This window comes from Gossypium arboreum, chromosome 3 (genome assembly GCF_025698485.1).
Source record: "Gossypium arboreum isolate Shixiya-1 chromosome 3, ASM2569848v2, whole genome shotgun sequence".
Classification (NCBI taxonomy): Eukaryota; Viridiplantae; Streptophyta; class Magnoliopsida; order Malvales; family Malvaceae; genus Gossypium; species Gossypium arboreum.
In genome coordinates this window covers 104,737,500-104,794,812 of record NC_069072.1, presented here as the reverse complement: position 1 = coordinate 104,794,812, position 57,313 = coordinate 104,737,500, and the positions used below count along the sequence as shown (strand labels likewise).

The following is a 57,313-nucleotide window of genomic DNA, read 5'->3' as shown; positions in this document are numbered from 1 at the left end:
TATTTTGGATTGGGCCAAGCTTGAACAAACATAAAGTATATTAATATCATATTTACACTTAGCCCAGCTTATGAGCACCTCTAATGTTGAGTGGCTAAAATTTTAAATTTTAAAATTTTTTGTGATGAAATTTAATGTTTTTGAAATTGAATGACCAAAATAAAATTTACCTAAAAGTTGGGTGGTCACCCTAATAGTTTACCCTTGATTAATTTCCGTCATGCTTCCAGCACTACAGTACCAAGTGGTGTTGTGGTGTGCTTCCTTCTGCCAAGAATCAAGATGCTTCTACCTTGTATTCGTGCGTTAGTATTATATCGCATCGTTCTTTGACTTTTCCTTCGCTTGTCTACCTTCAATTCGAAGAAGCATACTACTTTATTCTTGAGCAGAAATGCTTAAACACTAAAACTAACTTAAAATAGCACTGAAAACATACAAAGCATGAACTAAACACAAAATGAAATGTTGGAGAAAATAATCCTAAAATGCGTAAAAATACTTGAGAACAAGTATGAAAATTATTAAGAATAAACTTATGGTAACTCTTTTTCGAGAAGTTACACCCACACTTACATTTCTACTTATTCTCAAGGAACACAAAACGTAAAACTAAAACCTTAATATGCAATCATGAAAGACTCAAAGGATTGATTATAGCATGCCGTAGTCCCAAAATTTCTTTGCATCAACTTGATAATCCATTTAAATAAGAAAGACATACCTACCTTTGGCCATTATTGATTAATAAATAACTTAACACCAAGAAAACGGATATAACTCACAATTTAGTATCTATCTTCTAGTCTATTTTCTTGAAATTTTGCGATCATCTTTGATGGTTCACAAGCAATTTATAGACTAGACTAGGGGCTTATACTAGAAGTCTCATTAGAGTTAAACTCCAATCATCAAGGAGATTTTATTCTAATTAGTAACTTTGAGAATAATTATACTTAGAAATAGAATTTTTGATACATTGTTACAACAAGGAAGAAATAAGGAAGAGAGTATGGTGGTTGTCACAGAGGTTGGTTCACTCAATTGGGGTGGAGGGCTGAAGGTTACAAAGAGTAGCGATAAGTGCTAAAAGTAACATGTTTTAGCCTAATTCTTAATGCATTTTTGGGTGATTATTTAATGTTAATGGTGAATTTTATGCTCCTAGTCCTTTAAATTCATGTTTTTATGCTTAATAGAGTATTTGGAAGTAAAAGAAACGAAAAACGAGTGAAAATCGAAAAATCGGAGCAAGCTATAGAAGCCACACGGGCTGACCTATTCCACACGGCCAACCAAATGACCATGTGGTAGGCCATGTCGATTTCCTGGATTTGCACTCTGAACTGCAGAAAATCACAATTTTTAGGTTTTTCGGGCATTCTAATACATATATATGACAAAAATAAGAAGATAGGAGTGAGCCGTCATAGGAATATTCAAAAAAATAACTCGAAAAACACCATTGAAGCTGATTTTGAAGTAGATTTCCGTCAAGATTGAAGATTCCCAATTGATTTCTTAGGAGATTATCATGAGTTTCTTTATTTATTTCGGTTATACTGTATCTTCAATGTTTTTATTTTCAAGTATGAACTAATTTTCTAACTACTTAGGGAGATAAACCCTATGATGAATTCTGTCATTTGATTTTTATTTTACGCAATAAATACTTAGTTTCTTATTCTCAATTATGTGTGCTTAATTCTTGGTTTGATATTTCTAGATTGTTAGTCCATGTATGATGTGCTTAAATTAGAAGAGGAATAGACCCTATTTAAGAGTAGATCTTACTTAATTGAGTGGAGTTGTATGCAATCTTAGACATATGATGACATAAATCTACCAGATTAGAGTCATATCTAATAGGGGAATCCATAGTACGAGTTAATGTGATAATAGAGGTTTTAATTAGAAAGAAATTTCTATTAATCAACCTAGAGTCAGTTGCTCTTATTCTCGAAAAAGATATGAGCATAATTTAGGGATTTCTATGGATCAAGTTACTAAGTAAAGAAATTGCATAATTTAGATTGATAATGACAGATGAAATTTAGGTGAATTCTTTCCTTGGTATTGTTTCGCTTCTTGGTTATTAATCGATTATTTTTGTAATTTTTTATTTGTCATGTTCGTTAGCAATTAATTTAGTTAATTTTAGTTTTCAATCAATCACTCGAATTTATCAGTTAAATAATAGAAAGATGGTAATTAGTAGTACTTTTAATTTTCGTGGAATGACATATTTGCTCACCATAACTATACTATTAATTTATAGGTGCACTTGTCTTAGTCAAATTTTTAGTTGGTTTATGACGCATCAAGTAGCGAAGAGAAGAGTATAGTGATTAGGTGTTGAAGGCAAGTTGGTAGGATATAGGCTTGATATCTCTGGATAGTCAATCCTTTGTTCATTGTTCCTGGAGGTATTTATAGGCGAGAGGTCTCATGTAACATGATGTTAATATGTTGAACTTGTCATTTAATCATCATTACGGATCACATGGGATGGATGTCTTTGATGGGGTGAGGATTTCTGTGACGGGACAGATCTTGTCATTCATTTTGACTTGATGGTATAGGACAGTTGAACTCACGTGAGGTTCGGTGACCAATAGTATCACGTTCCTAATGGAAGCTTAGGCTCAGAGCAACAGATGGTTATTACTTGTCCAGATGGTTTGGACAGAGGGTGAAGCTCAAAGGGTGACCTTTCAATTGGCCTTTAGTGGGTTTACTGCTGATGAGACCTTTTGATTTCTCATTTGTCTTTATTCAGATGGGAGTATAACAAGAATTTATCACAACAATATTACCTAAATTAAATAATTATATTGATTAATTTAATTTATAATATAGGTCACATCGATTTCTAACATCCTCTCATTTAGGCTATATGATAAATTCAATAACCTAAATATGTAATATTAAAATCCACACTTTACTATGGCCATAGGATATTGTAATTCAACTCCCATTCAATTAAAGATTTATATAACATTAATCATGGCAATAGTATTCTAATTTTAATATTTCCTTCCATGTATGATCATCTCTTAAGAGCAATTAATAAGATAAAATTTTATGAGTGAATTCATTAAAAGCATTCAAAGTCCTTTAAAACATGTAAACTTTATGCACATAAACTAAAACATGTTTTAACTTTAAAAGTGTAAAAATAACAAAATTAGATAAGCCAAAATGCATTCAAACAAAATAAATCTAGCCCTATATGTTTCACATGAAGATTAAAATATTTTGTTCACAATGTTTTAGTCATGGGATCCAATATCATTATACCTGTTCTAATGTGTTAAATATCCACTTATTGCTTCTTTATATGATCTTTGACAGCAAGATTCATTTATAACTATGTATTTGCTGCGACTTCCAATCTTATCATTCTTAGAAAAGAATACTACTAATGAATTATCACAAATGATCTTTAATGGCCTTGTAATAAAACCAACAACTCTTATGCTAGAAATGAAATTTCTTGACCATAAAATATATGTTATGTTGTTTTGTAGCATCTTATAAACTTAACTTCCATGATAGCTGAAGCAGCAACTAATTTCTTATCAGTTCTCTAAGATACACAATCACTAGCTAGGATGAAATTATATCCTAAAATGGATTTCTTTATATCCACACATCCACCAAAGTTCGAACCTAAATGTCCAAGTACTTCTAGATGTTTAAATCACCTATATGCGAGTCTGTAACTAACCTGTCGCCAATTGTGGTGGTAGTTTTAGTACATTTTGGTGCTTAAGGAGAATGTTTTCTGGTCGTTTTATATTTAATTATCACATTTTTAGCTTTCGTAGTTTAGATTTAATTAGTTGCAAAATAAGTGTTTTTACGCAATAATTGATATTAGTTGACATATTAGGCCAATATGGGCCTTAGGTAGTCTTAATGTGTTTAATTAAGTGTGCAAGATGTATATTTATAAGCCCAAAAGCCTTATGGGTGACACCTAATTGTAACACAAGTTTACTGAGACGCAACACGTGAAAATGGACCTCAAAGCCTAAGATCGTAATGTCGAGTCGCAACACACCCTTGGCTATGTTACAACACAAGCTGGATGTGGGACGCAAGAATCAACTATGCTAAAATCATTAGTACAACCAATGTTTTTTGAGTTTATAGCCTATAATAGACCTAATTAAGATGTCTAAACATCTCTATAAATAGTAAGGTTATTGCTAATTAGTGAGGAAGCCTTTAGGAGTTGTAGTTAGTAGATTTAGGTTTTAATTAGTTTTATTTTCGGTTTCTAAATATTTTGTTATTTTTTACTAGGTTTAATTTGAACCTAAGTCCCTGTTATTAAATTATTTAGCCATTTTCTTTTATTTTTCTTTTGCAAACATCAAGATCAGTTCGTTGTCAAGAGATTTCACAACTCCAAGCGCATTTGATTCATCCGACGAATCAATTTCTTAACCTTTCTCTTGTTTTAATTTATTTGTGTAACACCCTTAACCTGTCTCCATCGTCAGATCAAGGTTACAGAGTATTACGATATCTAACAAATCAAATGACAACATAAACATTCAAATATTACTTCAAATATCAAATATTTAAAATCAATTATCATTCACAGCATATAAATACAGGCTTTATATCGAGCTTACAGAACCCAAAAATCAATTTGGAAATAATTAGGGACTAATTTGAAATAAAATAGAAAAATGTAGGAAAATTGAAAAATAAGGGTCACATGACCGTGTAGCTCAAGAACATGGTCATGTGGCCAAATTGTGCATAGTTCGAAAATAAGGTCACATGGCTGTGTTGCAGACCGTGTGCCAAATCATGTGTGATTCAAAATAGGGTCACATGACCGTGTCACAGACTATGTGAAACACACAGCCGTGTCGCAGATCGTGTGGGACACACGGCCGTGTCGCAGTCCGTGTGGGACACATGGCTATGTGGTAGATTGTGTCCTAGGTCGTGTGCACATAAAATAACTTCAAAATCAAGTCATTTTGTAACATCTATACCGACCTGGTCGCCAAGCCCAAATAAGGAATGTCACATCACCGCTTCGTCTCATTTACGATAAAAAAGAAGCTAGAATCAAGTAAATTGAACGTCTTTTGTTAAGTCGATCAAGTATTAATACGTCCCAATGGTTAATTATCTTTATCAATTCATTCATTAAACGACCATGCGTTCAGTCAGAATTATACTTAGGGGCTAATTAGCAAGATTCCACAAAAATGTCTGTAGGTATCGATATTAATATCCAGGTATCGATAATTTCCTGAAGTGGTATCGATACCACTTGGAAAAATGATATTAATTGAGCATTCTGTTTCGCGATTTAAAAACCCATCTATCGAAAAACATCGGTGCCACTGGATAAAGTATTGATATATTTCCCTCGAGTATCGATACTCGAGCAAATGTATCAATACCAAATCTCTATTTTGTTTCCGGTACGTTTTAATTCAAAGAGGTATCGGTTTTTAAAGCCGAATATTGATACCTTTGCTACTGGAGCTAAAAATTATAGCATAGGAATGCAATTAACTTATCACAAATAGTTCCTAATCAACATGCATCAAGTACTAATTTAAATAACTGTTCATATGACTTAATCAACAATACAAAATACTAAAAGTGAATCCAAACTAATATCATCATTCCATTGTCAATGTTTAAGTATTCTAGCATAAAAATAACACAAAATTCCTATAGGTAGATCAAAATGATGAAGCTATATGTCTCAAAATAGTTTTACTTCATTGTTTAATTCCCCAAAACGAATAATAAAATAATGAAGCACCTACGAAGTATAACCAGACTTCCTTGGATCACTCCCTTGGAAATCACACCACCCACATCGTGACGTAATCTACAAATGTTGTAATGAGGGAATGAGCTTTTGCAAGCCCAGTGAATGCAAGAATGACGACAACATAAACTCATCATCATGTAACACAACCAGACATTTATTCACAAGTAGTACATTCCTAAGTATAGCATCACATAGTACTAAATCATGCATAGCCTAAAAGTCATTCTCACAACACATATACATAATTATTCAAGCATAGAACATATTACACACAATTATATAACATAAGATAAGATGAGATATGATGGCCTTTGGATTATGAAACACGTAGTGAGCTCTATCATCATACATCGGATACACGGATCTCCTTACACCACATTGACTCGTAAAGTCAAACATGTCCCAAAAGTGAAGCGTATAGCTAACACTCTCCTTATTTCCCCTCACATGTCCCGTTGAATGGAGCTTGGCTCACATTCCTTTATCCCTCCGAGCAAGTCCCAGGGCCTCAACGCCCAAAACCTCTATACATATAAGTGAGTAATCATAATCCTATGGCATGCCAACTATATCCAATGGTTCCAAGTTCTCAAGGCCAAAATATCCGAAAAACAACACATAATTCTTACCGATTATCCGTGCACCATCACTACATATTAACATCTTTTATAAAACACTAGCACATTCATATAACATATATAGTGTACATTTATTACATGTTTATAAATAAACTTTACACAATAAGCACCAAATCCACATATCACATATCATGCATATTATATAACCACAAGACAAGTATAGTTCAAGAAAACTTACACTTGGAACTTAGAGTAGGGGTTTAAGCTACATCTAAATTTCCAATAACACATTACTCGTGTTTACGAGTAGCAATTCCCTACACTCACCACTTTATGTTTTTTTGAAAGCTAAAAGCTCAACTAACGTTTCTCTAGCTCATAGTAAGCTCTAACGAACCCGAAGCTTTACACACATAAATCATACAATAACCATAGTCAAATATCAATCAAATATTCACTCAAACCAACTAAAACGCAAGCTTTAAGCTAAATTTTCATGTAACTTAAACTATTAACATAACAATACATGGTATCGATATTTCAACATCTTTTAGGCAATTTTCACAAAATTCATAAAAACATGAAAATCATTAATGAAACCTCGAGATGAGTTTAAAAACCTTCTAATCATGTTAAAACGAGTTGAAAAACACTTTGAAACCAAGTTTTAACTCAAAATCCAAAAATCCACCATTAATGGTTCGATTTTCGACTTTTATTTAAAATATGCGATCCAAGAGCTAATAATTTAGTTCTAGAGTCTAAATAAAATTAAAAATCAATAATGACATGAATGATTGCCTTTGTTGAAGGAACAAACGAGTTTTGAAGAAAATCAGAAGACCCTACGTTTGAAGAAGAATATGAAATTTATGGAGTTTTTGGGTGTTTTTCTTGAAGGTTTAATATGGCTAATGACTTAGGAATGATAGAAATTCAAGGTATTAAGATTTGGTAATAAAAAATCAATGGAAATAGCTAGGGAAAAGCAAGGGTTGGCACAAGCTTAAAGGGAATGAAGAAAAGGTGAAAATTGTAGGTGGAGTGTGGCTTTTAGGTTTAATTTTAAAAACTGGTTTAATTGCCACATATATGCTCACTATTTTGACTTTGTTACAAATTAGTCATTTTTTTCAAAATTAAGGGTTTCTTGAACACTTTTTCAGAAATTGTTTTGATAGTGAAGATGCCATAGATGAAAACACTATCGAGTACCAAAAGATGCCATAGACGAAAACACTATCGAGTACCAACCTTACGAAATTTCTAGCTCATATAGGCCAAAATTCCTAAAATATCTCTAAAACTGCTAGGCCCTATTTCAGGGTGTTACACATTTCACCTACCATTGCTTGGTTACCAAGCCATACCATTTGCACCTATAATTACCCATTTCAAAACATGCCATATACCATTCGACCTAAGTGCCTAACCAATATGCCCACAAAGGCACCTCAATTTAAAATTCAAAAAAACCAAATTGAATATGCTCAAACATACCAATTCATTAACATTATAAGATAATTTCCCAATCACTTACTTAAACACAACCAACCTTTAAATCATCTTCATGTTTTAACATCAAATACATCAAATATATCAAAACACCTTAAATATCCTTCCACATCTAAGCATTAACCATGAACATATAGCGTAACAAGACATTTTTCTCATCCATAAGAATATTAAACATATAATTCAAGCAATCTATCATGTCATTAACCAAATATTATTACCTTCTCACATATCCATACCTATATATATACCTTATAAACATAATAAGCAAAACCATCAAGATACAAAATGAACTTATAACCAAAAGACTTCCTAGGTACATGCCGAAACCAAAATAGAAGTATTCCCAACACTTGAGTTCGATATTGTCATTGGATGCTGAATCGACGTACGAACTGAATAATACCTAACTTGTGCACTAACAAATGAAAATGTACACTGAGTAAACTCAATGGTGTTTCTATATCCAACATTAAATTATAATTTAAATTATATAATGCATGACTTAACAATAAGATCTAATGCAAATTAATATTGGAGAGCTACATGCCATAATGCTACATTTAATATTACAATTCGATTTACTTATAATAATTCAATCTAACATAGTTGTAAAACATATACATTTCTACCTATAACAATCAAAGAAATTTTATCACTCCAATATTATATACACATTTCCGAACTTAACTCTGGTATTATCTATTCAATTTCTTTTGTAATAAATGTCCCAAATCCATATCGTTATTTCATCCATCAGACTTCAATACATATACGCAATAATATATATCACATCTCAAAACAGATTCAATTTCATATTTATATCAATATACGATATTTCCAAAACTATTTATTTTAATCCTCATCGCAAATAATAAATTCGAATCGAATCAATTCAACTCTTTTTTATCATTTTTACCTTACCTCATGATCATCCCATCCAATGCAGTTCATAAATGCAACAATTGAAGTTGTTCGGGTTATAGAAACAAAAACCGTGAACTTCAAGCTATTTATCGATGACTTTGTCTTTTCTTTTCTTTTTCGAGGAATCCGGGACAACATTAGCTATGAATTAAAACAAACATAATAAAGAATCAATACAAAGCCAATTTTACATTCAATTTATAATTTATGCAACTTTTTTATTTTATTCAATTTAGTCCCTAAAACCAGGACTAACATAACTTTCAAACTTAATCCCCGATTTTTATATCGTTTTCATTCTAGGCCTAATTTAACTCTTTATTTCAAAATTTTACCACTAAATTTGAAATTTGTGCATTTTAGTGCTTATTGCACAAAATCATCAATTGACTTTATAATTTAGTTCTTTATCAATTCTAAACTTAAAATCTATCAAAATAAGACCTCACACTCTAAATAGTCAACAATGGTAACATCCTAAATCTTTATCAGTACCAAAAGTTGTAACATGGGTTGGTTAGATTGAAATACGGGGATTTCGAAAACATAAAAATTACAAGAAACGGATAAACTTACGCTAACCAAATTGAGCTTCAGGGCTTAATGCTCAAAGGTCGAATGCTCCCTCTTCTTCCTTCCCAATTTCGACATGCAAAAATTAAAGATGAAAGGTTTGTTTCTCTTTCTCCCCGCTTTGCTATTTACTTTCATTTTGTTTTTATTTTATTTTTATTTTAACATATATTTTTACTAAAGTTTTATAATATATTTTACGTATAATATAAGTTAGAACTGCCACCATTATAATCATTTATAATGATTTATTTACTTAATAAGTCCTATCTATTAAATTCTATTTGTAATTCCTTACTAATGCTTACTTTATTCATTTACGCAATTTAGTCCCTGTACTTAAATTAAGCACTAATGCAACGAAATTATCTAACCGAAATTCAATTTGCTTCTAATATAACTCCATAAATATTTAATAAAAATATTTACAGGTCTAATTTACGGAAACGATGTCTCGATACCTCAAATTCCAAAACTACTAACTTTAGAACTGATACACTTGTACTTTGTCTAACTTTCCAAATAATCAAAATTATTAGACCAAGCTTTAGTTTAATACTGTAATACCCTCATAAATATTAATAAATAATATTTACTGACTTTATCATCAGAAAACAAAATTTTGAAACTACTATTTCTGACACCACTGACTTTCGGATCGTTACAATTTGTGTTCTCTTACAAGTTTAAATTAAATCCAAGAGTTATGACACCTAGATCCATGACAGGCTAAATCTCTTGGGAGATTAATGCGTGGATGTTAGAGTAGTTAATGGAGGAATGAGGGTTTCCTAAAGGAATTAGTTAGTTTTAAATTATGTGGGTTTAAACCCTAGGAATGATGACCCTGGGAAGTAATCTATGTTAAATGAGGTCGGAAGATAAGTTTGCTGAGTAAACCATAATTTATCTTGGTGGAAAAAGTGAGGTCGGGAGGTAAGCGAGTATCTGTCGATTAGTTAACTAGTAGAGGTCAGGAGGTAATACTAGTTAATTAATAGTTAATTCCACCTAAACCCAAATTCTGAAGTTAATTACAATCACTGAAACAATTTAATCTTCTCCTTGTTATTTTGATTTATTTTTGTGTTTATTTTCTGCTATTTAATTTAGTTTATTATTTTTATATTTTTTATCATTTGTTGTAATATAGTTTTTAACTATTACTGTTTAGATTTGTTATTGTAGAAGTAGATGTTCTCCTTTGGGTATGATACTCGGAATACTTCCATGTGGTCTGTTGTATACATCTATATTACAATTTGACCCGTGTACTTGTAGATATCACTATTTTAATTTAATATATTTGGGTGTACTATTTTCTAGTCAAACGTTCGCACATTTGGTGACGGTCAAGTTGTTGGCGCCGTTGTCGGGGAGGTTTCGACATGAAATCAAATTTTATTTTCTATAATTAATAAGATAAATAGGAAAGTTAGAAATTATATATATGATTTATTTTATTTTATTTTATTCTCTATTTTTAATTTTTATTTATTTTTCCGTCTTAGATTTTAGTATATGGCTCAAAGCGGAGGCATCCCAATCGAGCCATACCTTGACCCGAAGCAACTTCTAAGGCGCATTCGTAAATTGAGAGAAGACAATCCAACCGTGGTAGTCAATTTACCTCGGGAAAACCCTTTTCTTGACGAACCACCAGAACAACAAGAATAAATCCATGGAGAGCTATTGATGGCTCAACGAACGTTGCGCGAGTTCGCATTACCTACACTAGATGTTGTACGAGGCAGCATTGAAAAACTGATAATCAACGCCAATAATTTTGAGATAAAGAATACTATAATATAGATGATTCAGAACACGTTGCAGTTCAATAGAAATATGGTAGAAGACCCAAATCAACACTTCAAGCGGATCCTTTAACTTTGTGACACCTTTAAGTATAATGGAGTAATCGATGACATTGTTTGTATTCAATTATTTCCATTCTCGTTATGTGATAATGTAGTCGATTGGTTAGATTCATTGGAACCAGGATTTAAAACCACATGGGATGAACCAACAGAAAAATTTCTTCATAAATTTGTCCCTATCAACGGAACCATGTAACTTAGACGCAATATCGCCAATTTTAAGCAGTTTGAAAGTGAAACACTATACGAGGTGTGGGAGCATTTCAAATAGATGATATAGAAGTGCCCTCACCATGAGTTGCAAGAGTGGCTCCAAATCCAATTTTTTTACAATGGTGTAGATAGTAACATCAACTCCAACATAGATGGAGCCGCCGGAGGGTGTAACACCCCAAATCTGATCCACTAAATTGGATCCAAATCTTGGGTGTTACCATCCTATAACAAACATAACTTAATCCTACTATTACAAATTTCATTCATTTGTATTTTCTTAATTATAAGTTTCATAATAAAATACATAAGTATGAATAATAAAGGCATTTTAATTATGTAGATAGAGAATTTAATTACAAATTATGACAAAAGTGAGCTCCTAGTCTAATATAGTTATCCCACCTTAAGGGTTTTTATATCCCAACTAGACTCGATCACGCCAACAAAACTTGCTCTGTATACATAATAGCCAAATGTGCCACTCTTTTGGCGAAGTCCTGGTGTCGTATCTCCCGATGTAGACTGTGACACCCCTAATTTGACCCTAGTCGGAAAGTGGTTTCGGGACCACAAAAAAAAATCGAGTCACAAAAATAATTAATTGTTATATTCTATGCTTATTATTTGTGAATAAGTATGTGTAAAAATTTCATGTTTTAATTTTGTCATTTGGATGTGAAATTAGCTAAAAAGGACATATTTGAGAAACTTTAAAAATATGATAGGCAAATGTCCAAGTGATTAAAATGTTAAATTACTAAAGTTCTGGATTTGCATGTCAAATGGCCCACTTTTAACATTAGTGGATGGTAATGATGTTATGATTTTGGCATTATGTGTATATTATATTTAGTAAATAATATTTAATAGTTTATAATTTGAAAACATGAATTAAATAAAAAAGAATGGTGATAAAAACAAAGAAACTTTTCTCTTTGTTTTCTCTTATTGCCGTAACTAAGCAAGAAAGAAAGGAAAGAACACCAAAGGCACTCAGTCACTTGGTGTTGGGAATTAAGATGAGATTTCATGTATTTTATTTTTAATTTTTGCGAAATGTTGTTAGTTTTGAAGCTCACAACATGACCCATATGTTAATTTTTGTGAATTTATTTCATAAAGCATTCGGTCATGGCTTCAAGGATTAGATTGTGGATGTTTTGATGATAAGTGTTTATGGATGAGGATAGACTAATTAAATTTGCTATGAGGGGCAAGTTTGAGTAAAATTTCATTCGGTTATTAAAGTGTAAAGTAAGGTTGTGCCAAGTTCTTGGAAATAATATTTTAAATGTTAGATTGTAATTATACGGATGTCGAATGAGGAATTGAATGGGGAGTTGAACTAATTATTGTTTATTAAAATATTGATGCATTCGGCCGTGAATTTGCAATATGTTATAAATTGAGTGTTAATTGCCTTGATGAATAAAAAGGTGGTTAAATGAGTGCATGTGGTTTTAGGAATTTTGTTAAGTGAGGTTATAGGTGATTAAAATGAGCAAATTGTATGCGGCAATTAAAGTGAAGTATGAAACTTGTGCTTAATTGTGGAATGCTATAATTAAATTGTTAATATATGTTTATATACTTGCCGAATTTGAATTAAGGTGAAAGACGAGGTAAAGAATGAGTTTGAGTTGAAAATTTATAATTGTAATTAAATTGATAGCATATATTTATATATTAGCCGAATATGTGCTAAAATGAGAAATGAAATGAAGGATTAAGTTTGAATATTTATTTGAGTGGTCTCAAGTATTGAAGCAAGCCTATGGCAAAATCTAGTTAATGGAAAAAGATGACATTCGGCCAAGGAAGTTTTGTGATAGTATTTTTTTTGGCTAAGGATGCTTTGTATGTTATGCATGATGTGTTTAATGTCTTGATGAACAAGTAGTCATAAATGAGGCTAAGCTTGTGAAATTATGAGTTTGGATGAATATATATATATGCATTCGGCAATGTGTAAAATATTGATTGTTTTAAATGGTTCGTAGTTAAGTGGAAATGGAAGCTTGATAAAAAAAAATTCTGTTAACGATGAGTAAGAGGTATGTGCATTCGGCCATTAAAGATGTGCTTAATTGTTGATGAATGGTTGTAGAGAAAATACATATAGGTCAAATATAGCCTTGGATAAGAAGATTTTTATGTATTGAATTTGTAACATGGTTATGCCGATTGTGAGCATGTGATAAAGAATTATTCAAATGGTTGTTTAAATAATATTCGGTTTATTAGTATATGTATAATTAGTTAAAGTGTAAACTTTACATGTGTATTAAAGGTTTTTATGTGATATTCAGCGTTGGGAAATCTAAGCTTAAAAAGGTTTGAATGTTAATTGGGTTGTCTCTTTAATGGCCGAATGTGCTAAAAGCTAATGCATGATTTAGTTTAATCGATGTAATGATACAAATTATGATATTTACTTGTGGTTTTGAAGTATAAAAAATTTGTTAAGTTGATTAAGTGGTTGCCGAATGTGAAATTTAGGTAAGGAAAGGTGTACAAATAATATTTGTATGGATAATTGGTTTAAAGGGGTCGGCATTATACATTGTTGATATGGTGTTATTAATGTAAAGCACTTTAGTATAGACGTATATACATATGGTCACTTAGAACGTATTGAGATGGCCGAATAAGGCTAACGATGAGTATGCTTTGATTTTCTATAATACTTAGTAATTTGTTTAAGGTGATTAAAGATGTGTACGATTATTTTATATTGAGCTAAAAGTAGTTATATGGCCTATTAAATTTCTTGTGGTATTCGGCCATAAGCAAGCAAAATGGGATTTTAATAAGTTAAATTTGTTTTAGATTAAGCTCAAGAGCTTAAGGAGCCTAATTCAGATAGGGGAAAAGCTAAACTAACCAAATAGCCGATCCGTAGTCGTTCGACGACATTCGAGGAAGTCTCTAAGTAATTAAACCTATTTTGAGTTTTGATTAATGGATACTATTATAGAAATGGCTAAATTGAAAAATATGATGTGGCCATGATATGTTCTAAGGCCGAATGGAAAATTTTACGTATTTGAATCAATTTACTAATGTGATTTTGTACCTAAGACGAAATAAAATGACAAGGCGTAATATCTAGCTTAAGATCGAATGGCCAATGTGATGAATGTGAAAGTGTGTATATGTGATAAGGCCGAATGGCCAATGTGATGAATGTGAAAGTGTATATATGTGATAAGGCCGAATGGCCAATGTGATGAATGTGAAAGTGCATACATGTGATAAGACCGAATGGTTAATGTGATATATGTGTAAGTGAATATGTGATAAGGCCGAATGACCAATTGTGAAAAGTGTGCAATATTAGATATTTAATGAGGTCAAAGTTAGTAAAAATATAAATATATATTAAATGAATTGTGCTGAGATTGTATCCGGGTTAGAGACCCGCTGGCTTCATGCTGGGATTGTATCCGGGTTTAAAGTCCCGAGCTTAATCTGGTGAATTAAGTAAGATTATGATCTTGAATGTTCGCAGTGAGCTACTATCAAGTAAGTACTATACATTTAAGATGTTCAGATACATATTACCTCCTCATTTGTAAGTTTACCTCAAAGTGAATCACTAGCATTCAAGAAAAACGTATATGTGATTGATTATTATATTGCGAAAATGAGGATGACCTAATCAGTCTTGGTATGCTTGTATAATGTAGTATATACTAAGCTTTCATGTATGTACTCGTGTATATTCGGCCAACGATTCGGTGAATTATTAGTATTAAAGAACGATACATATGTGGGGATGATTATTATATCTTTGAATAAGGGAATAATCTCTTCGGTCAATGGTTGTTAGTATGACAAAGTATTTGATTTAAATTTATCGTATGAGCTTTAAGTAAAGAAAAGTATGTGCTGAGATTTATATATGTAATTGTGTATATTCGGCCAAAAAGGCCTTATAAATTGAGAATAAATTGTATTCGGCTAGATGTACAAATGCAAAGGAAGGATTGTATTTTGTCAACCTACGTATATGTGATAAGGTTTATGTTTGGTTCTATGCATACCCATACTGTAATTCAATACATGCCATGTTGAAATACTCGAAAGTTTTGATGTGATTATGAAATAAGGAATTAAGTTTATATATATATATATATATATTCATGTATGTGCATGAAACGAGTACGTTTGAGCAAGTGATTATGATTATTGAAAGAGTATATGTTATGCTAAATGAGTAGTGACTCTATGAATCTATTCATGATAGATTATGATATTACTATGTGCTTCTAAATATGGAAACTAAACGTGGTAAAAGTATTATGTTTTAGTTTGATTGATTGAATTAGAAGTAGATATGAGGTTTCTAGATGCGAAAGACTATGTGAATCAAATTTGGAAGAAATAGATAAACTATATATGCGTGCATGAGGTTTGAACTATTTGACGGAATGGTGAGATCTCTTGATATTGTTAAGCGGGGTTTCGCAAGGTCTAAGACGATGAGGCTTAGTAATGAAATGACGATTAAAGATGTTCAAGACATTAAGTTGGCGGTATGTATCGGTACTTGTATGTGATTTTCAATTGGATTAGATCAAAAGTATACAAAGCGATGCATATGTGAATAAGTGTATGAACGCAAATGTGACCACAGTCCATGTGACAATGATACATTTGGCCAATGTGTTATGCCATAAGAATGTATTCGATTAAACTATAATAGAGGCATTTAGATTGGAGTGTAATTATGAGCTAAGTGTGCCTTGTGAGCATACGAATATTTGACCATTTTGGTCACTATCATGAAATAATTTATGGTAACTGAATGATGTGGTTATTGAAATTATAGTTCATTATGGAGCTCTAGATTGACTTCATTGATTAGAAAAAATCGAGTGATAAATGATAATTGAATTTGATTATGCAAAATTATCGTTTTACTTAAGACTTACTAAGCTTATGTAAGCTTACTCCGTTTGTCTTTTGTCTTTGTTTTATAGATTGTGGACTCTGATTATCAGCTCGGGGATCGTCAGCACTTCATCACACTATCTACTATTATGGAAACCTTGTGATTTGGATTTAGCTTATGGCATGTATAGGATATATTATACTAGAATGATATCATAACTATTGTTTATAAGCCATGCGAATATGGCATCCTTTGGAAGTCTACTTTTATAAGTTATAAGTTTGATCTTTGTTTGTGTTTAGAAATTTAATTAAATGAACAATATTTCTTCACGAAAAAAAAATGTTCAAAAGTTTACTGTTTTGATTTGCTTCCAAATTTTCTGGTAACGCCTCGTCCTATTCCGGCGACGGTTACGGGATAGGGGTGTTACATAGACCCACGTCGACTTACCTGTAACATAACATACACATAGGTAACTTCATAAGAACTTAGTAAGATAAACACCCATTTACCTGAATCGTTTGTACTTCAACTCTAGTCATTAAATTCACTGTCTCCTTGTTTTTGGTTTTTCAAATTATCTATAGTGAATACCTTTCCAAAATTCAATTCTTTGTACCATAGATGTCACCTCTAAAAACATGACTTATTCTCTGCTCTAAAATCATGACTTATTCTCTGCATCTTAGATATAATACTCACATTCTTTACTCTGCCATTTTTTTTATTTCTTAACCATTTTCATCCCAAAGGTCCATACAAACAAAATACTATTGTTCTTACATACATACTCTAAGTCATCATTTCTTTGAAATTCATGAATGATTTCGCTCATCGATAGAATATACATTCTTCAATTATACAATTTGGTCCTTTCTAGATAATACCCTTTTTCTTCTAATAATTACAAACAGACCTTCTTTAATTTACCAAACATAATCCTTACATAGATTTTTTTTTCTTTTAGTCCATTTAGCCCACGCTTTAAGTTTTCCATAAAAGAAGCTCATTAAAATATCTTATCGAAGATGTAACATGATACGCCACAAGGGCTTTTCCTTCAAGATCACCGTGAATACCTTTTCTTTCTTTTAAGATCTGTCACAGAGGTGTTCCTTTCATACGGTTTCCACAAGGGCATTCCTTAGTGTGCACTACAAAGGCTTTCTTTACATTTTGCCACAAACGCTTTCTTTTCATAGATTTCCATGAAGGCTCTCTTTACATTTCGCAACAATGGATTTCTTTTCTTGATTTGTTTACGATACAGATTTGCCTAAACTCACATTTAGTGAGGTTTGCCCCTCATCATCCTGGGACACATAGAAAACCCCATTTGGTAATCACATTCATTTAGTTTTTACATAATACGGTGTCATGGCCATGAATTTTTCCTTTTAGATATCGTGTTTAAAGTCTCGACGGACCCCTTTAAATGACTCCACAGAGACAACATAGACTCACTTGACAAACTTTTCATGCATTAGCACCAAGCTTAACATACATCTTATCTTACACATTTTAGACATGTTCATACAATCATATTTTCGACTTCAAGTTTCTTATCACATACTCTATACTTCTCAGTTTCATACAAACTATACATGTAAATCTCATCCAACATTCATATAATAGCATACTTATCGTACCATTCTTTCTAGGTTTAGTTCATAGTTCATACGATTCTTCACAGAAGTATCTAGAAATAACTGGTTTACTCACATAGGAGTCAGCTTAAGGACTCACCTGACAACCACAAACCGTTGCTTAATCCCCAGATCCAAACATCCATCGAGAAATCTTAGAAACCACTACTTCTAAGACAAAAGAATACTGTTAAAACTCATTCCTATTATCTTTATCATCGTCACAACCCAAAGAATCCTCATGCAAAGCATTACTTTACTATTTTATTGTTCAGGCTCATAATTTCAAACATATCTTTCCACAATTTAATCATGGAAAACTATAATACTTACCCAAGATGTGAAACAATCTTTTACTTGAACTTAAATCCTTAGTCTCTCTAACAACTAGTTTTCAATGGTGTCGAAAGTAGTGATTTTGGAACCATAATTTTGACATGTGAGTTACTATTTTATTATTTATTTAATGTTTATAGAGTTATTGTATTAAAAATTGGTTAGGAAATTTTAATCGTTAGATAGTTAATTAAGTAAAAACGACTAAAACGTAAAAGTTGTAAAAGTTAGTTCAATTTGATAAAATGGTTAAATAGCTATAAAAATATGAATTGGTGGACTTAAGTGGTAATTATACCACATAGGTACTTAGTGGACGATTTTGGGAGTGATTTGGCATGAAATTAAACTAATTTTTAAAAGGTAAAGTTGTAAATTAATAATTAAGTAAAGATTATAACAAAACAAAAGTCAAATTACTCATCATCTTTTTCATTTGTTCTTGACAAAATCAAAACTACCATTTTAGCTAAAAAAACATTCGGCCAAGCTTTGTTTTTCATGCATATGTAAATTAAGTCTGTTTTTATTGATTTTTATGTTCTTGAGTTCATATTAGCTTAATCTAGCTAACCCGAGAATTAATTTGTAAATTTTTTAAATGATATATATTATGTCATTAATGAGTTTAAGGTGTTTTTGAAGCTTGGTGATAGATTATTAAACTTTGTTGTTAAATAAGGTTATTTTTAAAAGTAGTTTTTAATGATTTTAATGTTAAAGGACTAAATTGTTTAAATGTTAAAAATTCATGAACTTTTTAAGAAAACATGATTAATATGGTGTGTAGAGGGACTCTAGGAAATTTGGCTAACATGGGTTGTAGTTAAATATGGTTAATTTGTAAGTTTCGACTTAGGGACTAAATTGCGTAAAGGGTAAAATGTTGAAGTAATTTTGTAAATTGATAATTAAAGGGCTTGTAAGCATAAATTTAATTATTTAATTTGTTTGAATTGGTTAACTAAATGAAATTTATTATTTAGATTAAGAAACAAATTAACTGGACTCAAACCGTGGAAAAGCTAAGTTAGCAGATTAGTTGTCGGCATTGTATTCGTAATCGTTTTTGTCTAGGTAAGTTTGTATATTGATTAAGCTTATGAAATATTGTTTTGGGTGAAATGTTAATTAATTTTTGTGTTATGTATAGTTTAAGTTGATTGTTAAATGATAATTAATGATTTGGATTAAATTATAATGTTAGCTAAATTGAAGGTTATGGTTTAAAATGGGAAATTACATGGTTAACTAATTGTGATGAATTAATGTGTACATAATCACATGATTTGGACATGAAATGGCCCATTTGGACCTTGTGAGTGCTTAGGATACAAATGACATGTCATTAAAGGTTATTACAGTTTCAGGTGCTGGTCTTGGATGTCCTACTGATGGCTGAAGTCCTAAATTTGTTGCAAATTCTCCATAGCTCATGTGAGCAGCATTATGTAGCTTAACATTCCGACCAACAGCTCGTGTAAGCAATTACAGTTATAGCTTGTGTGAACATTTACCATCACAGCTCGTGTAAGCATTTTCTCACGTATCCAATGTTATTTCATTGTGGTTCATCAGATATAAAATGATATATGGACAAGTTATATGAAATGGTTATATGGACATTAACTTATGAAATAGACACATATGAATTTGCTATAAGAAATTATGTTTTGGATGGAGAAACTTGACATGATATTTTTTAAATAGAGTGTGATATACAATATGAATATGAGTTGTATAAATTGAGTTATATGTGTTAATTATTGATGTTACATGACAAGGTGCGATTGTAAGTTGTATACTTGTGATTTACTAACCTTGTAAGGTTATGTTGTGCATAAGAGACAAATGAGCTTACAAACTATTGAATGAATTTTATGCAGGAATTGTTCAAATAGAATTCTATTCAGTAAGTTTCAATATATGTTATAGATTAACTTACTAAGTAACAATTACTTACATCTATTGCATTTCATTCTTTGTAGATCATCAGAAGTCAAGGTCAATTGGAAATTCAAGTTGGAGCACATGTACTATTCGTTTTTTAAATCGATAGATGTTTTAATCCTTTTGAAGTTGGTTATAAATTACATGCACTAGGAGCCTTTAAGTTTCTTTACTTATGATGATGTTTATAAATTTAGTTAATAAAGATTTGTGGTTGTGTATATATTTGGTATTTTGGCTATTGTATATCTTTATAAGTGCTTTTGGTCATTTGGTTCATTCTTCTTGAAAATGGCTTGAGGTATGGTAATATATATATATGAATGAAATTGTAACACCCCGTACCCGAGTCCGTTACCGGAGTCGAACACAAGGTGCACACAAACTTAACTTAATCATTTTCACTGTCCATTTAAAAATTTCCAGACAAGCTGGTTACTGCATCACTGTCGCCTTAAAAATCATATCTTGAGTTTCAAAACTCGAAAATCAGTTTTGTAATTTTTCCCTGAAACTAGACTCATATATCCATCTACAGATTTTTTTCTAGAATTTTTGGTTAAGCCAATTAGTATAGTTTATTAGTTAAAGTCTCCCCTATTCCAAGGTTCGACTACACTGACCTTTATGCATTACGAATTGGATATCTTCCGGTACAGGTCTTAAATACTGATGCTGTTTGTTTCTTTAGAAACTAGACTCAAATAGGAATCTATACATATATGGCGTGACTCCTAATCATCTCTGGTTAATTTACAATGAATTTCCAAAGTCGGAACAGGGGATCCAGAAACCGTTCTGGCCCTGTTTCACGAGAACTTTAATATCTCTTAACATATAACTCATATGACCGTTTCGTTTCTTCCATATGAAAGTAGATTCATAAAGGTTCATTTACATAATTTATTCACTATTTAATTCCATTTCTAAAATATTTAGTGATTTTTCAAATGCTCACCACTGCTGCTGTCTGTATCTGTTTTCAAGGTAAACTTTACCTATTTCGTGGTTTCCATGGACCAACTAGAGTTTTGTCATACATAGGTCTACATATACTCATATTTAGCCATTCCAATGGCTGATCATTTGCCTAACACTTCCATTCCAGTCCATGCTCACATCATGAAACCATACATATATACATAAACACAAATAGTTTAATGCCATACCTCACTTTTACGAGCCATTTTCGCATGGCTGTACACACATACATCACAAAACGTATTTGAAAAACAGCAAAGGGTAGTCCTATACATGCCATATCCGGAGTTCAACTAAAATAATACCAAAAGGGCTTTGATAGTGTGGATGACTTCGACTTCAATGATCCCGAATCCGATAGCTAACGAGCAAAATCTATAAAACAGAGAAACAGAGAAACGGAGTAAGCAATTTATGCTTAGTAAGTTTGAGCAAGGGATTCTAGCACAACAAAAGCATAGCAATCATATAGCTAACGGATAATTTCGTATGCACAAATTCTCAATGTCATACTTATTTCACATTCCAACCCCTATATTCATACGAAGGGATCATCTTAGCCAAATACGGAAGCTCATTACTCGATCGAGCGAATATCATTCAAGGAATCAACTAATTTCAAGAACATACGAACATACCTCATTGCTGGAATTTTTCAAGCGTATTAACTGAAATTTTACAGCAAGAAAGCTCGTTCTCGAATCACGTACCTTTGGAATTTAACCGATATAACGACTAGCTCAAATGCCTTCGGACAAACCACGGTTATAGTAACTCGCACGAATGCCTTCGGACTTAACCCGGTTTAGTAACTCGCACAAGTGCCTTCTGCTTAACCGGATTTATTAATCGGCACAAATGCCTTCGGCTTAACCCGAATTTATTAACTCGCATGAACGCCTTCGGATCTTAGTTCGGATATGGTCACTTAACACAAAGCCTTCGGGACTTAGCCGGACATCATTCAAATAGCCAAGCACAATTATCAATAAATCATGACACATTCAGATTTCATTCTCATTAGCAAAATTCAAACACAAGTCACTTATCTCATTTGCAATTTCGGCTCAATAGCCACACACAAAGAGCATGATCTAATCAAATCATAATCTAAGTTCCATTACTCGAGAACTTACCTCGGACGTGGTCGAACGATTTCACGACTATTCGACGACTTTTTCCTTCCCTTATCGGATTTAGCTCCCTTTGCTCTTGAGCTTAATTTAACAAATAAATTGGTTTTATCATTTGAGCATCGAAGAGGAATTCAAGGTACTTAGCCCACATATTTTCATTAGACATTAAAGTCACATATGTACGAAATCATGAATCAACTCAACACATTAGTTAGTACTCTCCTTAGTCGGATTTTCTAAGCCAAGAATAGGCATCAATATGCTTGCCTCTAACCGAATGCATGCACACCATTTCCCTCATGTGGCGAATATGCATGTCCATGTTGAGGCCAATTATACACTTAATACCACACAAAAAAACAGCATACATTTTACTAACTAACGATTCCATATTGTAACTCAATACACATCTATCATTTCCTTCATAACCAAACATCATCACAAGCAAATATACACCTTGAAATAGTATACATGTCATACCAATACATCATGTGCAAACATATATTCATGTAGGTGCAAGGGCCGAATCTCAAGTTGCTTATATCCAAATATAAACACATATCCAAAGCTCAAATCTTACTTACCATGCAACATGCATGAATCGTACTTATGGATATACCATGGCCGAATACACCACCACACCATACCGTTTCAATTTGGTCATGGTTAAACAAAGAACTTAGTATCTCATTCAAAAATGCTAAAAGAAAATCTAAGAGTCCTCAATCCCCCATCACATGTATCATTATCAAGCTTGATATTTAGCATGCAATGGCATTAACACCACATCCACTTTGGCCGAATATCATTCCATGACATAGCAAAGATTTGAACCATGGGCTAATAAAACATCAAGCTAGCAACTAAAACATGCATGAATCCCATGGCACAACCTCAAGCATACCTTAATCTTGACACAAGTATGGCCAAACTTCCTCCTAATCCCCTCCAAACCAAGCATGAAGCAAGAACCCTTCCTTCTTCCTTAGAATTTAGCTCAAAGAAAATGAAAAAAGATGAACAACAATTTTTTCTTCTCTTTTCCTCTACTCACGGCAATGGGGAGGGAGAGCCTTCACACAATTTTTTTTTTTTTTTATTACCCAAGCATCTTATTTTATTTCTCCTTACATAATGCACTTACAAAACATGTTTCATGACATGTCTTGCCCATATTTCCTTGTCATGGCGGCCACTAGCTATTAGGGGGAATTTGACATGCAAGTCCATTGTTTTGCATGCATGCTTTAAATTAGTCATCACACATTTCCTCATCATACTTTCAAAGTTTTCTACTAGGTCCTTTCTAGTGAAATTCACATTTATAACTCTAAATTAAAACATCAAAAATGTCACACATGAGTTAACACATATTATAGGCAATAAAATAAATATTAAATTATTTTTATGCCTCGGTTTTGTGGTCCCGAAACCACATTCCGACTAGGGTCGTTTTAAGGCTGTCACAGGAATGGATGAAATGGTATGTTTAACATGTTTTTATAGTAATAACTTGTGAGCTTTGAATGTAAAGTTAGAATGGTGTTTGAATTGTGGTGCCAATGAGGGCATATTGGTTAGGCACTTAAGTTGAATGTTTTGTCATGTTTTAGGCATGCTTGAATGTGTTTTGAATGTGTGAAAATTGTTGGAAATGGTTTGGCTTGATACCTAAGAAATGGTTGATGAGTTGGGTTGTTTTAGAAGTAATTTTGGGTGTACACGGCCTGAGACTCGAGCTGTCACATGGCCATGTGCCAAACATGGTCACCACACACAGCTATGTATGTTATTGACTTTTGGTGCAAATTTTTACACACAAGCATAGTTTGAATTGCACACGGTCTAAGAACACGGGCACGTGGAGTAGCCACTTGGCCACACTAGGGGCCACATGGGCTGGTATCTTTCACACGGCCTGGCCGCATGGCCATGTGACCTCTGTTTACAATTTTTACGTTATTTTTCTATTTTATTTTAGATGGGTCCCTAATTGTTTCCAAGCTGATTTTAAGGTTTCGTAGGCTTGATTTGAGGCCTGTATTCGTAGATATACTATGAATAATTATTTACTATGAATTTTTTATATTTAAATTATAATATGAATTGTTTTAAGATGATATTGGAATTGTAACCTTTTGTAATATCCCATATCTCAAATCCGGTGATTAAGATAGGTTAGGGATGTTACATTTAGTGGTGTAAGAACTACAGTTTAGTCAGCTCTAAGACCAAACGTAGAAGGTATAGAGAGTCTAGATAAGATATTGTGATATTGTGATAGTGTGATAGTATGATGCCTCCTTACTCGAATTGATTCTGTTTTTCATATAGATAATATGTTGTTTGAATCCAACCGAACTAATTTTGATGAAGCTAAGAACAATGCTCAAGCCTCGGTCCATGGAGCTGTTCATAGTGAGCCCGTTTCTGAGGGCCAAAGAAGTGTGCTACGGGAAGCCTTCTTCCATATGATGTCTGAATGGTTCAGCAATTTTATGAGAACTAATCTGATTGCTCAACAACTCTGCCCCCTCTCGTACCCCAACCGATACTCTCTATTCCTCAAGGTTTGGAACAGGTACAAGTAAACAGGCCTCTAGTTGATAAAATTAAAAAATATGGGGCTGAAGAATTCCATGGTAAAGTAGAGGATGATCTGAAAAAGGCTGAATTCTGGTTGGAAAATACGACAAAAGTATTCAATGGGTTGACATGTTCTTTTGAAGTGTGCAGTCTCATCGTTAAAAGATGAAGCATACCTGTGGTGGAATACTTTGTTAGTGGTGGTATCAAAAGATCGGTTGAGTTGGGAATTTTTCCAAACTGAATTCAAAAAGAAAAATGTTAGACAATGATACCTTGATAAAAAGCAAAAAGATTTTCTTGAGTTGAAACAGGGACGCAGAACAATAGTTGAACGTGAGAGAGAATTTGTTTGACTTAGTAAGTAGGCCAGAGAATTAATTCCAACAGAAGTCGTTATGTGTACTCACTTTGAAGAAGGCTTGAATGAAGAGATTCAGTTACACATCAGGGCACTTGAGTTGAAAGAGGTTTTCATTTTAGTTGATAGAGCTCAGAAGATGGAGGACATTAGCAAAGCAAAGAAAAAGATAGATTCTAAAGTTCAAGACACAAGTAAAAGGAAATTGGGAAAATCTTTCTCTTCTCCTTCAAAGAAAATAAAAGAACCTTGCAGTCGTATGTCAACTTCGTCTAAATTTTCAGGGAGAGATTGTGCAAAGTAATCTAGCTTGCAACCACAGGCTACCTCAGTAGATAGTGTTGGCAACGTTTGCAACACCAATAAGCCAAACTGTCAATATTGTAATAGGAAACATTTTGGTGAGTGTCGATTGAAAGAGGGATTGTGTTTTAAATGTCGCCTGTTAGACCATTTCCTCTGAGACTACCCAGATAGATTTGATAGGGATAATGTTTAGAATGTACGATCAGGGGCTATACCATCTAAAGGTAGACCACCTAAAAACACTAGAAATGTCAGAGTTAGTATAAGTGGAATGAAAGGCACTACAGTTCAATCCGAGGCACGAGCTCTTGCTAGGGTTTATGCAATTTAAGCTAGCGAGGATGCTTCAGCACTTGATGTTATCACAGGTACATTTTCTCTCTTTGATGTTACTGTTTACACTTTGATTAACCATGGGTCAACTCATTTGTATATATGTACTACATTAGTAACAAGTAAAAAAATATCTTTACCTGGTACATTAATACTGACTATGCTCTCGATATACTCGCTAAGAGTATCCATTGGGCAAATAGGACTGCATCAATCAAAGTTCTTTTCAATTTACCTATCGACCTCAGGACCCACCAAGTTGGGATTTACAGAGGGTCTTTTATGCACCATACATATGAGCAAGCATGTCAAATTATAAGTGACATGGCTATGAACTCATACATGTGGCCAAATGAGAGATTCATGTACAAACCAAAACCTCTAACGGTGAAAGCGGTCAACGAAGAAAATAAATATCAACAAATTTTGGATAAGCTGAATCGGTTGGAGACAACTGTCAAGCCAATGATAGTAGACCCATACGTGGAGAACCAGCCAAAAGACGTAAGCTATATCAGTAATAGGGGTGAAAATCCCTATTCAAGCACTTATAATCCCAATTGGAAGGATCATCTACATTTTAAGTGGGGAGGTAATCAAGGAGGAGGAAACCAAGTGCAGAATAGACCAAATCCTTCATACCAACCTCCACATTTACAAAGAACTCAAAAGAGACCCATTGGAAACAAGTTAAGTTTGGAGGAATTTGTTCTGCCACAATTCGTTGTGGCAAATTAGATGCTTTTCTACACTTAATGAACTTGTTTTTAGGCCATTTTATGTTATTTTAATGCATTTTTTTTGTTTTAGTAACTTAGATTTAACTTTTATTAAAATAAGAATTTTTTAAGCCTAAGAGCATCAGGAACAACAATTGGGTCGCAACACAACAGAACCAATTGAAGAGCATCAAGTTCGAAGTTGTATGTTGTGACACGCCTACCCTGTGTCGCAACACAACTGTGAAGAGAGCCAGGAATTAATCAAGGGTGTTTTCATCCGCGTAATCTGTATTTATCATATTTTAGGCTAGTGTTTGACCTAATTATGGTAGCTAATTTTTCCTATAAATAACAAGGCTTAGGCTGACCTATGAGAGGCCAGTAGAAGCCAATTTTTATGGTTTTTATTTAGTAGATTTAGTTTTAATTAGGATTTTATTTTAGTTCTAAAATAGTTTACTTTCTTGTTTCAGACTTGGATTGAATTTGAGTCCAAGCCTTCGTTATTTTATTATTCAGTATTTTTCTTTTACTTTTATCTTGCAATTGTCGATATCTCGCTAGTTGTTAAAGGAATTTTTGCAACCAAGCACATCCAGCGTCTTAAAAGGATCTATTTCTATTCTCCTCTCATTTTAATTTAATTCATGTGTTTTGCATGATAAAATTATTTCTAGGGAAAATGGTATTTAGATACATGAGTAGCTAATCCTTTTAGGAAGATTAACAAATAGATATGAGAGTAATTAACAGATAAAGAGGGTTTGTCGTAGAATTAGTTAGTTTAAATTATGCATGCTTAAACCCTAGGATTGACAACCTTGGGAAATAATTTAGGTAGATAGGCTGAGAGGATAAGTCTACCAAGCACATCATAATTTAACTCAGTTTAAACGACGGATCGAGAGATAAATGGATATTATTGATTAATTAATTAGTTAGAGGCCGAGAGAAAATAATTGGTTAGTTATTATCTAATTAATTAAAACCCAGGTTTTGACGTTAATTACAAACACTGGAGTGAATTAATCTTCTTCCTGTTATTCGAGATTTCATTAATTGTTAATTTCTTTTTAGTAAATTTAGTTTATTTGATGATCTTAAATTTTATTATCATTTGTCGTAATATAATTTTCAATTATTACTATTTAGACTTGTTACTGTAGAAAATAATATGAAGTTTAATCCATCCTCCCTTGGGTACGATCTTTGGAATACTTTCTATACCTCGTTGTACAATACTATATTACAATTTGACTCGTATACTTGTGGGTACCACTACTTTAATTTCATATCTTTCTATTGCAGTATTTCCAGTCCAAACGTTCGCATGTTTGGTGACGGTCATACTCATCAAAACGTAACTGAAGAAATACGCACCTAACGCTTATCGGTATAAACCAAAATATCTCCATATAACAAATCTCATGACATGTTAACTAAACCTACAACTCTATCTGAGACTATTCATGGGACATTCATAAAAATAATAAACATATAATCACATATCATTCATTTGTTATACAATTACATTCATATTCATATCTATGCCTTAAGCACATCGTATACATATGCATTCCTTTATATTTTCATGCTTTCATAATTTTTTACAATGTCAAAACATAATATCTCTCTCACACACACATACGGAATAGATCAACCCTTTCAAGAGATCAAGCACTAATATTACCTTATCAAGTTTGATACTTAATAACTATGAATTGAAAGTAAATTACGAGAGCACAAATTGGATCCATTATTCGTTGTCCATTCTCGTTTTTTCGTTGTCTCTTGACATTTCATCTTTATATTTGATCTCATTCATTAACACGAATATAGAAATACAATTAATTTATCATCATTAAACATATTATTTAAACCTTTCATTTTAGTACCTTTAAACTCTAATATCCAATTTCCCATATTTTACAATCTACATGATCGAATCTAAATCCGACTTCAGACCTCAAATTATCATTATTTAACATTAATTTCGTGCATATTCATTTCTTACATGAAGGTTCCTAAAAACTCAACAATGATTAAAAGCTTAAACTTAACTTTATTTCTACACTATCCACTTAATTTCTAACATTTTCCTTAGAACCAAGCTTAACTCTTATCTTTTCATGGTTGTAATTTTTTCTCCAAAAATCTCTAAGCATGCATGAATGGTAAATTATACTGTATTCATTTCCTTCATAATTCAAGCTCGACAATAGCTAGATGTACAAAAATCAAGGCTCTGTTTCTCTTTGTTTTTTAAGTTTTCATTAATGGTGATTTAAGCTAAACTTAATAATTTCGAAATCTATTAATTGGGTCATGTTCATCTACCTTTTATAATATATGAATTTAGCGTAAAATTAAAAGAAAACTCAATTTCATGTTAAGGATAGCTAACGGCCTTGTGGAGAAAACCCAAATTTTCATTATTTCATTGCTTGTGTTCGTTGGGAGAGAAAGATAAGAATGATCCCATTGTTTTTTTTTTCCCATTTAATAAGTGTACATACAATTAAGCTTATTTAATTTAATATAAAATCAATTGTCAAGATTTATTAATGAATCGCTTATGGCAAGGATCATACTAATCCACTATATATGGATTTGCGTTGGGTTAATTGCACTTTGGTCCTTAGTATAATTACATATTAAGGATCTACTTAAATTATTATCTAAATCTTACGAATTTAATTGTTTTGTAATTGAGTCCCTATAATATTTTATTATTTTATTTAATTAATTTTACTAAATAATTATATTTTCTAATGTTGCATTTGACTCATAGGTTTTCAACTAAAATTTTCAGATTAATTCGATTTAATAAATTTATCTCAAAATCAAATTTTTTAATACCGACGAAAATCAAGTCGTTACAGAATTGAAGTTAAGAAAAATAAAAGAGGCATGAATGATCATATCAAGGCCAGTTGTTGTACTGAAGAGTTGGGAAACTGTTGAGGTCAATATGGTGTCATCGAGCTTTATGGAATTGGCTTTAGCGGTAACGATGGTTGCCATAGTGGTCGTTTGGGTAGTATCGAGGGCAATTTTAGTAGTAGGTTGTCTTCTACAATGGGAATCATGGCTTTCTGTTTAGTTTTCCACAACGACGCCCAATGTTTACACTTTTTAGGCAGTGATTGGGCTTTGATGTAGATGCATTATAACCTAATCAAGAATGATCTGGAAGCACATAAAAAACTATGAGTTCACATACACTCGTTAATAAATTTTGTGAATAAAGACTTTTAGAATAATAAAGAATAAAGTGATAGTAAAAGATGATCCTCGTTAACAATTATTCTTTTCTTTTTATAGCTCAAACTCATCTTTCTTTCGCTTTCCTACATGAAAGTATGTAATCTCCTTTTGATTTATTAGGGTCACATTTCAAGACCTTGCATTTATTGGCTAGCGCGCCTGTACCCGACAAAGTTGGGCTCAAGGACCATGCAATTGCTATTTTATCCACTATTTTATTCAAACATTTTGGTTTGTAATGCTTATCTTAAACCCCAAGTGTAGTGTTGCAATAGGTAGCTTTAGAGTTGTTCAAACAGTGTGTTTGATTAATACTTACAATTCAACTATCATTAATTGAATTAATCAAAATTTTAAAATCATTAATTGAGTTAAAATTTTTTAAAATTTATTAGTTAGCGGAATTATTTTCGATTAATTCAGGCACTTAATTAAATTAACCAAAATTTATAATTTTTATTTAAACAAACTTAAAACATAAAAAAAATCATGACAAATTTTTCTTTGTTTTTAATTCAAAAAGTTTAAGATAAATTTAAAACATCAAATAACACAACAGAAATACTAAATTAAAAACATAATAACCAACATTACATTAAAAATATTAATTTTACTTTTCTTTGTTTAATTTTTGTATTTTTTACCTTTTTAGTTTATTTTATTTTTTTCCCCAAATATTTTTAGTTTTCATAATTTTTAACCCATTATAGAAATTTTTATAAGTCCATTAATTTTTTTATGTTGGGCTTATTTAATGTATTAGATTTATCTCGCATATAATATATTATTATTAATAATTTCAATTAATTATTCAGATTCGAATTAAATTAATTGATAATTAAAATTTTAAAATTTTTGACTAATCTTGACCAAATTAGATTCAGTGGCCAGTTAATTAATTAAACTAATTCGGTTTGACTAGTTAATTCGATTAAAACCAAAAAATACACACCCTAAGTAATTATTCATTTTGGATCCTTTGGGTTGCTTATTCCTCGAGTTTTTTAACCTATTTCTTGAGTTAGGGTAACAATTGTATTAAAAATATTTATACAATTATTATATCATAACAATATTTATAATATATTTACTTTCTATAATAATTAAATTTATATTTATACTATATAATATATTTAACTTTGTCAAACCCAAAGTTAGGGATAAAATAAGAAACGTTTTATTCGTATGAGGTACTTTTTTTTTCTAATTTTTCTAACTAAAAATGAGATCTGAGACACGAGGAAAAGAATTTAGTGATTAGTTGAGTGTAAAAGTAAAAGAGAGTAAAAACTTGGAATGAAAAATAAATTTTGAGTGTGCATTGTAAAAAAAAAAGACAATAAAAAAATTACCAATTTTTATAATAATGTATCCCAACTCCTTCCAAATTTGAAATGAAAAATATATAAGTACGTATTTTACAATATTATACAATTTTTTAATAATAAAAAAAAATTGTTCTCTCCTTTCGACTCTACAAGCAACAATGGAAATAAAATTTCTTTTTTAGGAATATATTTTTTTCTACACACAACCACACCAATGAAAAGAAGATAGTTTTTTTTCTCCACGATTTCAAGTCTAGCCTCAAATGTCCCTCACCATATGCTTTCTCCAAAAGAAATGATGTTGGTAAGATCTCCTATATGAGTGCAATCAAATCTAAATACAATGATTAGATATTGTAATAGTAATAACAAGTGTCTGTTGATGGCCATCATTCTTTTCTTGAAACAAAAGAGTTTTCTAACTTACAGAATAATTTAAAATCCTTACATTCATGGTTTACATTCTTACAAGTTTAACCAACCATTTAGTGAGAAGTCGCTTAATATATTACAGTTACAACAATCAATGGACTGGTGATACCTAGAAAATCGCGATTTAGAACGTCCTTCCCCATCTAGCATAAATGTAATATTTTGTACAACATACATAGAGAGTCAATCCCACAGCACTAAGCGCAGCAAGCAGCAAATAAAAGTAATCAAGATGTGCTCTATTCAGATTATTTGCAAACCAGCTATCTCGGCCATCCCTGCTGGTCAAGTTCTCGATGGCGGAGATGAGAAAACTACTTAAGAAGCTTCCAACACCGAAGATGCTAAGGTAGAGCGCAAGACCGACACTCCTTAATTCATTTGGCATCTGGTCATAAAAGAATTCTTGAAGACCAACCATGGTGAAGACATCAGCTAATCCATACAATGCGTATTGAGGGACCAGCCACCATATACTCATTGGAACCACCACAATTGGCTTGTCTATCAATCCATGTTCTTCCGCAATTTTAAGCCTCCGCATCTCTACTACAGCAGCAATTACCAATGATATAGTAGATATTACCATTCCACTTCCAATTCTCTGAAGCAATGTAATTCCAGCTGGTTCCCCTGTCAAGGCTCTTGTTAAAGGAACAAAAATGCGGTCATATATAGGAATGAAAAGAACAATCGAAAGACTAATGAATGACTGAAGTGAAGCAGCAGGTATTTCAAAGCCCGTTGCAGTTGATCTGTCCATGGTAGCTCCTTGCTTAGTAAAGAAGGTCGATGATTGTGCAAAGACAATTGCATAAGTCAAGCTTGTAGCCCATATTGGTGCAAGCCTTATAACAGCTTTTGCTTCTTCAACCTCTCTGATGCTACACACCTCTCCTTGCTCCTTTGAACCATCCGGAGCAAGCAAGGCTTTATTGAGGAATCTAACACATTAAAAAGATCCGCATTGCCATGTTAGAGACATTTGCTACAGAAAATGTATATAAAAGCATTATTTTCATAAACCAAAAGGAGCAGGAAAAACTCAATTGGTTCAATAAAGTTGAAGCATTAAACACTTTAATAACAGGAAGAAGAAAAGCAACAAGCAAGAGCTCCATGTCAACTATACATCATGCTATGATTGCCTCAATGAAGGCAGTTACGAAATGATAAACAAAACTATATCTCATTACCATGCAATCATTACGAGTTTATACATGATAAGTTAAATGGAGAGATTATGGTGGCACTTAAGGAAAATGCATGAGGCTTTAGATATTGACCTTAACTAAAGCTCTATTTGTCCCTTTTTTTTATGGTCCTAATTCCTTTTGTGCAAAAATATCTCACTTACTTGAATTGCTTGGAACTTTCAGTTGCAAGAATTCCTCGGGCTTCTTCCTCTGCAGCAATTGCAGAATACGATGTTTTCCGGTTCCTAACTGCCAAAATGAACACTCGACCAACAGTCACAATCGGGCTTTCCTCATCCCCTTTCACACTATACCGGTAAGTCATTGTTCCAAGCAAAAAAACAACCAGTCCCACAGCCATCACAATACCAGGTATTGCAAATCCAAGAACCCAACTAAGATTATCTTGGATGTAGTTTAAAATCGAAAGGGTTGTTAAGGTACCCGCACACATACCAAAGTACCACCAATTAAAGAATGAACTCTTGGCTTTACACTCCTCAGCGTCTTGTGTATCAAATTGATCTGCTCCAAAAGCTTGAACGCATGGCTTGTGTCCACCTTGTGCAAATGCTACTAGATACAGCGAGGAGAAGAATAGTATCACTTGAAACTGAAGTGAAGAGCTTAATGCAATATCATCTGCATTTTGACCACCAGAACTGCTGATGGAACTAAGTGTGGCAGACAGAGCCAACAAGCCTATCCCCTATAAATCATTCCAAATGAAGTAATTATGGAAAACAGCTAGTAAGCGCTCTAATCAATTAATTAAACAATCAAAACATTCCTGAGGCTACCCTACAGCTACCGATGAGAAAAGCTAAGTCATGAAACAGGTTCATCAAGTACAATTGATATTACAGCAGGTTTTCTCACATCTTGAATTGAGCTTCAAAGTTTTTGTTAGAACATGACAAGCAACCTCATTAATTTGAGAATTATTGTGCACATTCATAATGATTAATGTTGTTAAAGAGAGCTTGAGTCGAGGTTTCTGAAGTCGAGCCTAAATTCAAACTCTTTGTTTCATTGGATGATTTAACAAATTTTAATACATAAAAAGCAAGTAAGCATACACAGTATGGAAAGGAGTTGCTTAAAGAGTTTGTTTAGTAATGCAGTTGTAGTTTACGAGTGTAATAGTGATCTTCACTTCAATTTATTACGCTATTTATATTAAATAGCTTACCTTATTTCCAAGTAATATTTTAGGGCCTACGTTACTTGGATTTTTCATGTTTTCCAAAGCACCTATGTCCAACACATATCAAGACATGAATATGAGGCATAATGCACCAAATACATGGGAAAACTTCAAAAAGTAGAGCATATTTATGCCAAACACATACATATATCCAGCACACCCCTCAGGCCTCAAGTCCAAATAGCATAGTTTAGAGCTATATTAGGTATTACACCTTTTATTATGACTTCATTCAGCTACAAAAACCATTTTTGTTTGAATATCTATTATGCCTGGAGTATCGAATGTTGATATTTTTGGATAACAATTTATTGAGTTGGACACTTCTCCCCCTCACTGATTTTCCATGGTTTCTCTCCACAATTACTTCCATGTTTCTCCCTAATTTCTTCTATTAAACTCAAGTTTTGCTTCTGACTACTGTTAGCTCTTTCTATCTCCCCCTTCAACTTTCTTTTGCAAACAGCTAATAACCAAGCACAAGCAGACAGAATTTTATGAAACTGGTTCAAAATATAAATATAAATATTCAAACTAGAAACTAGATTTCTACCAACTATATCAATAAACACAATCACAACTCAAAAGAAATAACATGAACTGGTGCCACTTTTATGAAATAACAGAACTTCCATTAGCGCTAAGGCAGCAAAAAGGGTCTGTTGTTTTACCAATTCTAAAGTTCCTATGCTTTTTCATCTAGAATTGTAGCTCAGGGACCCCAGCTCACTCTCTCTCTAGGTCAGATAACAACCCAACAAAGATGAATCTTATTCTCACAAGGAGCAGAAAGCCAATTTCAAATGCGTTCCCAGGCTTGACATTCTTTTCAGTGTAGTAAGTCCATCCTTGATTGCCAAGAAGCCATGGAAAAAATATCTCACATGGAGGAAGGATAACCTTGGGCTATAGTTTTTTTTTTTTTTGGCTCATTGAACCTTGAGCTATACTACTCTAGAAGGCATCCAAAATGACAGGAAAACATTTAAACCTATGAAACAATTCGAATACTAGCAGAAAGCCTCTCTCTCTCTCTCTCTCTCACAGTTTCATCCACGTTCAGTCACAATAATTAATTCAATACCCTAACTTGACAGAAGAGGCTAAAAATCATCTCAATTATTATTCCAAAAGGAACTATACCCTCCATTTTCTATGTCAATATTCGAGGGAAAAAAACGGGGTAGAAAATTTTAAATTTTAAAATGCTAAGAACCAAAATTCCAGGCATTGCGGACTGTCTTTTTAAACGCCAAAATTAAATAATTAAGGAAGAAATTATGATGAAACATTAGCTCATCTATTGGGAAAGAAAAGAAAGGAAAATGTTTTACCAAAACATAAACAAGGGAAGCAAGAATGATAGTGCGGTATCGGCCAAGAAAAGAATCAGCAATGAATGCACCCAAGAGAGGCAGAAGCGAGGCTGCCCCGTTCCAAGCATTAACTTGCGCGGCGGCGGTAGCAGTAGACTCGCCCAGAGGCCCAGTCAAGTAAGTTATGAGGTTAGAAGAGATTCCGTAATAAGCAAACCTCTCAGCAATTTCGACGACTATGATGAAAGAAGCGGATCTCCAACATCCGGAGCTTGAGCGGCGCACAGGTCGGCCTTTGTAGTCAAGGCAGCCGTCAACAGTGTCATCCAAAAGTGGAGTTTGAGCAGCGGAGGGATCGGAGATTGACATTGAGATAGCTGTGATAAAAGTTTTGGAGTAGTTCAGACTCAACCAATGATCCGACTGGAGGAGGACATCATAATTCATTAATAACCACCACACGCCTCGCGTTATGAAATTCTTAATAATTTATTTATAATTAATTTTAGGTATAATATAATTTTTTATCACTTTGATAGTATATAAAAAAAATATAATTAAATTTATTTTGGTCCCTATATTTCAAAAATATGAAAACTTGATGCCATGTTTGTAAAAGCTTGATTTTGGGCTTGATCGGAACAGTGATTTTGGAATCACTATTCTGGGGTCGGAGAAATTATTTTTAATATTATTTTATATGTTATAGCATGATTATATGAGTGCATGAAAATTTTGGTGAAATAATTTTAACGATTTCATACTTAATTGCGAAAAAAGGCTAAATCGCATAAAGGGCAAAAGTTTTGTTTTGCTAGCTAAAAATGTTAAATAGTTAGAGAACCAAAATTTGGGGTGTTTTATGTGCAAATAGACCCTAAATAGGGTGTTTGGCCGGTCATAGAGAGAAAGAATTTGAAAAGTTAAAGTTTATGGGTATTAGGTAGCTTATTTGGCAATAAAATAAAACAAAAAGAAAAAGATGTCATCTTTTCATCTTTCTTCCTTCCCCCACCGAAAATACCAGCAAAATGGAGGTTTTGAAAGCTCAAAATTTCAGCAACTTCCATCCCTTACAAGTAAGTTATTTTGGTGATCATTTTTGTTGATTTTTGTGTTTTTGGGATCCTTGTAGCATGAGCTAACTAAAAGGGGGGCTATTTTGCAAAATGCTTGAAAGTCTAGGGTTTTGCCATGAAAGTATTTATGTTGTTTGTTGAATTTTTATGGAAGAAAATGAGTCTTGGTTGTGTAATAAATAACTTTTGTGAAAGGATTTTCATGGAAAACACCTAAAAGAGCCATTTTGTAAAAGTTATAAAATAGGTTGTAATTGTGTGAAATAGTGGAAATTTGGGGTTGTCATAAGAGTAATAATTGGTCGGTTAGGCTTGGATAATAAGGAAATTTGATAAAAATCAAATTTCGGGCCTAAGGGTAAAATGGTCATTTTGTAAGTCTAAGGGCAAAATGGTCATTTTGCCAAAAATGTGAAATTTTGATTGTCCAAATTTATTTAGTTATTAAATGAGTGAATTTCATCATGTTAGATCAGGAAAATCAAGATTTGGGCTTAAATCGAGAAAATGCATGGTTAAAGACAAAAAGAGAATAATTAGCCGAAATTGCATTTGAGGTAAGTCCGTGTGATTAAATGAGCATGATATTTATGCCATTGTTATTATACTTGAAAATCTATCTTGCCATGATTGTGTTAAAGTTTATATTGATGATATTGTATATGAGAAAGTGATGTCAAATGTAAATAACATTTATGTGTTGATTGAATGCTTGGAGATTTGATGGAATATGATATTCCATTGAAACGAGTAAGTTGTATGTAAATAATACAACTACATTGTTATTATATGTGTTTGAATTGTTATAGCATAAATTGCTTGTTTGTGGAAATGATTATGTATGGTGAATTTTGAGATAGTAGAACTCCTGTAAGAACCTTAGGAACAAATCGGATATTCATGCCATGACATTTGGGTCATTTGTGCGCTAGTGTAAGACATGTCTGGGACATGCACTGGCCACATTATGAGAGCCATTGTAAAACCATGTCTAGGACATGGCATCGGCACAGATATGTGAAAGCTAGTGTAAGACCATATCCTGGACATGGCGTCGGCCTCGATTTTGATAGTCAGTGTAAGACCATGTCTGGGACATGACATCGGCATTATACCTTTGTTTGAGGCTTAGTGAATATCTGATAGCTTTTCGAATGGTTCAACGATGAGAGTTACGGATTAAGCTAAATGAGAAAAGTTATGACCATATTGTGAATGGTACAGGTACTTACATGAAATTGATGAGATGTGAATTCAATTCATGCTATATGATTAGTAAGGAATGAATATGAGCATGTTGAGTAACACAGGTATGTATGCCAAGCTCATGAGAAATGATTTCAGTTTATGATGCACATTTAGTGAATATGTAAATAGGTAATTCATGCTTGTGAGAATGATTTTGTGATGACCTTTTGTGATTATGGGTATATACTTATGATGTATGAATATGTAACCTTACCAATGTGGTGAAAATGAATTAATATGGTGTGATAAACGTAGTATCGTTAATTTACACTAAAACAATTTTAGACAGCAGCCATAGTACGACTTTAAAAATCCACCAAAAATTTTGGAAATTGATTTAGAGGCTGAATAAAATATGAAATTAAAGCCTAATGAGTCTAGTTTCACATAGAAGAAATGTGTAAGCAAAAGAGTTTCATATTATAAAATATTTTAATTGTTGTAAGATAGAGTCAGAATGACTTCAAAATCCCCTGTTCTGATTTGAGAAAATCATTTAAAATTGTACAAAAATATTTATGAGTTATAATTTATATGCTTAGAATTATTAATGAGTCTATTTTCAAGATAAATAGACGGGAACATCATCCGAGTCCCGTATTATGAGATAATTAATTTTTACTGAAGAGGGGTCAGAATTGTCAAACAGCGAAAAAGGGTAGCTTTAAGGAATAAGCTGTACTAATTGGCTGAACCAAAAATTCTAAAAATTTTATGGTAAGAAGATATGTGAGTCTAGTTTCAGGTAAAATTAGTGGAACTTAATTTGGAGTTCCGTAGTTCCAGTGACTCGAGAAAACAGCTTGACTGGAACATGAGTAAAAATGCAAATAGGGTTGTAATACCATGAGAAGCAAGTTGATAAATTGCTTATTATTTTCATACGGTCTTACTAAGCTATAAAGCTTAATCCCTTCCTTTCATTTCCTTTAGTGTTTTCAGGTTAGCTCGGGGTTGGAGATCATCAGAGGCAACATCGCACTATCAAATCGCTACCTTTGGAATAATGAAACATATATTAGAAATTTCAAGTGAGTGGCATGTATAGGGATCTAGTTGATTGACATGTATTATTTTGCTTTGGCCAAATGTGTTGGCTTATATTAAGTTATATGTATATGGCCATGAGATGTGGCTCATATTGATTTTGGCTTGTAAGCCTAGCTATGCATGTCATGTCTAATGTTTATAAGGTGATTATGTTTGTCTGTCATACATGGTTAATAATATGACATGTGTGTTGGATGTATGCTCTATGACCAATTGAGGTGGTCATAGCCATGTAGTAATCGCACGTTATAAACACAACGTGATAATGATTGAACTTGAGTGATTGATGGATAAGTTGATAACCATAGTATAACGGTAAAAGTGGTCATCAAAATGACAAGTCTTATTAATGTGAAATAAGGAATCTCGACTTGGTATTGCATGAGTAAATGCACTACTTGTAAGAGGACATGTTAATGTTAAGAATATGTCTTAATAAAGAGTGTTTAATCACTAAAATGATGCCATGATTTGCGATTTTGATGTGCATAAGGTTGTAAGAGATTATGGGTAACATGAAGGCTTGGAAAATAGCCTAGTGTTTGTAACATCCTGATTTTGGGCCTAGTCGGAACAATGGTTTTGGGACCACAAATTCGACGATAAAAATTTTATTTTTTATTATATTTTTATGGTCTATGATTTTACGAAATAATTTCGTAAAAATTTCGTTTGAAAATTTTGACGTTCGGGCACTTAATTTAGTCAAAAGGACTAAATCATAAAAAGTGCAAAAGTTGAGTTCTACATATTAGAGGTGTCCAATTGTTATGAAATTTTAAATTGAGGGTCCTTAAATGGAAATTAGAACATTGGTTAATTGCTGGATAAAAATAAACATGAAATGAGTGTAATAAAATATTTTTAAGTTAGGGGTATTTTGGTAAACTAATAATTAAAAGAATTAAAAAGGGAAATAAGCCAAATTAGCTATCATCTTCTTCATTCAACCGTTTCTACCAGCAGCAGCCATGGTTAAGGTTTGTTCAAACTCCCAAGCTCGATTGTAAGTGCTCCCTAGCCCCGTTTTTAAAGTTCTTTACATTTTTAAAATCCCTGTAACTTGGTTAAGCTTATTCTAGCAATAATTTAACCTAGGGTTTATATTTGGAAAAATACCCATAAGTGAAATGTGTTTATTTTGATGTTTTATGGTAGAATATGAAGCTTGAAATTGTGTTAAACAACTTTTACTAAGCGATTTTGAAAACGAGTAAACGACATAATCGGTAAAAATACCTAGTGTTCATAAGTACATGTTAGAGTGCGAATTTAATGTTGCTATAGGAGGGAAAAATGATCAGCATGTCATAAAACATAAGGAAATAGGATGAAGTTTAATTTACGAGCCTAGGGGAAAAATGTAATTTTGATAAATTTTAAGGGCAAAATTATAATTATTCCAAAATATGATTTTGGGTTAATTTTAATAATATGAGTCCTAATTAGGCTATATTTGAAATGATAGAGCAAGGAAAAATCAGAATTTGGGCTAAAATAAAAAAATATCAGGTTGTAGACAAAATGGTAAAAATGGCCATTTTCGCATAAGAGGTAAGTTCATAGGATTTTTTTTTTATAATGCAATGTGTAATTTAATGTTATTGCCTTGGTATTAAATGAGATGTAAGTTCATGTGTAAATGTTGGTAACATAATTGTCATTTTAAGTAATTTAATGTTATTTATATGATATGATGATTATTATTATGAAATATTATGCTTTGTGGTTATTGTTGAGTAATATGCAAAATTATGTGAATTACGTGATAAATATGAAATGCTACCAAGTATCCGTTCTGACATTTTGTGGAAGACGACAAAGATGTGTGATCGAGGAAAATCCCGTTTGAACCTCAGTAATAGATTAAGATACAAGTGACATGTCACTAGGATATTTGAGTCCGAGTTCGTGAGATGTAACTAGGCATCCAAACTCGTTGAGTTAAGTCCGAGTTCACTTATGGGTGGGTTACATGGTAGCTTGGCTACACATATATTCCGCAGGCTATTGAGTTTGTTTAGCTGTGAGTATGACACTTATGTGCATGCATTCCGTGTATCCGATTATATTCCGAGTGTTCAAAGGGTAATTTGGCAAAGTATTCGTTGATGATCCGAATGAGATAAGCCATTGGTGAGTATGTCGTTGAGTTATGTTACAAGTTGTACAGGTATGTACACTAAACTTATGTGTGATGCCTTGACATGTGATGATCTATGATGTATATAGTATTTGGTGAATATTATGAAAATGACATGATTTTGAATAAGTCCTTGATACTTGATGATATTGAGATTATGGATTTATGCTTATGAAGCATAATTATGTGTTCTTACCATTATGAATGAAATGATATTGTATGGATTTGGTGAATAATAGTAATGAATGAGTAAATTTAGCCTTGGCAGTTTTGGGTTACTGCAGTGGTGCAACTTTGGAAATTCACCATAAATTTTGAAAATTTAATTGGGGGCTGAATAAAATATGAGGTTAAACCTCAATGAGTCTAGTTTCACATAGAAGAAACGATATATGCAATAAAAATTTATATTATGAGATATTTAAATTTTTGTGAGACAGAGTCTGAATGACTTTGTGATCCCCTATTCTGATTTGAGAAAATCATTAAAAATTGTATAAAAATAATTATGGGTTGTAATTTATATTATTAAAATACTTAATGAGTCTATTCTATAGAAAGATGGATGAAAGCATTATCAGAATTATGTAATATGAGAAAAATAATTTTTAGTGAAGAGAGGTCAGAACTATTGGACAGCAAAACAGGGAAAATTTTAATGAATAAACTGTACTAATTGGCTAAACCAAAAAGTCTGAAAATTTTATGAGAGAAAGGTATATGAGTCTAGTTTCAAGGAAAATTAATGAAACTTAGTTTGGAGTCTCTTAGCTCCAAATATAAATGAATTAGTAACTATAACTCGGTAAAACAGCTTAACTTGAACAAGAGTAAATTGTACGATTATGATGTTTTACTTTTTTAAAAAAAATGTAGGTAATTGCTTATTAACTTCATATGGACTTACTAAGTGTAAAGATTACCCCTCCTCTCTACTTCTTTAGTTTTGGCAAGTCGGCTCGGGGTTGGAGATCGTCGAAGGCAAAATCACACTATCAAGCTATCATTTTTGGGAGAATTAATTCAAATATTAGAAATATCAAGTGAGTGGCATGTATAGGAACTTGGTTTGTGATATGTATTATTATTATGACTTTGACCATATATATCGGTCTGCATTTAGTCATCGTATATGATCATGAGATGTGGTCCTTATCCATTATGGTTTGTAAGTTTAATTAATCATGCCATGTCCTATGTTTTGATGTGATGATATAGTTAGCTTTGTTTGTTATGCACGATTGATAATACATCAGGTAAGTTAAATGCAGGCCAGCAGATCATGAATTAAATGGAAATGAGTAATGTTGCCTTGAATATGGATGTTTAATGGACAGATTGGTAACTACATTATGATGGTATAAAATGAGAGTAAGATTTAGCATGTCTAGTTCTAGTTAGTGTAAGAATGTATATTATATACAGAATGGTAAGAAAATATGTTTAAAGTGAATGACATGTTATTGCATGATTATGGATGTGTAAGTGCTCATTAATGCCACGTTATATGTCTCTGTATTAGCTTCACATTGCTTTCTCTTGGTTTGCAAATCTTGATCATTTTTCTGAGCTTCAGAAATCTCTTGTAAAAACATCAGTCTTGCTCTTAACTCTGCTAGAATCGAACCATCATTTGATATCTTTAACCGAGTGTTCATAGTTCTCAAAACAAATAGCAATTTTCTGCTTAAAGCATCGGCAACCACATTTGCTTTTCCCGGATGGTAATCAATAACAAGCTCGTAATCTTTCAATAACTCCAACCATCTTCGCTGTCTCAAATTCAAGTTTTTTTGTGACATCAAGTACTTAAGACTTTTGTGGTTGGTATATACTCGACACTTTTCACCATACAAATAATGTCGCCAAATCTTCAAAGCAAACACTATAGCAGCCAATTCCAAATTATGAGTCGGATAATTTCTTTCGTGAGATTTTAACTGCCTTGAAGCATAAGCCACCACTTTTCCTTCTTGCATAAGTACACATCCTAAGCCATTTCGAGAAGCATCACTATACACCACAAATTCTTTACCTGATTCGGGTTGTACCAACACTAGTGCTTCAGTTAATAACTTTTTCAATTCTTCAAAACTCTGTTGACATTCTTCCATCCATTCAAATTTAACATTCTTTCGGAGTAGTCTAGTCATAGGAGCAGTAATTATAGAAAATCCATTTACAAACAGCCGATAATACCCAGCTAGCCCCAAGAAACTTCTAACCTCGGTTATATTTTTCGGTGGTTTCCAATCAACAATGGCTGAATTCTTACTAGGATCAACTCGTATACCATCACCTGAAACAATATGACCCAAAAATCCAACTTCCCGGAGCCAAAATTCACTTTTACTAAACTTAGCATACAGCTGCTTATCTTTCAAAGTTTGCAAAACTATCCTCAAATGCTCAACATGCTCTGTCTCATCTTTTGAATAAATTAAAATATCATCAATAAACATCACAACAAATTTGTCCAAGTATGGACGAAATATGCGATTCATTAAATCTATAAACACAGCAGGAGCATTTGTCAACCCGAATGGCATAACTAAAAATTCATAATGACCGTACATTGTTCTAAAAGCAGTTTTAGGCACATCCTACTCTTTTACTAGCAGCTGGTAATACCCAGATCTCAAGTCAATCTTTGAAAACCATGTCGCTCCTTTTAGCTGATCAAACAAATCATCAATCCTTGGCAACGGATACTTGTTTTTGATTGTCACATTGTTTAACTTCTGATAGTCAACACACAATCTCATAGAACCATCCTTCTTTTTCACAAATAACACGGGAGCACCCCAAGGTGAAAAACTCGGTCTCACAAAGCCTTTATCAGTCAACTCTTGCAACTGTGACTTTAATTCTTTCAACTCTGCTGGTGCCATTCTATATGGAGCAATCGAGATCGGAGCTGTTCCCGGTATCAAATCAATACCAAATTCTACTTCCCTGACTGGAGGCAAACTCGACAATTCTTCTGGAAATACGTCCGCAAATTGACACACAACCGGCACTGATTCAACTTTCTTTTCAACTTCTTTTGTATTAATTACATAAGCCAAATAAGCTTCATAACCCTTTCTCAAATATCTCTGAGCCAACATCGAAGAAATCATACTAGATAATGCCTCTGATTTGTCTAGTTCAACCCGCAGAATTTCACCACTTTCACACTTTAATTCTATAACCTTTTCTTTGCAATTTATTATAGCATCATGCAATGTCAACCAATCCATACCCAAAATAACATCAAATTCATCAAACGGAAACAACATCAAGTCGGCCAGAAAGTAATGACCCCGAATCATTAAAGGGCATTTCTTGAATACTTTATCAACTATCACACATTTGCCTAACGGATTCGACACTCTAATCATAAATTCTATGTTCTCAATAGGTATATTCATACTAGACAGCAATTTCATGCATACATATGAATGAGTAGAACCGGGATCAATCAAAGCAATAACATTAACATCATAAAGAGAAAATATACCAGTAATCACATCGCGTGATGAAGCATCTTCACGTGCCTTTATAGCATAAGTTCTAGCTGGAGCCCTTGCTTCAGATTTAGCTGCTGAATCTCTGGCTATATTTTTGCTGCTTGCTTCATTTCCAGCTTTTCTCAAATATCTTCCCCTCGAGTCTGCACCACTAGCTTTTACATTCTGAAATTTTTCTTTCTCAGCTCTCTCTGGGCAGTCTCTAATAAAATGATCCAGAGAACCACACCGAAAACATTCATTCGCTCTACATGGGCCAAAATGATTTTTACCACACCGCTGGCACTCAGGCTTAACAAATCTCGTATTTCCCATACTAGCCGCAGAAGTAGTCTGAGATTTAGGACCCACATTTTGCTTCTTAGAATTTCCATATGATTGTCCTGCCGAAACCTGTGAACGAGGATTCATATTTCTAGATTTTCTGGATTGCTGTGAGAATGGACTGCTCGTCGGTCTTTTCTTCCAATTTCTAGTCTCAGCCTCTACCTTTTTCTTCTCTTTAAGTAGTTCTTCAGCCTTGCAAGCTCGATCAACCAGTACTACCATTTCTTTTAATTCAAGAATCCCAACAAATACTTTGATGTCTTCATTGAGTCCATCTTCAAATCGTCTGCACATTTTAGCTTCTGTAGGAATATATTCTCTAGCAAACTTACTCAACCTGACAAACTCCCTTTCGTATTCAGTAACTGTCATGTTCCCCTGCTTTAATTCAAGAAACTCTTTACGCTTCTGATCAATAAATCTTTCACTGATATATTTTTTCCAAAATTCTTCTTGAAAGAACTCCCAAGTTACTTTCTCTTTCGATACTACTGAAATCAATGTCTTCCACCAATGATAAGTGAATCCTCAACAATGATATAGCACATTTCAAGCATTCCTCAGGTGTACAAGACAATTCATCAAATACTCGAATAGAATTCTCGAGCCAAAACTCGCTTTCTCGGCATCATCATCAATATTTGCCTGAATTCTTGGCTCCTTGTTTACAGATTCATCAACCTGGAGTTCGTGAAATTTCATCAGATCTACACCTTGAGGCATCGGGGGTACAGGTTGAGGAATCGGGGGAGGTGGGGGAGGTTGTGCATTCGGGTTCGTACGAACGAACTCAGTATACCAGGTACTCATCATCTGGAGAAAGGCTTCCCGAGCCCCTTCTCCTCCTCATTGACCAACAGTAGGAGGTGGATTTTCAGTTGGCATCGCCCCTTCAGCCGGAGCTAGTGCATTACTCTCTACATCATCAGCCGCAACTGGATTGGGATCCATTTACTATAAAAAAATCATTTAAAAGGTCAGAAGTCGTCACACTATCACAATATATATATATATATATATATATATGGCATGTATAGCAAAACACGTACATACAACACATTAGTCCGAGAACCGACTAAACCTATTCTGATACCACCAAATGTAATGCCCCGTACCCGAGATCGTCGTTGGAGTCAAACACGAGGTGTTAACAGACTTAATTCATTACTTAAACAGCTCAAACAATTTATTTTTAAAATTTCCAGTCAAGCTAGCAATCTACGTCACAGTCGCTTAAAAATTCATATCTTGAGTTTCAAAACTTAAAATCCAATTCCGCAAATTTTACTTGAAACTAGACTCATATATATATTTAATAAATTTTTTCTAGAATTTTTGGTCAAGAAAATTAGTACATTTTATTAGTTAAAGTCTCCCCTGTTTCAGGGTTTGACTGCTCTGACCTCTGTATATTACGAATCAGATATCTCTCTGTATAGAATTTCAATGACTATGAAGTTTATTTCTATTAAAACTAGACTAAATAAGGAATTTGTACATATAAAGCATGACTTATAATTATTTTTTACAATTTATGATGAATTTGTAAAGTCAGAACAGCGGATCTAGAAATCACTCGCCCTGTTTCACAAAAATTCAAATATCTCATAAAATATAATTTATATACCTATTTTGTTCAATCCATATGAAAATAGACTAATTAAGCTTCAATTTCATAACTTACTCATCATTTAATTCTATTTCTACTATTTTAGTGATTTTTCAAATTTACATCACTTCTTCTTTGTCGATTCTTTTATGGCAAATTTCACTTTACTAAGGATTTTCATGGACTAAATAGCATTTTAAACATACATAACATCAAATATGACTTAGATTGGCCATTCCAATGGCTAATCATTTACAAACCCTTTTCTTACCAAACCGTAGCCATATTATAAGATCAATTACACAAAGTGAGTGTTTTGCCATACATGCCACATTCAAAATACACAAGCCATTTTACCAATTTAAGCCTTCGGATAGTGTGAACGAGTCTTCGACCTATCCCGATTCTCAAGCCGGCTTGTCAAAACTACAACGAAAGAAAAGGAGGGAGTAAGCATAAATACTTAGTAAGTTCACATGCAAATAGCAAGTAACATAATCACACAATCTCACATAAAACATCATTTGCATAAATAACACCAAGACATTCATGTTTCATTTACATTTAATAACTTTCTACGATTTCATCATACCAAGTTTTCAACCCGAGGGTTTAAGCACATACCTGTCAAATTTTCTCATTTACCACACTTACCAACATGTCACCTTCGTTTTAGGCCTTCTTCTTATTCACGTAAGATTCACCCATTGAACACATCGGAATATAATTCGAATACGCGGATCTCGTGAACATAAGAGCCATACCCGCAGCTAGACAAACTCAATAGCCTGCGGAACTTATGTAGCCAAGCTACCATGTAACCCGTCCATAAGTGAACTCAGGCTCAACTCAACGAGCTCGGGCGTTCGCATCCATAAGTGAACTCGGACTCAACTCAACGAGCTCGAATACCCAGTTACATCTCACGAACTCGGACTCAACTGAACGAGTTCGGAACTCAACCATCCTAGTGACATGTCACTTGTATTGTAATCTATTCCCAAGGTTCAAATGGGCATTTTCCTCGATCACACATCTTTGCCGTCTTCCACGGAATATCGAAATCGATACTTCCGTGATAGTTCATACTCATCAAGTAATTCACATAATTACATATTATTCAACAATAACCACAAAGCATACTATTTCATGATAATAATCAGCATCATATCATATAAACAGCATTAAATTGCTTAAAATGAAAATTATGTTACTACATTTACACATGAACTTACCTCGGTACAAAATTATTAGCAATCGAGCCTATTCTTCGTAAACTTTGTTTTTCCCTCGATCGCGACTTGAATCTCGTTTCTCTTAATCTATAATGCCAAATTAATCTTATTTAATACATACATTCATCAAAACAGCATTTAATACGAACTTTGGAAAAATTACATTTTTGCCCCTAAACGTTTGCATAATTACACTTTTGCCCCTAGGCTCGGGAATTAAACTTAATCACTTATTCTTATGTTTTATGACATGCTGATCATTTTTCCCTTCTATGGGAACATCAAATTCACACTCTAACATGTACTTATGACTATTAGGTATTTTTACCGATTAAGCCCTTTTACTCGTTTTTGCTTAAAACCTAGTACAAGTTGTCTAACATAATTTAAAACCTCATGTTCTATCATAAAACACCAAAATACACAAATTTAACCTATGGGTATTTTTCCAAATATGAACCCTAGGTTGAATTATTCTAGCATAAGCTTAATCGAGCTACCGGGATTCTAAAAACGTAAAGAACATTAAAAACGGGGCTTGGAATCACTTACTATGGAGCTTGGAAGCTTGAAACAAACCCTAACTATGGAGAACCCTTGAAATTTTGGCCTAATGAAGAAGATGGACAAAAATTGGCTTTTAATTTTGTTTTTAATTCATTTTAATAACTAAATGACTAAAATGCCCTTACTACTAAACTTTCCAAAAATTCCATCCATGTCCAATTTTTGTCCATAGACTTAGAAATTGGTCAAATTTCTATTTAAGACCTCCTCATTAATATTACAAAACAATTTCATACTAAAAACTCCTAGAATGCAAGTTTTGCAAATTATTCGATTTAGTCCCTAATTTCAATTTAAGCACTTTAGGCATAGGATTTCATCACGAAATTTTCACACAATCATGCAATCATATCATAAACATCAAAATAATTATAAAATAATTATTTCTATCTCAGATTTGTGGTCACAAAACCACTATTCCGATTAGGCCCTAATTCGGGATATTACAAACATTGAAGATATCACTGCCGGTAAACCATTCAGATCTTTAGACTCAATCCTAATAATCTCATCATTCTGGCATCGCAAATCAATAGTCTTCCATTTGCAGTTCACAATAGCATTATGCAATGTTAGCTAATCCATACCCAGAATTATATCAAATTTATCGAATGGCAACAACATCAAATCAGCCAAAAAACATGAATCTCGAATCATCAACGGACAATTCTTGCATACTTTATCAACCAAAACACACCGGCGATACTCTAATCACAAACTCAGTAGACTCTATAGGTAGTGTCTTACTGGATACTAAAGTCTCACATATAAGAATGAGTCGATCCAGGATCAATCAATGCAAAAACACTAGTATCATAGAGAGTGAAAGTATCGATAATCACATCTGGAGATGAAGCTTCCTAACGAGCGTGGATAGCATAAGCTCTTGTAGATGCGCGAGCCTCAGATCTAACAGCTGTGTCCTTAGTTCCCCTCTGGATGCCACTTATATTACCTGTGTTTTTGGGTAGTTTACCTTGAGCTGCCGTGTTACTCGGCCTCATATTCTACTTTATGTCTTGCTCAATCAACTCAGGGCATTCATGAATGAAATGATCCATCGAACCACATTTAAAATAAGCCTGATCATTCAATCTACAACTGCCGAGATGTCATTTACCGTAATGTTTGCACTCAGGTTGGTTTGGTCAGATGTTACCAACACTAGCTACTGAGGTAGTTCTCAAACTCACGGGTGGTCTGTCTCGATCACATCTAAAATAGCCCGCAGTAGCCTTTAAACGGCTAAAGTTATCTCAAAATTTCTTTGATACCGACTGAAATGTTTTACCCGGTAATCTTTTTCATGAATCTCTAGCTTCAAAGTCTGCTTTTCTTTTCTCTTTCTGGAGCTCTTCGGCTTTGCATGCTTGCTCGACTAGTACAACGAACTCTTTTATCTCAAGTATCCCAACTAACAGCTTAATGTCTTCATTCAACCCGTCTTCAAATATTTTACACATTATAGCTTCAGTCGAAACACATTTCCGAGCATATCTGTTGAGTCTTACAAATTCTCGTTCATATTTTGTTAAGGTCATACGACCTTGTTTCAACTCGAGGAATACTTTGTGTTTTTGATCAATGAATCTCTGACTGATGTATTTCTTATGGAATTCAGTCTGAAAGAATTCCTAGGTAACTCGTTCCTTTGGAACCACTGAAACCAGTGTATTCCACCAGTGATATGCAAAATCTCGAAGTAGGGATACAACACATTTAATACACTCATCAAGGGCACAGGATAGCTCATAAAACACAAGGAGAGTATTATTAAGCCAGAATTTAGTTTGCTCAGTATCGTCATCAACAGTGGCTCTAAATTCTTCAGCCTCGCATTTTCTAATTTTATCAACCGTGGCTTATTTAATCTCATCGGATCAATAACTTGAGGTATTACAGGTATTTGAGGAGGATTAGGCGGGGATGAAGGTTGTAGAGAAGCCAGATTAGTTCTAATATATTGACTGAACCACTTATTCATCATCTGGAAGAAGGCTTGCTTAGCCTCTCCCTCGTGCCTACTCGTAATTGGCCTAGAATTAGCCAGCGCTGCCCCTTGAGCAGGAGCGAGCGCATTACTTTCCATATCATCAGCTACAGCTCAATCGAGATCCATTTACTATACGAAAACACATTTTAATTGTCAGGAATCATCACACTGTCGCAGTTTATAAATATGCCATGTATAGCTAGACTTATATGCGCTTCGTCAGTCCTAGAATCGTGTAACAGCTTGAAATAGGGTCTAGTCGAAACAGTGGTTACGACACCATAAATCTGAGGTATAAATATTTATTTTATGATTATTTTAGAGTCCATGATATGTTTGAGTGATTGTGTGCAAATTTTGTTAAGTAATTTTATCGATAAAGTGCCCAATTTTATTATTGGGATTAAATTGCATTAATTGCAAAATATGAGTTCTAAAATATAAGTACTTGTTTGAAATGGGGGTTCAAACTAGAAGTCTTTAAATGGAAAATAGATCATTATATTTTGGTATGGACAAAGTTAGACATGAAGGGTAAAATTGAAGGTTTAGTAAAAAGGGGCATTTTGGTCATTCTGGTGTTTTAAGGCATAAAAGACATAATTTAAAACCCAAAAATCTGCTCATTCTCTTCCCCATGCTGTCAAAATTCTGAAGAAGCCATGGTTAGGGTTTCAAGCTTTTTAAAGCTTAATTTGTTTTTCAGGATTGGCTCGGGGTTGGAGATCGTTGGAAGTATCATCACACTATCGATTTGTCAGGTTGGAATAACGAAAATTCTTATTTATCTATAAGTGAGTGGCATGTATAGAGATTTATTTTTTGGTATTATGTAATATTATGATTTAGCCAAATGTATAGGCTTATACTGTCCCATTGTATAAAGCCATGATGTATGGCTCATAATGGCTATAAGTAAACCTATTTTATGTATACATGAGTAATGTCATGATGTGGTTAAGATAAGTATAACTAAGAGTATGACAAAGGTCGATATATCGTATATTAGTACAAAGAGTTAAGAACATAAAAAGGGCTTGGAAAATAGCCTAATGTGTGCCATACGGGCTAGAGGTACGGCCGTGTGTCTCAGCTGTGGGTTAGGACACGGCTACCGCACGGGGGTATGGTTTGGCCGTGGTGCATAAACAGAATGCTCAATATTTTTAACACGGGCGTGTGTGACCACACGGCCTGCCCACACGGGCATGGCCCATGTCACACGGGTGTACGACCCCTGTTTTAGTGTAAAATGTATAAGTGTTCAAAAAGTTCTGGTTTGGTTCCGAACCAACTTCAATGATTGTTTTGGGTATCATAAAGCCCATAATAGGGACATAGAGGGTACTCATGAAAGGTTTTTAATATATAATTGAAATGTATGTATTAGAAAAGTGTATAAGAGTGTAGTAATGCCTCATACCCTGATCTGGTGGTGGTTAGAGGTAAGGGTTGTTACATTTAGTTGTATCAGAGCTATGGTTTAGTCGGTTCTCGGACTAACATAGCAAGTGTGAGAGTCTAGTTATACATGCCACCACTATGTGATAGTGTGATGTCTTCCGATACGATTGAAGACTATCTTGTCAAAATAAAATTACTCTCCAACCGAGCTATATCCGACTATTTGATAGTGATACTAAAGTATTTGAAGAAAGTGTAGTTATAATAAGTCAAAATTCGAAAAAGTATGAATAAGAATTTGTAAATTATATGTAATAATGTGTGATATGAAAGTTTATATGGTGATATGCTCGTACGTATTTGTTTGGCTTTCATATGATGTTGCATGCTTGACAAAAAAATGATTTAGTAAATGTAACACCCCGATCCCGTGGCCGTTACCGGAAATCGAACACGAGGTTACCGAGCTTACTTCATTTATTTCCCCCAAATTTTTTTTTCTAGGCATGCTGGCTAACTGTATCGTAATCTCTTTAAAAATCATATCTTGAGTTCTGAAACTCAAAATCCAATTCCGTAAATTTTCCCTGAAACTAGACTCATATATATATATATGGTAGAATTTTTGTAGAATTTTTGGTTGGGCCAATTAGTACAGTTTATTCATTAAATTCTCCCCTATTTCAAGGTTCGACTATACTGACCTCTGTGCATTTCAACTTAAATATATCCCTGTACAGGGCTTCAATGCCTATACTGTTTGTCTCTAATGAAACTAGACTCGATGATGAATCTGTACATATAAGGTACGACCTCTAATTATCTCGATAAAATTTATGGTAAATTTCCTAAGTCAGAACAGGGGATCCAGAAATCGCTCTGGCCCTACTTTGCGAGAATTTAAACATCTCTTAACATATAGCTCATATGGCCGTTTCGCTTCTTTCGTATGAATATAGACTCATCGATCTTCGATTACATAATTTATTCATTATTTAATTTCATTTCTACTATTTTTAGTGATTTTTCAATCTCACATCACTGCTGCCGTTTGCATCTGTTACTAGAGTGAACTATGCCTATTTCATGATTTTCCTTGGTCTAACTAATAATTCATCATACATGTCACCAATTATGACCATGACTAGCCATGCCAGAGGCTAATCATCACCGACCATCTCCCTACTACACTATAGCCATATCATGAGTATAGCACCGAAAATAAATCAGCCACGACATATGGTGTAATAATCGAGTAGACCTCAACCAATACTCAACCAAAACCGAATTACTAAGACTTGTGACCAAACATCATAAAACCAAATCCAACCGAACATTTATGCCATTTTCGCATGGCTAAAAGGTTACATACCAAATTTCAAACAAACATAATAGCCTATACATGCCGAAATGTTCTCCTAGACCAACTAAGAAGAAAATACCAAAAGTTGCTAGCCGGTGTGATGACTTCTACGACGGTCCCGAGCACACAAAATGGATCAAGAACCTAAATAAGCAACAAATAAGCACACCAAATGAGTACATAACTCAGTAAGTCATAAGCACTACTCTACTGTCCAACAATAATAATCATAAGTGAAAAACAAATAATACAAAATCAATTTGTCCAACCATAACAAACTATGCTACAATTTCTTAAATTTTTGGTTCGATCTCATGCCAAGTCCTTCAATCAAATCAAATGCCAAGTCAGCCCAATCGATTTAGATCCATTTCCTCAAGTTTGGAACAACAATGCACTAGATAAATTTATGCATACACCGCACAACCTCAATTTCGATATTTAGTTAGTAGCTCAATCACTTACCTCGTTCATGCACAATTTATATCAACAACCGAATGTTGCACACATAGTGCTTATTATGTTCGCACACATAGTGCCATAGTAAATCGCACACATAGTGCCATAGTAAATTGCACACATAGTGCATTTGAGATTCCCTCATGCTTCAACCTCCCAATCAGCACACATAGTGCCCTATGTTGTTTCATCATGGTAAAGCAATTTACTTAACTCAAATTGTACATATGGTCATATTAATAAGTAGGAGAATCACTCTGAAAAATATCTATCCAAGGAGTTCTCACAAAAGTGCTTAAGGACTTACCTTGTGTTGGGTATAACGTTCCGACCCGGCTACTCGATGTCCTTGGCTTTGCCCTTGCTTGATTCCCTTCTTTAACTTCTCGGCTTAATAAATAAATTAACTAGTTTAATCATCTTGCTAAACATTTATAATTCAATTACACATGCATATGTATGTTTGTATATTCGGCAACCACTCTTACTAATTACCCATTTAGTCGATTATACACATAATTAAAGGTAACATCACGAATGGGCATACTTATGTATATATATATATATATACATAACCGAATGTGCACCAAAAATTTGATTCAACATCACCTACATACTCACTTTGATGGCCGAATATATATATACATGTACAATGTCATCTATAACATCATCTAAACACCTAAATTCTTCTCATGCACACTTGATCGACTTTTTCCCAATCTAGCATAGCTTCACCTCTATTTGTAATATCATATAAATCCACATGTGACTACATTTCTTAAGTTCAACATCTTAATGCCCATTATAGCCACTCCCATAATCTAAATCTAAAAATCGGCAACATCCCCTTTCAACTATGTTAGCCGAATACTCATTCTCTTCTTAGTCCTAAATTCGGCACCTCTAACAAAATGACTTAACAACTTCAACTTTCATGGTAACATAACAAGCAACTTAACACATCCATATAACTAACATGTTAATAGCATCAAGGTATCAACTAAAATTTTTAAGCTTCTTTGTCAAATCCCAACTCTCCAACAACCCCAAATCCAACCATGGGATAGATAGAATTCAAACTAACAACAAAAATATACATGAATTTAAAGGAATAACTTCAACATACCTCAACCTAGATACAAGTATGGCGAACTTCTCCAAAGCTTTTCTCTCTTTCTTTTACTTGGTTTTTCATTAAAGGATAGCAAGAATGAACACACCCTTTTTTTTTGTTCATTTTCTTATTATTAATCTTTATTTCTCCTCTATTTTAATTACTTACCAATATTAAATAATAAACAACATAATCTTGGAAGAATGAAGCCATGCTTGGCGGCCACTCAACATAATTTGGGCATTTTGACATGCAAACCCAAATTTTCATATTTCAATACTATTTGGTCCTTACTTATTTACCTATCAAAATTTTCTAAGTCTCTCAACTAAATCCTTTCAAGCAAGATTCACATTCCTAAGATAAAAATTAAAACATCAAATTTTTATACAAGTACTACCACACATATAAGGTCTGCAAATAAAATTTTAACTAAATTTTATGACTCGGTTTTGTGGTCCCGAAACCACATTCCGACTAGGGTCAAATTAGGGCTGTCACAACTCTCCCCCACATAAGGAATTTTCGTCCCCGAAAATCTTACCAGTGAATAAGTTCGGATAACGATCCTTCATAAAGTCCTCAAGTTCCTAAGTGGCTTCTTCGATTCCGTGTTTATGCCACAACACCTTCACTAATGGGATTTTCTTATTTCGCAACTCTTTTACTCCACGCATCAAAATGCGAACCGGCTCTTCTTCATAACTCAAATTAGGCTGAATCTCGATCTCAGATGGAGTGATTACGTGCGATGGATTGGACCTATATCGTCGAAGCATCGAGACATGAAAAACGTTGTGAATCTTTTCGAGCTCAGGGGGCAAAATTAATCGGTATGCGACTGGTCCAACTCGTTCAGATACTTCATACGGACCGATGAACCTCGGACTCAATTTGCCCTTACGACCGAATCTAAGCACCTTCTTCCAGGGTGAAACTTTGAGAAATACTTTGTCTCCAACCTGATATTCAATGTCTTTTCTTTTCAAATCCGCATACGACTTCTGGCGATCCGAAGCAGCTTTCAAACTTTCACGAATTACTCGAACTTTCTGCTCAGCATCCTTAATCAAATCAACCCCAAAGATTTTACTTTCGCTAAGTTCAGTCCAAAATAATGGGGTACGGCATTTACGACCGTATAAAGCCTCGTAAGGTGCCATCTTAATGCTTGATTGAAAACTATTGTTGTAAGCGAATTCAATCAAAGGCAAATATCTTTCCCATGAACCATAAAACTCTAAGACGCAACATCTCAACATATCCTCGAGTATCTGAATTATTCGTTCAGATTGGCCATCAGTCTGGGGATGAAATGCGGTGCTAAAATGCATCTTAGTACCCAACGCTTCTTGTAACTTCCTCCAAAATCGCGATGTAAATCTTGGGTCTCTATCCGACACGATAGAAATAGGTACCCCATGCAATCAAACAATTTGGGAGATGTATAATTCTGCCAATTTATCGAGCGAAAAATCTGTACGGACAGGGATAAAATGAGCAGACTTGGTCAATCTATCAACAATAACCCAGACCGAGTCTTTCTTACTCTGAGTCAAAGGTAACCTAGATACAAGGTCCATTGTCACTCGATCCCATTTCCATTCGGGTATCATGATTGGCTGAAGTAATCCCGATGGCACTTGGTGCTCCGCTTTTACTTGTTGACATATCAAACACCTTGAAACAAATTCAGAAATGTCTCGTTTCATACCCGGCCACCAAAATTGACGTTTCAGATCGTTGTACATTTTAGTACTACCCGGGTGGATAGACATTCGGCCACTATGAGCCTCATTCAAAATCATCGAAATAAGTTTCAAATTTCTTGGAACACATAACTGACCCTTGAACGTCAAGCAATTATTGTTGTCAATCCGAAACTCCGATTCCTCATTTGAGGCACATTCAGCTCGTTTAGTGACCAATTCAGCGTCGACTTTCTGGGATTCAAGTATTTGATGAATCAATAATGGTTTGGCCTTTAATTCAACTACTAGCACCTCATCGGGCGAAACGGATAGGTGAGCATCCATCGCTCTCAAAGCAAACAGTGCTTTATGACTCAAAGCATCGGCCACCACGTTAGCCCTCCCCAGGTGATAATCAATGACAAGTTCATAGTCTTTCAACAACTCAAGCCAACGTCTTTGTCGCAGATTTAGATCTCTTTGAGTCATCAAATATTTAAGACTTTTGTGGTCCGAATAAATATGACACCTTTCTCCAAACAAGTAATGCCGCCATATTTTCAAGGCGAACACTATGGCCGCTAATTCAAGGTCATGGGTCGGATAGTTTCTCTCATGCGGTTTTAATTGTCTCGACGCGTAAGCCACAACTCGACCTTCTTGCATCAACACACAACCTAGCCCAAGTAAGGATGCATCACTATAAATGACAAATTCTTTGCCGGACTCCGACTGTACTAGCACTGGAGCTTCGGTTAAACAGGTCTTTAGTTGATCGAAACTTTTCTGACAGTTTTCTATCCATTCAAACTCAACATCTTTTTGGAGTAGTTTTGTCAATGGTGCAGTTATCATCGAGAAACCCCTTACAAAAAGTCGGTAGTATCCGGCAAGTCCCAAAAAGCTCCTAACTTCAGTAACATTCCTTGGAGGTTTCCAATCGAGTGTGGCCGAAATTTTGTTCGGGTCCACTCTGACACCCGATGTGGACACCACGTGTCCCAAAAAGCTA

General features: G+C 33.6%; 1 protein-coding gene and 1 non-coding gene across 2 annotated transcripts; both read right to left on the bottom strand.

The window, feature by feature from the left end:
- Positions 1-11,482: 11,482 nt before the first annotated feature.
- LOC128291327 (small nucleolar RNA R71) lies at positions 11,483-11,588 on the bottom strand. The gene has a single exon (XR_008281103.1). It is a non-coding gene; the product is annotated as a small nucleolar RNA R71 (small nucleolar RNA).
- A 20,160-nt stretch (positions 11,589-31,748) lies between these two features.
- Positions 31,749-35,978, bottom strand: LOC108457488 (protein NRT1/ PTR FAMILY 5.10-like). Its single transcript, XM_017756588.2, has 3 exons — positions 35,526-35,978; positions 33,146-33,693; positions 31,749-32,732 (listed from the first exon to the last, which is right to left on the bottom strand). The coding sequence occupies exons 1-3, from the start codon at positions 35,952-35,954 to the stop codon at positions 31,913-31,915; spliced, it is 1,797 nt and encodes a 598-aa protein (XP_017612077.1). The 5' UTR covers positions 35,955-35,978; the 3' UTR covers positions 31,749-31,912.
- Between the last annotated feature and the right edge of the window lie 21,335 nt (positions 35,979-57,313).

Excerpts from the sequence above, each read along its gene's own strand:
- LOC108457488 (XM_017756588.2), bottom strand. The coding sequence starts at position 35,954 with ATGAATTATGATGTCCTCCTCCAGTCGGATCATTGGTTGAGTCTGAAC. Across the intron at positions 33,694-35,525 it reads CTTCCCTTGTTTATGTTTTG|GGGATAGGCTTGTTGGCTCT; the intron begins GTAAAACATTTT and ends AATGATTTATAG. Across the intron at positions 32,733-33,145 it reads GAAAGTTCCAAGCAATTCAA|ATTCCTCAATAAAGCCTTGC; the intron begins GTAAGTGAGATA and ends TTAATGTGTTAG.